The sequence below is a fragment of the Gossypium arboreum genome, chromosome 1 (genome assembly GCF_025698485.1).
Source record: "Gossypium arboreum isolate Shixiya-1 chromosome 1, ASM2569848v2, whole genome shotgun sequence".
Lineage (NCBI taxonomy): Eukaryota > Viridiplantae > Streptophyta > Magnoliopsida > Malvales > Malvaceae > Gossypium > Gossypium arboreum.
Genome location: NC_069070.1, coordinates 59,999,436 through 60,071,524, shown reverse-complemented (window position 1 = coordinate 60,071,524; position 72,089 = coordinate 59,999,436). Strand labels below are relative to the sequence as shown.

Here is a 72,089-nt window from a genome sequence, read left to right as displayed (position 1 = left end):
ATATGTAATGTGTTAGTAGTAAAATGTATGCTGTTTTTTGTGTGGTATTAAGTGTATATTCGCCACATGAGGGGTAATTAGTGTGCATGCATTCGGTTTGAGGCAAGCATATTGATGCCTATTCTTGGCTTAGAAAATTCGCTAAGAGGAATATTAACTAATGTGTTGAGTTCGATTTATGATTTCGTACATATACAACTTTGATGCCTAATGTATATAAGGGCCAAGTACTTTGAACTTCACGTTGATGTTTGAATGTATTGAATTGCTTGTTGTGATGTAAAATGTGCATGACCATTGTGTATTTGAGTTAAAGGATGGCCATATGACCATTTACACTCCTTGTCATATTCGCCATAAGCTATCATGATGAGATTTTAATAAGTTAAATTTGTGTGAATTAGCTCAAGAGCAAAGGGAGCTAAATCCGATAAAGGGAAGGAAAAAGTAGTTGAATAGCCGTCGAAATCGCTCGACAACATCCAAGGTAAGTCTTCGAGTGATGACCCTACTTGAATTATATCAAAATTATGCTCCTTGTTTGTGTGGCCATTGAGCCGAAATAGTAAAGGTTGATAAATATTCGTGTTAGAGCTTTAGTAACGAAAATGAACTATGGACGTGTCTTGAATATTGATATATGTAAGTGAACATTGAAAATATATCCGGCTAAGACCAAGGCATTCGTGCGAGTTGATATATCCGGGCTAAGACCCGAAGGCATTCGTGCGAGTTGATATATCCGGGCTAAGACCCGAAGGCATTCGTGCGAGTTGATATATCCGGGCTAAGACCCGAAGGCCTTTGTGCAAGTCACCAAATCCGGTTATGACCAAGGCAATCGTCTGAGTCGCTATATCGGTTAAATCCGAAAGTATGTGATTCGGAAGTGAGCAATCTTGCTGTGAAAATTTCAGCTTATACGCTTGTGAAAATTCCAGCAATGAGGTATGTTTGTATGTGCTTGTACTAATTGAATTCTTACAAGTAAGTATGCGCTAAGTTGATAAACGAGCTACCGGCCTTGGGCTAAGTTGTTCTTTTGTGTATGAACATAAGGGTCGGTGATGTGAACTAAGTATGAGTATGGGAATGTGAATTAGTAAAGTGGTTTAATTAGCCATGTGAATAAAATACCTTAGTCAAAGCTGATTTCATTGCTTGAGACTTACTAAGCATTAAAATGCTTACCCGTTGCTTTGGCTCTGTTTTATAGGTTTCGCTCGTTAGCTATCGGATTCGGGATCAAAGAAGTCGAAGTCATCCACACTATCGAAGCCCCATTTTGGTACAAATTTTGGTTGAACTTTGAAATGGCATGTATAGGACCATCCTTTGTTGAAGGTCATGTACCTTCCGGTTTGTGTAAACTTGGATAGCCATGCGAAAATGGCTTATATACGTTTTTAGCATAGAACTATAATCGTTTGTATGTTGATCCTTATGAGGTATGGAATTATTTTGAAACGATTAGCCATTGGAATGGTTAATCATGATCACGCTTTGTGCTATGTATGTAAAAAGGGCCAATTGAATCATGGAAAGTATGAAATAGGTAAAGCCTACTAAAGGCAGATGCTGACAGCAGCAGTGACGTGGATGTGAAAAATCACTAAAAATAGTAGGAATGGTATTAAATAGCAAATAAATTATGTAAGTGTACCTTGATGAATCTACTTTCATATGGAAGAAACGAAATGGTCATATGAGTTATAAGTTAACAGATTTTAAAGTTCTTGTGAAATAGGGCCAGAACGGTTTCTGGATCCCCTGTTCCAACTTTGGAAAATCATTGTAAATTAACCAGAGATAATTAGGAGTCATTCCATATATGTGTAGATTCCTCTCTGAGTCTAGTTTCTATAGAAACAAACGGCATTAGTATTGAAGCCCTGTACAGGGAGATATCCAATTCGTAACGCACAAAGGTCAGTGTAGTCGATCCCTACAACAGGCGAGACTTTAACTAATAAACTGTACTAATTGGCTCGACCAAAATTCTAGAAAAAATATGTAGATGGACATATGAGTCTAGTTTCAGGAAAAATTTACGGAACTGATTTTCGAGTTGTAAAACTCAAGTTATGAATTTTGGAGCGACTAGTACTCAGATTGGCAGCTTGTCTGAAAATTGTCAATAAGTGGGTTGAAGTGCGTTAACACCTCGCGTTCGACTCGTGACGGTCTCGGGTTCGGGTGTTACAATTTTATTGGTATCAGAGCTACGGTTTAGTCGATTCTAGGACTACCGTAATGCGTTTGGGGTCTAGCTATACATGCCATTTTATGTGATTATATGATAGTGTGGTGATTTCGACGTTTGAACTTGTGTTTATTTATAGTAATGGATCCCGATCCCAACCGAGCGATAGCTGATGATGTGGAGAGTGTGGCGCTGCTCCGCACAAGGGACAGCGCCGGCGGACTCTCAACCTGTTGCTAGTAATCCGAATGACGAGGCTAGACAAGCCTTTTATAGCGTGATGAATGATTGGTTCAACCAATACATTCGAACTAATACTACTGTTCCACAACCTCCATTCCCAACAAACACATTTCCCGCACCTACAATGCCTCCGGTAATTGACCAAATAAGGTCGAATAAGCCCCAGTTGATAGAATCCGAAAACATGGGGCTACTGAATTTAAAGCTACGGATAGTGATGATGCCGAGCAAGTCAATTTTGGTTGGACAACACGATCCGGATACTCGATGAGCTATCTTGTACACCGATGAATGCCTAAAGTGTACCATCTCCTTGCTACGTGATTACGCCTACTATTGGTGGAGTACTCGACTTTGTTGTGCCCATGAACAAGTAACTTGGGAGTTCTTCCAAACCGAGTTTCGGAAAAAGTATATCATCGAGATTTATGGACCAAAAACGAAAGGAATTTCTCGAACTTAAACAAGGTTCCATGTCGGTTACTATCGACTATGAACGAAAATTCGTGAGGCTTAGCCAGATGCAGCGAGAATGCATTTCTTGAAGGCGTGATGTGTAAACGCTCAAGATGGACTGAATGATGAGATAAAGTCTGTATGTTGGCATTTTGGAAATCGAGAGTTTGTGACTCTCGTCGAGCGAGCGTGCAAAGCCGAGGAGTTTAGTATGGAGAAAAGGAAAGCGGAAGGGAGCAAGGGAGTTTCAGAAGAGGTATTCGGGAAGCCCTTCCAACATCATCAAAGAAACTTAGAGATGGCTTAGGCCGATCTAGAGACACTTCGGGCTTTTCTAGACGAGATCGCGATCGACCCCAGTGACCACACGAATCACTTCGATCGCCATGAGTGGGAATGATCGACGAGAGAGGACGGAGTGCCGATTGTGGCAAATGGCATTTTGAAGCTGTAGATTCCGTGACCGCTCTGTTACAAGTGTGGATCAGTTGACCACTTCATTAAAGATTGCCCGAGGTTGTCGAATGAATGTAGATCGGAGTGGGAACCGGTACTACCACCTTTCGAGGTAGACCATCCGGAAATACGGGCAAGGCTAGTGGTGGTCGAGAGGATCTAGAGATGTTGCGACCAGATCCGAGGCTCGCGCCCAGCTAGGACTTATGCTATCTGCAGCACGCGAGGATGCCTCCTCGCCGGATGTTATTCTGGTACTTTCACTCTCTTTGATACTAATGTGATTGCTTTGATTGACCCTGGTTCTACTCATTCTTATATATGCGAAACCTTAGCATCCAAAGAAGACTTTGCCTATTGAGTCTCTTGAGTTCGTAATTCGGTGTCAAATCCTTTGGGTCGTTATGTGCTGGTCGACAAAGTGTGTAAGAAATGCCCCTAGTAATTCGAGGTACTGTTTTCCACGGACTTGATGCTTTTGCCGTTCGATGAATTTGATGTTATTCTTGGGTTGGATTGGTTGACCGTGCATGATGCGGTTGTGAATTGCAAAAGCAAGACTATTGATTTGAGATGCATAAACAACGAGATGATCCGAGTTGAGTCTACGAACTTGAAGGGGTTGCCGGTTGTAATATCATCAATGTTGGCCCGTAAATATGTAAGAAAAGGGTGTGAAGCATACCTTGCGTATGTACTTGATGATAAGGAGTTAGGAATAGAACCCAAATCTGTGCGGTGGTTTGTGAATACCGGACGTTTTCAGAAGAATTGCGGGTTTGCCACTGCTCGGGAGATAGAGTTTGGCATTGAGCTTGTACAGGACCACACCGATTTCGATAGCTCCATATCGTATGGCACCAACGGAATTAAAGGAGTTGAAAGCTCGGTTGCAAGAGTTGATGGATAGAGGTTTTGCTGCTTGAGTTTTTCACCTTGGGGTGCACCGGTGTTGTTTGTGAAAAGAAGGATGGAACCATGAGGTTGTGCATCGACTATCGTCGACTTAATAAAGTGACAATAAAGAACAAGTATCCGTTACCACGTATCGATGATTTGTTCGATCAATTGAAGGAGCCTCGGTGTTCTCAAAAATAGATTTGAGATCGGGCTATTATCGATTCATGAATCCGAGATTCGGACATACCCAAAACCGCCTTGAGCGAGATATGGTCACTACGAGTTCTTAGTGATGCCGTTTGGGCTCACTAATGCCCTGCGGTATTTATGGATTTGATGAATCGGATCTTCGATCATATTTGGATCGGTTCGTAGTTGTGTTCATCGGCGACATCTTGGTCTATTCAAGAGATGAGACCAACATGCGAGCACCCGAGATTAGTGTTGCAAATTTTACGGGATAGCGGTTATATGCTAAGTTTAGCAAGTGTGAGTTACGGTTAAGAGGTTAGCTTCTTGGGTCACGTGGTATCAGATCGGTATTCGAGTCGACCCAAGCAAAATTTCAGCCATACTTAAGCGAAACCTCCAAGAAATATTACGAGGTTCGAGCTTTTTGGGACTTGCGGTTACTACCGACGGTTTGTAAAAGGATTCTCGATGATAGCCACACCCATGACGAAACCGCTTCGAGAAAGATGTCAAGTTTGAATGGACGGAAAGGTGTCGAAAAGTTTTGACCAATTGAAAATTCATTTGTGGAAGCTCGAAGACTAGTACTGCCCGAATCGGCAAAGAGTTTGTCATCTATAGTGACGCCTCCCTACTTGGGTTAGGTTGCGTATTGATGCAAGAAGGTCGAGTTGTGGCCTATGCGTCGAGACAATTAAAGCCACATGAGAAAAATTATCCGACCCATGATCTCGAATTGGCTGCTATCGTATTCGCCTTAAAGATATGGCGACATTACTTATTTGGTGAGAAGTGCCATGTATTCGGATCACAAAAGTCTCAAATATTTGATGACTCAAAGAGACTTAAATCTGCGACAAAGACGTTGGCTCGAGCTGTTAAAGGATTATGAGCTGGTCATTGACTATCACCCGGGAAAGGCTAATGTGGTTGCGGATGCCTTAAGCCGAAATCCTTTTGTTTTACTGACGATGAATGTACACTTGTCTATCCTACCCGACAATGTGTTAGTAGCGAATTAAAGGCCAAACCATTGTTGACTCATCAAATTCGTGAAGCTCGAAAGTTGATGAGGAGTTGCGTGCAAAACGGGTGAGTGTGTTCGAACAAGGAATCGGAGTTTCAAATTGATGATGACGATTGTTTGAGGTTCGAAGTCGTTTGTGTGTTCCAAAGAATTGAACTTATTTCGATAATTCGAACGATGCTCATTGTAGCCGAATGGCAATCCACCGGGAGTCTGAAGATGTACAATGAGTTGAAACGTCGGTTTTGGTGGCATGGTATGAAACGAGACATCTCCGACTTTGTGGCAAGATGTTTAATATGTCAACAAGTGAAAGCGGAGCATCAAGTGCCTTCGTGGTTACTTGACCGATCACGATACCCGAGTGGAAATGGGATCGAGTCACAATGGACTTTGTGTCCGGACCGCCGTTGTCGACAAGTAAGAAGGATGCAATTTGGGTTATTATTGATAGACTAACTAAGTCGGCTCACTTTATCCCCGTATGTATGGATTTTCATTGGATAAACTAGCTGAATTGTACGTTTCTCAGATTGTGAGATTACACGGGTACCGATTTACATTGTGTGGGATAGAGATCCGAGGTTCACCTCGCGATTTTGGAAGAAATTACAAGAAGCATTGGGCACCAAGTTGCATTTCAGACCGCCTTTCACCCCCAAACCGATGGTCAATCCGAGCGTATAATTCGAGATACTTGAGGATATGTTGAGATGTTGTATCCTCGAGTTCGATTGGTTCGTGGGAACGGTACCTACCTTTGATTGAATTCGCTTACAACAATAGTTTTCAATCAAGTATTAAGATGGCGCCTTACGAGGCTTTGTACGGGCGTAAATGCCGTACACCATTGTTTTGGACCGAGCTCGGTGAGAACAAAATTTTGGAGTGGATTTGATTAAAGATGCTGAATGAAAGTAAAAGTAATCCGTGAAAATCAAGATAGCCTCCGATCGTCGTAAATCGTGATGGATTTGAAACGAAAGGACATTGAGTATCGGTGGGAGATAAAGTGTTTCTTAAAGTTTCGCCGTGGAAAAAGATACTCGATCGGCCGTAAGGGCAAGTTGAGCCGAGATTCATTGGGCGTCTGAAATCTCCGAACGAGTTGGGCTGGGCCATGATCGTTTGATCTTGCCTCGAACTTGAAAAGATTCACAACGTCTTCCATGTTTCAATGCTTCGACGCTATAGATCTGATCCGTCGCACGTAATTAGTCCATCAGAGGTTGAAATTCAAGCCGATATGAGTTATGGAGAAGAACCGATTCGTATCCTAGCTCGTGAAATGAAAGAGTTGCGAAACAAAAGGGTTCCGCTAGTGAAAGTGTTATGGCTCAAACACGGGATAGAAGAAGCTACTTGGGAACCCGAGAACTCTATGAAAGAGCAATATCCAAACCTATTTACGGTAAGATTTTCGGGACGAAAATTTCTAAAGTGGGGAGAGTTGTGACGACCTTTAAACGACCCTAGTCGAAATGTGGTTTCGGGACCACAAAACCAAGGCATAAAAATAATTTGATATTTATTTTATTGCCTATAATGTGTGTTAACTCATGTGTGATATTTTTATGCTTTGATTTAGAATTATAGATGTGAATTTCACTAGAAAGGATCTAGTAATAAACTTTGAAAGTATGAGGGAAATGTGTGATGACTAATTAAAGGATGCATGCAAAACAATGGACTTGCATGTCAAATTTCCCCATAGCTAGTGGCCGCCATGACAAGGATTTATGGGCAAAAATCATGTCATGAAACATGTTTGGTAAATGGGTTATGATGGAAAGAATAAAATAAGGGTATGGAATAAACAATTAATGTTAGTAGATGAGAAACAAAAAAAAAGTGTCCATCTTCCTCCATAGCTTGGCGAATGTCCTAAAGGAAGAAAGAAAAATTTTGTTCATCTCTTTTCACTCTCTTGTTGGCCGAAAATACTAAGGTTAAGGAAGGAGTTTTGCTTCATACTTGGTTTGGAAGAGGATTAGGAAGAGGTTGGCTAAACTTGCATCAAGATTAAGGTATGTTTGAGGTTCATGCATGTTTTAGTTGCTAGCTTAATGTTCTTGTTAGCCCATGGTTCAAATCCTTGTTATGTCATGGGAATGAAATTCGCCAAAGTGAAGGTGGTGTTAATGCCATTGCATGTTAAATGACAAGCTTGAAAGTGATACATGTGATGGAGGATTGAAGATTCTTAGATTTTCTTTTAGCATTTTTTTGAATGAGATACTAAGTTCTTTGTTTCACCATGACCAAATTGAAATGGTGTGGTGTTGTGGTATTCGCCATGATATATCCATAAGTATAATTCATGCATGTTGCATGGTAAGTAAGATTTAAGCTTTGGAAATGTGCATATATTTGGATATAAGCCACTTGAGAATTCGCCCTTGCACCTACATGAATATATGTTTGCACATGATGGATTGGTATGACATATATACTAATTCAAAGTGTATATTTGCTTGTGATGATGTGTTGATTATGAAGTAAATAAGAGATGTGCAATGAATTACGATATGTAATGTGTTAGTAGTAAAATGTATGCTGTTTTTTGTGTGGTATTAAGTGTATATTCGCCACATGAGGGGTAATTAGTGTGCATGCATTCGGTTTGAGGCAAGCATATTGATGCCTATTCTTGGCTTAGAAAATTGGCTAAGAGGAATATTAACTAATGTGTTGAGTTCGATTTATGATTTCGTACATATACAACTTTGATGCCTAATGTATATAAGGGCCAAGTACTTTGAACTTCACGTTGATGTTTGAATGTATTGAATTGCTTGTTGTGATGTAAAAATGTGCATGACCATTGTGTATTTGAGTTAAAGGATGGCCATATGACCATTTACACTCCTTGTCATATTCGGCCATAAGCTATCATGATGAGATTTTAATAAGTTAAATTTGTGTGAATTAGCTCAAGAGCAAAGGGGAGCTAAATCCGATAAAGGGAAGGAAAAAGTAGTTGAATAGCCGTCGAAATCGCTCGACAACATCCAAGGTAAGTCTTCGAGTGATGACCCTACTTGAATTATATCAAAATTATGCTCCTTGTTTGTGTGGCCATTGAGCCGAAATAGTAAAGGTTGATAAATATTCTGTGTTAGAGCTTTAGTAACGAAAATGAACTATGGACGTGTCTTGAATATTGATATATGTGTAAGTGAACATTGAAAATATATCCGGCTAAGACCAAGGCATTCGTATGAGTTGATATATCCGGGCTAAGACCGAAGGCATTCGTATGCGAGTTGATATATCCGGCTAAGACCGAAGGCATTCGTATGAAGTTGATATATCCGGCTAAGACCAAGGCCTTTGTGCAAGTCACCAAATCCGGGTTATGACCAAGGCAATCGTATGAGTCGCTATATCCGGTTAAATCGAAAGTATGTGATTCGAAGTGAGCAATCTTGCTGTGAAAATTTCAGCTTATACGCTTGTGAAAATTCCAGCAATGAGGTATGTTTGTATGTGCTTGTACTAATTGAATTCTTACAAGTAAGTATGCGCTAAGTTGATAAACGAGCTACCGGCCTTGGGCTAAGTTGTTCTTTTGTGTATGAACATAAGGGTCGGTGATGTGAACTAAGTATGAGTATGGGAATGTGAATTAGTAAAGTGGTTTAATTAGCCATGTGAATAAAATACCTTAGTCAAAGCTGATTTCATTGCTTGAGACTTACTAAGCATTAAAATGCTTACCCGTTGCTTTGGCTCTCTGTTTTATAGGTTTCGCTCGTTAGCTATCGGATTCGGGATCAAAGAAGTCGAAGTCATCCACACTATCGAAGCCCCATTTTGGTACAAATTTTGGTTGAACTTTGAAATGGCATGTATAGGACCATCCTTTGTTGAAGGTCATGTACCTTCCGGTTTGTGTAAACTTGGATAGCCATGCGAAAATGGCTTATATACGTTTTAGCATAGAACTATAATCGTTTGTATGTTGATCCTTATGAGGTATGGAATTATTTTGAAACGATTAGCCATTGGAATGGTTAATCATGATCACGCTTTGTGCTATGTATGTAAAAAGGGCCAATTGAATCATGGAAAGTATGAAATAGGTAAAGCCTACTAAAGGCAGATGCTGACAGCAGCAGTGACGTGGATGTGAAAAATCACTAAAAATAGTAGGAATGGTATTAAATAGCAAATAAATTATGTAAGTGTACCTTGATGAATCTACTTTCATATGGAAGAAACGAAATGGTCATATGAGTTATAAGTTAACAGATTTTAAAGTTCTTGTGAAATAGGGCCAGAACGGTTTCTGGATCCCCTGTTCCAACTTTGGAAAATCATTGTAAATTAACCAGAGATAATTAGGAGTCATTCCATATATGTGTAGATTCCTCTCTGAGTCTAGTTTCTATAGAAACAAACGGCATTAGTATTGAAGCCCTGTACAGGGAGATATCCAATTCGTAACGCACAAAGGTCAGTGTAGTCGATCCCTACAACAGGCGAGACTTTAACTAATAAACTGTACTAATTGGCTCGACCAAAATTCTAGAAAAAATATGTAGATGGACATATGAGTCTAGTTTCAGGAAAATTTACGGAACTGATTTTCGAGTTGTAAAACTCAAGTTATGAATTTTGGAGCGACTAGTACTCAGATTGGCAGCTTGTCTGAAAATTGTCAATAAGTGGGTTGAAGTCTGTTAACACCTCGCGTTCGACTCCGGCGACGGTCTCGGGTTCGGGGTGTTACACCCGAGCTACTTCGGTGGCTAGTGTGGGCAATAATCGTCAAGAGAGACCTGAATGCCCCCAATGTGGAAGACGACACCTAGGTGAATGTTGGGGTAAGTCATTAACAAGACTCATATTACGGATGTGGTTCAAGGACCACTTCATTAGAGATTGCACTGAGCTAGATGAGAAGAATAAGATGCAAGGTGCAAGATCGAGTGGGGCGACAGCTAGAGGTAGACCCCCGAGGATTTCAGGAGGTAGGGGTGGTAATCGAGAGGAGCCACCGACACGGCTGTTCGATCCGAGACTCGTGCTCTGCTAGAGCATATGCCATCCAGCAAGACGAGAGGAGGCATCCTCCCCGACGTTATCACTGGTACTTTTACTCTCTTTGATACTAGTGTGATTGCATTGATTGACCCGGCTCTACTCATTCATATGTATGTGAAACTTTAGCATCCAAGAAGACTCTCACCGTTGAGTCTCTGAGTTCGTAATTCGAGTGTCAAACCCTTTGGGTCAATACGTACTTCGTTGATAAAGTGTGCAAGAGATGCCCCTAATAATTCGAGAATCTGTTTTCCGGCCGATCGATGCTTCTACCATTTGATGAATTCGATGTTATTCTTGGTATGGATTGGCTGACCGTACATGATGCGTTGGTGGATCGCAAAAGGAAAACCATTGATTTGAGGAGTGCAAATAATGAGGTAGTCCGAGTCGAGTCTCTCGATTTAAAAGGAGTGCCGCGATAATATCTTCTATGACCGCTCGGAGATATGTGAAAAAGGGTGTGAAACATACCTTGCGTATGTGCTTGAAAGTAAAGAGACGGAAAAGAAACTCGAATCGGTACCGTGGTTTGTGAGTATTCGGATGTTTTTCGGAGGAGTTCTGGGATTGCCACCGGTTCGAGAAGTGGAATTCGGCATCGAAGTTGTACCGGGTACTACGCCGATCTCAATAGCTCCGTATTGTATAGCATTAACGGAGTTAAAGGAATTGAAGGTCCAATTGCAAGAATTGACGGATAGGGGTTTCGCTCGACCGAGTTTTTCTCCATGGGCGCACCAGTATTGTTTGTGAAAAAGAAGGACGGAAGCATGAGGTTGTGCATCGACTATCGTCAACTCAATAAAGTGACGATAAAGAATAAATATCCGTTGCCACGAATTGACGATTTGTTTGATCAATTAAAGGGAGCCTCGGTGTTTTCAAAGATAGATTTGAGGTCGGGTACTATCGGTTGAGGTCCAGAATCGGACATACCAAAACCGCTTTTAGAACGAGGTACGGTCACTACGAATTCTTGGTGATGCCGTTTGGGCTCACTAATGCCCCTGCGGTGTTTATGGATTTAATGAATAGAATTTTCAGGCCATACTTGGATCGGTTCGTAGTTGTATTTATCGATGACATTTTGGTCTATTCGAGAAATGAAATCGAACATGCTGAACACCGAGGCTAGTGTTGCAAATCTTACGAGATAAGCAGTTATACGCAAAGTTCAGTAAATGTGAATTTTGGTTGAAAGAGGTTAGCTTTTTGGGGCACGTGATGTCCGCATCGGGTGTCAGGGTGGACCCGAACAAAATTTCGGCCATAGTCGATTGGAAACCACCAAGGAATGTTACCGAAGTTAGGAGTTTTTGGGGCTTGCGGTTATTACCGACGATTTGTAAAGGTTTCTCGACGATAGCCACGCCAATGACGGCTACTCCAAAAGGATGTTAAGTTCGAATGGACGGAGAAATGTCGAAAAGTTTCGATCAACTGAAAGCTTATTTGATGAAGCCCCAATTCTAGTGCAACCCGAATCGGGCAAAGAGTTTGTCATTTATAGTGACGCATCCCTACTTGGGTTGGGTTGCGTATTGATGCAAGAAGGGCGAGTTGTGGCCTATGCGTCGAGACAATTAAAGCCACATGAGAAAAATTATCCGACCCATGATCTCGAATTGGTCGCCATCGTATTCGCCTTAAAGATATGGCGACATTACTTATTTGGTGAGAAGTGCCATGTGTATTCGGATCACAAAAGTCTCAAATATTTGATGACTCAAAGAGACTTAAATCTGCGACAAAGGCGTTGGCTCGAGCTGTTAAAGGATTATGAGTTGGTCATTGACTATCACCGGGAAAGGCTAATGTGGTTGCGGATGCCTTAAGTCGTAAATCACTATTTGCGCTATGAACGATGAATGTACACTTATCTGTTTCTACCCGACAATGTGTTAGTAGCTGAATTGAAAGCCAAACCATTATTGATCGTCAAATTCGTGAAGCTCGAGAAAGTCGACGATGAGTTGGTTGCAAAGCGGGATGAGTGTGTTCCGAACAAGGAATCGAATTTCAGATTGGCGACCATGATTGCTTGACGTTCAAGGGTCGATTATGTATTCCAAGGAATTCGAACTTGTTTCGATGATTTTGAACGAGGCTCACAGAGTCGAATGTCAATCCACCCGGGGAGTACGAAAATGTACAACGACCTGAAACACCAGTTTTGGTGGCATGGTATGAAACGAGACATTTCCAACCTTGTTTCAAGTGCTTAGTATGTCGCAAGTAAAGGCGGAACATCAAGTGCCCACGGGTTTGCTTCACCAATCATGATACGAATGGAAATGGGAGCGAGTCACGATGGATTTTGTATCGGCTTGCCGATGTCGGCAAGCAAGAAAGATGCAATTTGGGTCGTCGTTGATAGATTGACTAAGTTGGCTCACTTTATCCCGTGACGCACGGATTTTTCATTGGATAAGCTAGCTGAATTGTATGTTTCTCGATTGTGAGATTACACGGGTACCGATTTCTATTGTGTCGGACAGAGATCCAAGATTCACCTCACGATTTTGGAAGAAATTGCAAGAAGCTTTGGGTACCAAGTCGCATTTTAGCACCGCTTTTCATCCCCAAACCGATGGTCAATCCGAGCGGATAATTCAGATACTTGAGGATATGTTGAGATGTTGCATCCTCGAGTTTAATGGTTCATGGGAGCGGTATTTACCCTTGATTGAATTCGCTTACAACAATAGTTTTCAGTCAAGCATTAAGATGGCGCCTTACGAGGCTTTGTATGGTCGTAAATGCCGTACACCATTGTTTTGGACCGAGATCGGTGAAAGCAAAATTTTCGGTGGATTTGATTAGAGATCTTGAGCAAAAGTTCGAGTAATTCGTGAAAGTTTGAAGGTCGCTTGAATCGTCGAAGTCGACGCGGATTTAAAACGAAGAGATATTGAGTATCGGTGGGAGACAAAGTGTTTCTTAAGGTATCACCCGAAAAGATACTCGATTTGGCCGTAAGGGCAAATTGAGTCCGAGATTCATTGGGCCATATGAGATCTCCGAACGAGTCGGCCCGATGGCGTATAGGTTGCTTTTACCCCGAACTCGAAAGGATCCACGACGTTTTCCATGTTTCGATGCTTGACGTTACCGATCCGATCCTTCACATGTAATAAACCCTCCGAGATTGAAATTCAAGCCGATATGAGTTATGAAGAAGAACCGATTCGTATCCTAGCTCGTGAAGTGAAGGAGTTGCGAAACAAAAGGGTTCCGTTAGTAAAAGTGTTATGGCTCAAACACGGGATGGAAGAAGCTACTTGGGAACCCGAGAATTCTATGAAAGAGCGTTACCCAAACACATTTCGGTAAGATTTTCGGGGACGAAAATTCCTTAAGTGGGGGAGAGTTGTGACAGCCCAAAATTGACCCTAGTCGGGAAGTGGTTTCGGGACCACTAAACCGAGTCACCGAAATGTTTGAACATAATATTTATTGTCTAGAATATGTATTTCTGAATGTGTAAAAATTTCAAGCTTCGGTTTAGTCGATTGCATGTGAATTCAGTTAGTAGGACTTGTATGTCACTTTTGAAAAATGATAGGCTAATCTATAAGGACCTAATAGTACATGTAGTCAAAAGGGAGGACTTGCATGTCAAAATCCCCCCCCCAAGTGCTAGTGGCCGGCCATGACAAGGAAGCATGGGCAAGACATGTCATGAAACATGTTGGGTGAGTGGTTTATGTTGAAATAAATAAAATAAGGTGCATGAGTAAAAAAAAAAAAAAGTGTGTGTGTGAAGGCTTTCCCCTCCCCTCCCCATTGCCGTGCAAGTGAGAAAAAAAAAAAAAAAAAAAAAGAAAAGGCTTTGTTCATCTTTTTTTTCCATCCTTTGGCCGAAAATCTCAAGGAGAAGAAAGGGTCCTTGCTCATGGTTGGTTTGGAATAGGTTGGCCATCCTTGTAGCTAGATTAAGGTATGTTTAATATGGTGCCATGAGATTCATGCATGTTCTTAGTTGCTAGTTTTAGTTCTAATTAGTCCATGATTCAAAACCTTGCTATGTCATGGGGATGATAGTATGAAATGAAAATTTGAGATAAGTAAGGTTAAATTTGATTTGGTAAAATCGGCCATATGGGTGTATATGTTTGTAAAAATATATTTTCTTTGTTAACTCCTTACAATCGGTTGTAGGAGTAATATTGGCTTATAAGGTTGAGTTGATTCATGATGTTGTATGTTAGGATTAAAATACTTGAGACTAGATTAGCTTAATGGTGACCATGCATTCGGCCTTGAAGCATTAAACAAAGGTTGGTTGAGATTTTGATATTTTGAACAAAGATAGTTGTGAAATGGGGTGAAAACCATTAAGTTATACACATAAAAATCCAGCAAGAAGATTAAACTACTAAATGTATTCATTTTAGATCAAGACATCAAAGAGGAGAACCAAGCAAAGGCAAAGCGAAGATAATCGAGTAGTAGATTGGGAATCATTTCATCCGATATAAGGTAAGTCATTAAGCACTTATTTGTACTAATTTAAAGGGTCGTAATGTCTAAGTAATGATGCTGAATGGAATGGTAGAATATATATATAAACATGTATGTATGTGGTGATAAAAATATTGAATTGAAAGAAAAGAGGTGAGATGTATTGAATGATCGGTTCGGCACTAAGTGTGCGGGTGTAAACATTTATAATCACAAATTGGCACTAAGTGTGCGGGTTCAAATTATACAGCACTAAGTGTGCAAGTTTGATTATATAGCACTAAGTGTGCGAGTTCGACTATTAAGCACTAAGTGTGCGGGCTTATGGCACATCCTCTAATAAGCGTACATGTTCTACGTGCGGCCTTACCGAGTCAATCATGGACAATGATACGAGTAAACACCTTGAGCTCATGAGGAATGGACATTTTATTTATATTTGGAATTTTGGTTTGGTAAGTCTTGATCTATGTGGTGATATTGCTCGAAAATAAATGCATGCAATGTCATATGGCGTAATGTATGAAATATCAAGTAGGGCTTGGTATGTGACCAAACCGAAATGCCTAAAGAATTATAGTACCGTTTGGGGTGTGGATGGAGGATTTTAATCCCGCCTTAATTATTTTCTTTTATGGTATATTATTACTGAACGGCAATATAATGCTTATGGCTTACTGAGTTATATACTCACCGGTGTTTGCTTGTCGCCATTTTAGGTTTCTCGGACTCGTCCTTTTTGCGTGCTCGTGATCGTCATTGAGTCATCACACGGCTATCAACTTTTGGTATCTTTTTGTGTAGTCGGTTTAGGAGAACATTTTGGCATGTATAGGCTAATATGCTTTGTTGAACTTTGGTATGTAAACTTTTAGCCATGCGAAAATGGCATAAATGCTCGGTTGGATTTAGTTCTCCAATGTTAAGTCACAAGTCTTGGTAATTCGATTTCCATGCCTTATGCCATGGTTGATTATTTTGGTATTAAAATGCATGTTATGGCAATAGTGTAGTAGGGAGATGTTGGATAATGATTAGCCTCTGGTATGGCTAGTCATGATCATGATTTGTGACATGTATGATGAATCACTAGTTAGATCAAAGGGAAATCATGAAATAGGCATAGTTGCTTTAGTGACAGGTGCTGGCAGCAGCAGTAACGTGAGATTGAAAAATCACTAAAAATAGTAGGAATGGTATTAAATAGTAAATAAATTATGTAAATGTACCTTGATGAATCTAATTTTATATAGAAGAAACGAAATGGTCATATGAGTTATAAGTTAACAGATATTAAAGTTCTTGTGAAACAGGGCCAGAACGGTTTCTGGATCCCCTGTCCCGACTTTGGAAAATCATTGTAAATTAACCAGAGATAATTAGGAGTCATGCCATATATTTGTAGATTCCTCTCTGAGTCTAGTTTCTATAGAAACAAACGGAATCAGTATTGAAGCCCTGTACAGGGATATATCCAATTCGTAATGCTCAAAGGTCAGTGTAGTCGATCCCTGCAACAGGGGAGACTTTAACTAATAAACTGTACCAATTGGCTTGACCAAAAATTCTAGAAAAAAATATGTAGATGGAAATATGAGTCTAGTTTCATGGAAAATTTGCGAAACTGATTTTCGAGTTGTAAAACTCAAGTTATGAATTTTGGAGCGACTAGTACACAGATTGGCAGCTTGTCTGGAAACTCTCAATAAGTGGGTTGAAGTCTGTTAACACCTCGTGTTCGACTCCGGCGACGGTCTCGGGTTCGGGGTGTTACACTTAAACACAAGCTAACATACAAATCGAGGCATAAATTTCCATCCAAATTTAAAACTTTTCATGTATAATCATATCGTCCCTAAAACGAGCCTATGAGGCCCAAAACATGCATTAAAAGTGGTTCGGGACTAAGCCAAGAACTTTAGAAATTTATAAAACAATTAGAAATTTTTTCATCAAAACAGGGTCATGCACCCACATGGCTGGGGACACACCCATTTGGGTAGGCCGTGTGGTTCACACATGCCCGTGTTCCTAACCCATGTAACTTTCTGTTTATGACATCATGCACCAAAAGAAGTCACGCGGCCAAGCCACACGCCTGTGTGCCAGGCCGTGTGGTGAATTTAATTCTCAAAATTTTTCATAACATAGGTGCAGACTTCACACGCCCATGTCCATAGGCCGTGTCTGTCACATGGCTGAGACACACGGTTGTGTCTCTGCCCGAGTGGACAAAAATAAGGCTATTTACCAAGCCATTTTTCCACCCTTACTTGCACCAACCTACACAACAACAAGTAACATCAATCAAAGCATATACATACAACCAAAGCAGCCACAAACAAGATATCAATACATCATTTGCACACACTAACATCTATCATGCATAAAAATCACATACTTTCTTTTCCATTCATACTAATTTCATCTTCATGATAAGCATTATCACATAAACATACCAATGACCAATAAGATTAATATTAGCTAACTTCAAATGGCCATATACAAAATGAATAATTAACTATTACATTGCTAACACATTTTGCTAAACTAATGTGACACATAACAAAATGACCAAGTTCCTATACATGCCATACTCAAAATATTGAAACCAAGTATACCCAAAAAAAAATAGTATGATAGTGTGAATCGAGCTCCGACGTCCCTCGATCCCCGAGCTAACTTGGCGACACTATAAAGAAACGAAAGAAAAGGGGAGTAAGCTTTAAAGATTAATAAGTTTGCATCAAACAATAAGCAACATAAATCATTCATTAATCATATAACTACTCAACATAAGTTAACATAAATATCATCATGTATCTTAGGCATAACTTACTCATTACCATTCTTACCAAGAGTTCATCTTACACAAAATTTCATACTCATGGGTTTTACATACATACCTGTACCAACTTGTAACATAGTCACATACTTCGTCATCTTTGACATACTCTTCGGATTACCCGTTGAACACTTGGAATACTATCGAATACACGGAAGATCTTGCACATAAGTGTCACATATGTAGTCAATGCTACCTCATATTTCATAGCACATAGGGCTCACACATGAGCTAATCACGGGCCTACTCACACAAGCTGTCAGTCAAGACATAGCTACACGGGGTGCTCACACAAGTTGTCAGGTATCCGCAACACATGCTGGACAACCTAGCCACTGGTAGGATGTACATGACCAGCATCCAGATTCACATAGATACATAATACATGACTTTCTAGTGACATTTAACTTGTAGCCTAAATTATTCTTATAGTTCAACCGAGATTTTCTCATTGTCAAAACTTCGTTGAATATTTCCATAAAACAATCACACAATTTATGCAATATTAAACATTAAATACATAATACAACATTGCATTATTTAATACAAACTTACCTCGGTACAAAATAGTAGGAAATGGACCTAATCGTCAATAACCTTCTTCTTGCCCCTATCAAGGTCCAAACTTCTTTTTCTTGATCTATAATAGCAAATTTAACTTATTTAATTATCACATTACTCAATGCTGTCCAGCAAACAACTTATGGAAAAATTACATTTTTGCCCCTAAACTTTGACATATTTACATATTAGTCCTTAGGCTCGTAAAATGAAGTGTATCCATTTTCATTGTTAACCAAGCCTAACCAAACTTAAATCTTGCTCATAACAGCCCACATTTTTCATCAAACCACATTTTTGCTATAACACCCCTAACCCGTATCCATCACCAAAATAGGGTTACGAGGCATTACCAGATAACACACCTCATTCATATGCATTTATACATTCATACTTAAAATCCATTCAAAGCATTCACAATGTCTCTTTTACGGCTGTACAAGACCTTAAAACATGTTTAAAAGTGGTTCGGGACTAAACTAAGAAATTTGCAAATTTTGGGAAACTTAGAAAATTTTCAAACATATAAGGGTCACACGCCCGTGTGAACAGGCCCTGTGCCTTACACGGTCACCAGACACTCTCGTGTCACAGGCCATGTGAAAATAGGGAATACATACTGACTTGTACCACATGGTTGAGGACACTCCCATGTGCCATGGCTGTGGGAAAACTAGAGGGGTTACTGACTTGTGCCACACGGCCAGCCACACACCCTTGTGCCATGACAGTGGGAAAACTGGAGGGGTTACTGACTTATTCCTCATGGCCGACCACACGCCTATGTGCCAGTCCGTGTGTCACACACAACCAGTAGACACGTCTGTGTGTCTTGGCCATGCCAAACCTGTAAGGTATACTGACTTTAATTCGAAGGGTACCCCAAGGGACACACGACCATGCAGCATGACCGTGTGTCACACACGGCTAAGACACATGCCCGTGTCTCTTGCCGTATGGACAAAGCTAGACCATTTCTAAAGCAATTTTCCACCCTTTTCTCATGCACACAAAGTAACCAAATTGCTACTAATTCAACACATATATATAGGCAGCCAAAACATGCCAATTCATACACATATCATGTTATCTATATTCAACCATTTGGCTATATCAACAACTATGGCAAACATACCAAAACAAGCCAACTTATATGGCTATATACATTAATATTTACAAGCTAAATCTCATGGCTAAAATCATAACTCATATATACCAAGATGACACTAGCCTATACATGCCATATACCATATATAAAAAGCTTCAAAAGTACCAACAAAATGATCTATTGTGTGATGACGCTTCTTGACAATCCCTGAGTCCAAGTTAGCTTTGATTCTCTATAAAACATAAACAAATAACACACAGTAAGCTTCATAGCTTAGTAAGTTCGTACTAAATATGCTCAACAGTTCATAATATACATATCATCAATTCGTACTAATTAATTTCTAAATCATGGTGACTAACAAACTTTTCTCATACTTACTCAAGTGTTTGTGAACAAGTTCATAAATCCTTCTATTTGGATTTCATGCTTTATATGTACATACCTTTGCAATTGCATATCAAACTCATACCTTTACGTGATACTGTTGAATACTCGATATCTCACATACTAAGTGCCAAAGCATAGCTAAAGCTATTATAATCTCACACACTAAGTTTCATAGTCGAAGTTATCCCAGTCTTGCACACTAGGTGCCATACATAACCGAAGCTATTCCGATTCGCACACTAAGTGCTTTATATAGCCAAAGCTATCTCGATATGCACACTAAGTGCTGAACATAATTGATTCGTTGTCGTACACAACCATCGTCTCATATATATAACTTATGCAGTATTAAAGCATTAAAAACATAATTGTGACAATGTTTATCACGTACGAACTTACCTCAGACATAAAAACGACGAAACTAGTCGATTAGTCGAGTACTTTGTTCTTGCCTCGATCTAAGTCTAAGTTCCTTTCTTTTTGATCTATATAATATCAAATTCAACTTGTTTATTCATTGATTCATTCAATTCGATCCAAAAACACATATTTAAGCCACATTACACTTTGGCCCTAAACTTTCACATTTATTATAATTTAGTTCCTATTTCAAAAATACACAAAATTTCACAATTTCTTTCAAACTAGTCAAATTTTCCTAGTGTTCATATGAACTCATATTTATCAATATTTCACACATTTAACCATACATTTTCATCTTTTCACAAATTAATCCCTTTTATGAAATTTCACTAAAAATCACTTTATCAAACATGATAATCTATCAACAAATACTTATTTTCCATCATCAAACATTCAAGAGCTCAAGCATTCATCAATGGCACTTCACACAATCACCAAAAAACTCAAAAATTAGGACACGGGCTAGCTAGAACACGAAGCAACAATCACAAAAACATAGAAATCATCAAAAATCGAGCAAAAAAATGCCTTAATCAAGCTTAATGTTGGCCGAATAACACAAGCCCTAAATGGCTTTCTTCTTCCTCTAATTTTTGGCTATAACAAAGATGATAACTCAAAATTATGACTTTTATTTTATTTATGTTATGTTAATTAACATTTTACTAATTTACCCTTAATGAAACCATTATGAAATCACCAAATACATGCCCATTTATGACAATTTCCACTTTCAATGGTCTAGTAACAACATAAGGCCCTTTCATTTAATGAGCCATAGCAATTAGACACCTTTATCAATAGAATGCAACTTTTGCATTTTACGCGATTAAGTCATTTTTCTCAAATTGAGCTATTGAACGATAAAATTAGCTCACCAAAATTTTTACATATATATATATTCACATGCTGTAAACTCCATAAATAATATTCAATAAATTTTACGACCTCAGATTTTGGTTCCGAAACCATTGTTTCGATTTAGCTAAAACCATGTTGTTACATCTACTAACCATTTTTACAACTTTTATAAATAAGTCCTTTTTATGCATTTTCACTAAAAATCACTTCGTAAAAGTTGTTTATCACACCTTAAACATACAATATCGTCCATCAAACATCAAAACACATGCATGTCACACATGGGTAAATTTTTAAACATGAACTCTACTTCAAAATAATGGTAGAAATAGGTAAATCCGGTTACGAGGACTTCAAAAATGTAAAGAGCATTAAAAACTGGGCTAGGATGTACTTACAATCAAGCTTGAAAGATGAAAAAACCCTAGATATGAGGAGCTTGAAAATTTCGGCCAAGGTTGAAGAAGATGGAAAAAATTTTGGCTTTATTTTCCCTTTTTATTCTTTTATTTACCAAATGACCAAAATGCCCTTAATGCATAACTTTAAAATTTTTCTTATTCATGTCCATTTTTTACCACTAACTTATCCAATGGACTAATTACCAACTAAGGACCTCTAATTTAAAATCTCATAGCATTTGAACACCTTTAACAAGTAGAACTCAACTTTTGCACTTTTTACGATTTAGTCCTTTTGACTAAATTGAGTGCCCAAACGTCAAAATTTTCGAACGAGATTTTCAAAAAATAGTTCTATAAAATAATAGACCATAAAAATATAATAAAATTAAGCTAACATTGTTGCAAACAAGAACAAAGAACACATAGCAAACATTTTTAGATTAAATTAAAGAAAAGAGAGATTAAACCCAAATCAGAGTGGTTGTCACCCAAGACTTTGACCAACGAGGCTCCTTCACTCCTTCGCTTTGCTCCTTTTCTGATGGCTCTCCAAGGTGGCCAACCAATGGCTCTTTAAGAGGCTTAATTGCTAAAATCTCTATGAAGAGATGATGCTCAGCGTGGAGAATGGAAAATGCTAAAGAGAATTGAGAGAGAAGAGAGAATGATGAGGGATGAGGGATGATTAGGAATGGTGAAATGAAGTCTTATTTATAGGTGAAGAGAGGAGAGTAGTTTACTAAAAATAAAGAGGTTTAGTCTCTTCAAGCTTTTCCAATGAGTGGTCCGCTATGCTTAGTGGATTTTGAGTTGAATTTTACTTGATTTTTAAGCAATTTAAATGCCATAACAACTCAGGACTGAGATTCAGTCAAACGTAAATCTTCGGGCAAATCTCTAATTTCTTCAACATTTTAAGGACCTTTTGTAATTAAACCAAAAATTGGTTTAAGTAGACAGCCATGTGTAACCGAAGTTGGGTTGATTTGGTCTTCAATTTGGAAGGTTTTTGTAATCCAACAAAGCTATCAGACCTGTCCAAAATAAATCAATAAAGTAAAAGTCCAAAGAATAAAATAATTAATTAATTAAAACACAAATTATTAATGATATATTTTAAAATGAATTATTAAACATAATTTTATATTTAATTATTTAATTTAATCATGCATGGCCCACTTTATGTCTTAAAAATATAATATGTTCAAATAAATATAAAATAAGCCACTTTATGCATGAAATCTATATAATAAAGCATAAAATAACATTTTAATAATTTCTATGTCCTAATTTCATATTTTCACATATTTCATTAATTTATTAAACAATTACTTAGTTTTAACAATGAATTTAAATAAAAGGTGATAAATTACATAGGGAAAATCCTATATATTTTTAGTTTACAATAAGTCTACGGATTCAATCTGTCCTCCATGCCTGAGTTCAATATTATTAACTTCAACCATGCTATCACAATCATCTAAGAATTCATCATCAGATGTCATTACAAACTCCTTAAAAAGTATTATGCTTTGGTCATTGAATTTTTCCTCAATTAGATCATCTAGCACATCGTTGGTATGGCATTCTTCTTTATCCTTGCATTGAATAAATTCGAAAACATTGAAGGTAACGTGTTCATCATTAAGTTGCATGGTCAGTTCACCTTTGTAAACATCAATAAGAGTTCATGCAGTGGCTAAAAATGGTCGTCCCAAGATTATGGGAACCTTATTGTCTACCTCGCAGTCAAGTATGATAAAATCAACCGGAAAAATAAATTTATCCACATGAACTAAGATGTCTTTGATTTTCCCTTCAAGTTGAGCCAAGGATCAATCTGCTAGGTGCAATGTCACCGCAGTAGGTTTTATGTGACTAATTCCCAACTTTCTAAAAGTAGATAGTGGCATTAGGTTGATGCTAGCTCCCAAGTCGCATAAAGCCTTGCCCAAATAATGGTTTTCAATTGAACATGGGATAGTAAAACTCTCAGGATCTTTCATTTTGGGGGCTAACTTATTTGTCAAAATAGCACTACAGCCTTCTGTGAGTGCAATAGTTTCAATATCACTAAGCCTCTTCTTCTTGGACAAGAGCTCCTTCATAAATTTCCCATAATTCAGAATTTTCACAAAAGCGTCTACTAAAGGAATATTGACCTAAAGTTGCTTCAATGTGTTCAGGAACTGTTGGTACTGCTTATCCTGCTCATTTTCTCTGAATATTTGTGGACAAGGAAAAGGTGGAGATACATCTGATTGCGCCAACATCTTTGATTGTGTCGACAGTTTCGAGGGTCAGACATTTGGCTTATTAGTGACAATTTGGCGAAATTCTTTATCTGGTACATTGACAAGCTCTTCAGATTCAACTTTCTCACCAGGTATCACTTCACCAGTATCTTGAGGTGCTACAGTAGAGTTTGTAGTCGGCTTACCAGTTCATCTACCACTCTTAAGAGTGATAACCTTGTATTGTTCTTTCCCTCTTGGACTGGGATTTTCATGTCACTAGGTAGTGTGCCCGGTGGTCGAGTATTCAGACTCGAAGCAAGTTGTCCTAATTATACCTCTAATTCCAAAATAGAAGATGAATTCCCTTACACAATAGCTTCTGTGCGAGTAATATGCTCTCGCATTAAAGCCTCAAGAGTTGCTAACAGGTTAGAAGGAGAAACATGCATATACCGTTGTTGTCGATGTCCTTGAACATGCTAATTTGGCATTCAAGAGTGTTATGGCTACATCTGATTTTGGTGTGGATGCATCTGACTTTCTTATGGATGCATCTGAGTGTACTGATTGTAGTTCTGCTGTTGTTGATTGTAATTCCCTTGTCTTGGATTACAATTATCTTGAGCAGACATATTCCCATATCAGAATGTAGCAGCATTTTGTCCAGTAACCTGAGTGTCTCAAGATTGTTGATTGCATGCAGAATTATTATAAGATTTGCCATAAGAATTTTTGCGGATGTTACTGACATAAAAGGAATTTCCTGCATGTTGTGGACAATATTCATAGCTATGGTTGCCACTGTAAATCTCGCAACAAAAGGTAGGAACATCAACTTCTTGAGCGACTTGTATAGGTGCAATGTCACTAGTCCCTTACATATTTTTTTATCATATTTGCAAGAGAAGAAACTTGAGCACTAATTGCAGATATTGTGCTAATTCAATAATTCCCGAAGTAGCTTTTGCTTGTGTAGCTCTAGAGATAGGATATTGATTATCATTCTGAGTAATTCTCTCAAGAATTCCAACAGCATCATTATAAGTACAACCCAGTAAATGAGCATTGGTTGATGCGTTAAAAAGATTCCTCGTGTGTGAATTCAGCCCATTATAGAAATTTTCAATTTGTTATTCCTATTGAATGCGTGCATGGGGTAACGTCAAAGCAAAGATTTATAAAATTCCCATGTAGTGTGAAGATTCTCATAATCCAACTGATGATAAGCTGTAATATCATTTTGGAGACAAGCATTCATTGTCGATGGGTTAAAGCACAAAACAAATAGTGTTGCTAGTGCATTCCAAGAAGTAATTGATCTAGTAGGTAGCCCAAGCAACCAAGTACCCCAACAAGGAATAAGAAAATAATTGCATCTTCAAAGCATCATCAGGAAACCTTGTTGACAAAAAGAAGCACAAATTAATCAAAAACATTTAAGATGTTCTCATGCATCTTCATGTGGTAGTCTAGCATATTGCCCATTAGAATTCAACATTTGAAACATTACTGGATGAGTTCCAAATTCCTAGCTTGGATTGCTGGCCTAACAACTCCTAGTTGTAAGTCAGCCAAGATAGGTACTACAAAGTTTCGTATAGTCCGGTTTTATATCTGAGCATCCTGCAGCAACAGTGGGTCATTAGCATTTTGGTGCTACACCTGGGGTATGGCTTTATTATTTCTTGGTAAATCCATATTTCTTTGTTAACGGTTCTTTCAATTTCTGGATCAAAATTAGCAATAAACTCTAAATTGCTTCGGGTCATCAAACACCTAAAATAAAATATGAAAATAGCGACAAAAAGAAAACACGATAGTGACAACTAATGTAACACCCCGAATTTGGGCTTAGAAGAAATGGGCTTCAGATATCAGAGGAATTGGAATTTAGTTGTGCAAGTAAAAGACACAATTATGTATTTACTTTAGTGGTTAAGTGATTAGGAGTGTTTGGGAGTGTTGGAGAAGTCCTGGGTTCAAACCTGGGCTTTAGCAAAATTTTTGGTTTTAAGTGAATAAAACCCTGGATGCATGGATGAAGGCCTTTTAAATTATTGTGTTAAATAAATGACACAAGGAAGTGTGTGGTCTAGTGGTTGTGCCGTCATTAAGGTTGCAAAGGAGCCTGGGTTCAAGTTTTGGCTCTTGCAATTTATTTTAGTTTTTATCTTAAGTGAATCTGGACGCTAGTACATATGTCTTATAGTTTATTGAGGACAAAATATGATATAAGAGGAGCCTGTGGTGTTGTGGCAAGGTGGCGTGTAAAAGAACCTTAAGGTCTGAGGTTCGAGTGTGGCACAACACAAATAAGGTATTTATTTTGTAATTGGGTTTGGCCAGTGGTTGAATTGTAGTGAAATTCTGATGGAGGAGGTTGTTGAGGAGAGAATTGAGGAGTGATCTTGGAAGTAGATCATGGAGAGATAAGGGGAGGATTATGTGGAGAAAATCGTGGAGTTTGATTTGGGGAGGAGTTGGCCAAATTTGGGGGTCTGTGGTGCTTATTCGGTCATTGACTTAGTGCCAAATTGATCAGGAACTTTGGGGGTTTCGATAGTTGTTTCCTTTGCATTCGTTTTGCTTGTGTTGACTTGGCCGGATATTGCATTTTAGGGATCTTTCTCTGTTACATTTTGGTGTTAGCTGAATGTGTCTTTACCATTAGAGTTCCTTTTGCTTTACTATGTTCTTTTGCCGAAAGTGTTATGTACCAGGCCTCTTCTTGACTCTTCTTATCTTCCATATTCCTCTCTCTACCGGAATTGTTGTGTCTTTTATATTACCACTCTCACCATTCCTCAACAGTGGCTGAACAGTCTCTCTTGGATCATCTTTGTTTCCGATTCTTTTTCCTTTTCTTAAGGAAATAACCGAATATAGTTTCCTTTTCTCCCTAACATTTCTTTCTTTCTTTCAATCTTTTTTGAGCCGACCGTCCCCCCTTTCCCTCTTATTTTTTTTTCAGTTTCTTTTCCTCTATTCAGTGTTTGGTTGATCGTTCGATGCACTATGGCATGGTGGTTTGATTTTGCTGAAGATTTAACAATCAGTATGTGGTTGCAAAGTTTCTTCTTTATTTCTCTGACAATTCTGTATGCAATCTATTTGTCTCATTCTATCTTTTTCGAAAGTCGAATGCTTCTTAATATTATTGATCATGATTTTTTTTATTCCCTCCCCGCAAGGTGGGGTGTGCTGGGGAAAGAAGTCCTAAGGAGTGGAAAAGGGCAAAGATTATGCAAGTTATCAAACTCTGTTGCTCATTAATCGTATAAGGTAAGATCGCTACCTTATTCTTACTTTGGGCTGTATATTCTTGTGGTTGGTAAGCTAATGTCTGTAGACTGAGGCCACATATTTGATCACTATATGGGTTAATAAGATCTGTTTTAATACAGATATTCGACATTCGCATGTGATCAACCTTGACCGGAGGTCTTAAGAGATTAAAGTCATTTGCTAATCAAGGTTGGGACTTGGAGATTTTTACCGCGTGATTCCGCAAACAGGTGTGTAACTGTACACCGTAAACAATTACTATCAAAAGCCCAAAAAGGTGTGTAATCACACCCCTGTTGAACTACGAATCGGCAAAAGCCAAAAAGCTGAAAAGCCAAAATACTGCGTTTAATGCCACACGAGCGTGCGATCGTACGTGTGGTGTTTCGAGCCTACAAATCTTAGGCGTAGGACTGTAGAGGCCATTATCGGCCTCGATAGGCCGAACTGGGCTATATGGGCCCATTGGGCCCGTGGGCCCGTGTGGGTAAATTTCGTTGTTAAGAGGGAAGTAGATGGAATTTTCATGTCACGCACATGACTTTGGTTATTTTGGGCCTCGATGGGCCGAAATAGGCTGTGTGGGCCCAATGGGCTCGTAAGTTCCACATGGATAAAATCAGTGGTAAGTGACTATTAATGAACTAGGCTGTGGTGTACACATAGCCGTATCTAAATTTGGGATAGATGGACCACACGAGCGTACCACTTGGGTTGAATATTGGGCCTTAGGCCCATTTGCACCGTTATGTCTGTTAAAATTACTTAAGTCACTCGAGGCGACGATGGACTTTTGGTTGGGTCATTAAGACCCTGATTTGTAAAATGATCGTAATGCCCCTATAGGGTAAAATGATCGTAATGCCCTTGTAGGTAAAATGATCGTAATGCCCCTATAGGGTAAAATGACCGTAATGCCCCTGTAGGGTAAAATGACTGTGATACCCCTGTAGGGTAAAATGACCTTAATACCCCTGTATGGTAAAATGAGGATTATGCCCTTATGTTTCATATGATTGATGTGCTTATGATTTACATATATGATTGTACTGAGTATGACTTTACATACACGTAATGTTTATGACATGACATACTGCATGGGGTTGGGATTTTGATATGGAGGAAGTACTGTACTGGTGACTATGTCACATTCACTGTTACTGGTGGCTATGCCACAATTGCTGATACTGGTGGCTTGCCACATTTACATATATCAGTGTGCTAGTTGGGTGGGTCGATTTATATCTCCATATGGTGTGTTGGTTGGTACGAGTGGTGTGTTGGCTGGATTTGGGTGGGATGCATAATTGCATTACATTATTCTGATACTATATTAGGCTTAGGCCCACACTGTTACTGTATAAGGCTAAGGCCAGACTGTTACTGCATGTTATTTACTGTCTGATTGATAAGGGATTACACACTGAGTTTTCGTAAACTCACCCTTTCTTTTAACTGCGCAGGTAATCCTCAGCCTTAGATGATTTGGTGCTACGAGGGACTCGGAGGTGGCCATACGATTACTGATGTTCTACTTTTGACTTTATTTATTTAGATTTTGTTTGGGTTTTAATTTATGTAATAAGGCCATTTGTGGTTTCAACTTTTATTTGGGTTTTGATTTCTTACCCTAAACTGCTAGACTAGGAAAAGATGAGTTTTCAAAATAATAACTATTTTCAAGGAAAACACGCATTTTAAACTTCAAAGTTTTTAAAAGCTTCTGTGATTTTATTCAGTTTAAGGAATCAACGGTGATAAATATGGCAATTGTTTTGACAAATAGATTTCAATTAGTAACAACTTAATTTTCCAAATTTTCTCAAGCAATAAAGACTAAAAGGGTTTTAACTTGAGTTCAGTTTCTTAACTACAAGTCTTATTTCCGAAAAGCACTTCGATGTGACATGCCGAATTCAGCCGTAACGTCCAAGCCAGGTTTGGGGTGTTACAACTAAATATTATATAATAAAAAACGTGAAAAAACAAAATTAAATATAAAAAATGCCATCCCCGGCAATAGCGCCAAGACTTGATAGATTGTTTAATGTCACTAAAATAATGTGCAAGTGTACACTATCAATGTAAGTATAGCCAATAGATAAGACTGTGTCAGATATGGATCCCACAAGGTGGTCGTCTTTTGTCTATCAATGTTAGTGTAATAAATAGATAGAAACTGGATAAATTGTGAGAGTAGTTGTCAAAGCAATAACTTGAAAACAATAAGATAAAATATGATAATGATAAACTGAGATCCCCAACGTGAATATTAAACAGAATATTAAGTGCTCACAAGGTATAAAACGATAGCTGATTGTCAAGGCATTAAATTGCAATGAATATCTTACCAAGCTTAACTTCTATATTTAATCTAAGACTTAAACTGGGCATTAACCACACCTTCCAATGATGGCAATGGAACACTATTAAGAACAAGTGGATTAAGTTCCTCTAATCCTTAAGCAACTTCCATTGTCATGCTTATTAGCTTGAACTTCCGCTGCACTTTCCAGTGTCAGTGACTGCAATAGCACTTTCATGCTAAAAACATTCAAACCCAAAGATTAAATAGTAGAAGCAAGATTAAATAAAATAACATTTAACCAAGAAATCATGTGTGATTTCGTAAAAACATGAAGTAGAAAGTAATCACCATCATTTAGAAAAGAAATATAAAAGAAACAAGTGGAGAATACTATTCCTAGACAATCTCAACTTGAATCTCTACATTCCCTCTTGTGTTACACTCAGGGCTCCTTGTCAGGAGCTGATCTGGATCCCTTTCATGTCGGTTCACCCATAAGACACTTAAGCTGTCATAGCCGAAAAGATTCAAAAGATAGGTTAAAGAAGATAGAACCCCCAAAAAGCCTCCCCCTTTTTTCCCTTTTCATGTGAATATTTTATATTCTTCCAAATAGCACAAGTTTCCTTTCATCAGAATCATGCTACCTCTGTATGTACAAGTTGGTTATTCCAGACTGGACAGATCACACATTTTTGTTCTTATCCGAATAGCTGTCAGGTGCGATGACAATTTTGGGTGCATTCTAGAAATTGTAACACCCCAAACCCAGCCTGGACGTTATGGCTGAATTTGGTGATGTCACATTGAAGTGTTTTTCGTAAAGCGTAATATCGTTTGAAAAACCCAATCTTTATTAAGCCTCTTTGTGTAATCTAAAAGATGATTTTAAAACTCGTGTTGCTATCATAGTTTTTACTTTAAAACGTTATTAATTTCAAAATTCCATTTGTAGCGGAAGCTTTTTAAATCAGCTGCATACTAGCGTTTACTTGTAAAACGTTGTTTTCTTGTAGTAGCTTTTAAAACTGTTTACGTATTCGTGGTACTTTTGAAAACATTTTTCTTTTTGAAAACCCGCATGTTTTTCCTACTACTAGCAGTATTAAAGTAGATCAAATATAAATTCCCAAATTAAAAATAAAATCCAGAAAGGCCTTAATACATAAGAATACCCAAATTAAACTACTTATAATTTAAAAATCAAGAATGGAAGCGTGCGCGGTTATGTGGCCACCTTTGAGTCCCTCACAGCACCAATCCGCCTAAAGTTACCTGTGCAGATAAGTACAATGGTGAGTTTATGAAAACTTAGTGTGTAATCCCTTATTAAACAAACAGTTAGAGTTAACACAATTTAGGCCTAAGCCCTTCCAGTTTCGGTTAGGGCCTTAGCCCATTTCAGAATCAAAAACAGTGTGGGCCTGAGCCTATTTCAGAAATAGTATCAGTGGGGCCTAAGCCCATTACAGAATTAGTACAGTATGCAATCAGAAAATCCTACCCAATCCAGCCTCTACACACCATCTCTGTACCAAACCTAGACACTATGTGGGCATAAAATCGACCCACCCATCCCTACACACCAAGTAGCACTGGTTGTGACACTAAAATAGTATATGCAGTAGAGCTGCCAATAATAGGCTTATAGCCTTTCAGTACACTTCCTCCAATATCATATATCCCACCCCATGCAATGCAACATAATATAAATGTATATACAATAAAAATGGCATGCTCAAACAGTCACACATCGCATAGGGGTATATCAGTCATTTACAAAAAAAAATAAAGGTTTAGGTACACTTACCAGCCCACCAGTAGGTCCAAAGTCATTTTGGATGACCCATGCACTTTAACAGTCAATCGGTGATAATGGGCCCACAGCCCATATTGCGGGCCCATATGGGCCCACACACTTGTATGGCCCACATAGCCCAAAAATGGCCTTAGTCGTGTGAATTACACAGCCTGGCCCAATAATCTCCACGCGCCCGTGTTGTTTACCTGTTTGGGGCCTACACGGCCCATTTCAGCCCAACGTGGCCCAAAACAACCTAAACCCATGAACTCGCTCATGGTGGCCACTTCTGTCAAACGCCCACATTTTATGCATTCGAACCACCACACGAGTGGGCGCACGCTCGTGTACCGTCAATAGACATGTTTTCCAGCTTTTGCCGATTAACAATTATCGTAGTGTGATTACACACCTGATTGCGAAGAGTGCTAAAAACTCCACAAGTGCCACAACCTACATTCACACATGACAAACCGTCAATCTTTTAAACACTAGGGGTAAACACCCTCTGAAGAACACTTAATCCCAACATAGTGATTATTACCTGACTTGATTGACAAAAGCGTTTCATCCCACTAATCCCACTGACTAAGATTAACTTCAAGATCCTTGGCCAAGATCTGCATTGAAACCTAATCTGTTAACTAGAACCCTAAACGTAAACAACTTGAACCCAGTACACAACTTATCGAGATGAAGAACTAAAAGTGAAGGGTAGCAAAAATTGGCATACACAAAGTACACCATAAAATGAGGCACAAGATGGCCTCAATCACCCCTAACAGCAACCGGTAGAGAATAGCAAATGTTAGACGGGAAAGCTATTGACAAAGAACAAAGAGAACAAGCAACTGCACTTACACCCACAATGGAATGTTCAGCTAACCCCATAAAATGAAAAGAGAAGAAAGTCGAGAGCAAGAAGTAAAGAAAAGAGAAGTCAATAGCACTTACCCAAAAAATTGAAACTAGAGAGAGATGGAGAGAATGATAAGGTATTTGGCCTAAGAACAAGGTGAAAGGAAAATAAATATTGAGAGGAAGAAGGAAGAGAGAATCGGCCAAAGTATACTAAACAAAATAGGGAAGTAATAATCTCAAGAAAATTGGGAGGAGGGGACAGAAGGCATTCGGCCAAAAGGGGTAGGAGAAAGAACGATGAAAAGAAAGGCAAGGGACCTCCAAACGCTAACCCGAAATGAACCAAAACACGACCAATAACCCTTGTACTGATGGTCTTCAACAATCAGAGAAGAATAAGAATAAAAATAAAAGAAGTGACAAAAACAAATCAAAGAGCAAAACACCTAAACCAATCCCAAAACTCCCTAAAACCGAACTCACAAGTGCCTACATTCCCCATTCGGCTCCAACACTCTCTCTACTTCCCATTCCCTTGATTTTCTTCTAAATTCCCTCCTGTCCACCGATTTGAACAATCCAAATCCCCCATAATCCTCTCCTCAGATTCGGCTAACAATAAATCTGTTCAAACTTTTGGTGTTTCGGTCAAACACAACCTCCTCTCTTGGCCCTGAGTAAAAAAAATGTGATCCCCAATTGCACCAGCAGGGATTCGAACCTCAGACCCCTTGCACACTCCACATGCCACTTACCACTAGACTAGCAGGCTTTTTATGACAAGAAAGAACCATATTTATTTAAGAAGCCTACTGACTAGAGACAAGGTCTTTTTTCCATTTAAAACAAAATTTTGTAAAAGCCAAGGCTTGAACTCAGAATTTCTCAGACTCTTCCCAGGACACTTAACCACTGAAGCAAACATGCATTTACGTCACTTTCTTGCACAACTAAATATTTATGTGCAGTCTCCTAACTGCACCTACTCAAGACTTAAAACTTCCAGGCCCAAAATTCGGGGCGTTACAAAAATACTCATGCAACAACATCAGTACCAAAACATGAAAAAATTAAAGGTAAATAGGCTAAGATCCACTGAGTTATAAAATGCAATTTACTGAACTGAAGCTAAAATATGTGCTAAAGATTTCTAAATGGGGACAAATTAACTAATAAGTAGGGAGAAAACATATGTTCTTTCTAATACTATCAATGGTGTTCTTCTATTATGGCTGACATGTTTCACTGTATTTGGTATTTATGTCTGTTTAAATAATTGTTCAACTCACACTAAGCTTTCATAAGCTCACCCCTATAGTTTTTAACTTTTTAGGTAAACATCGGAAACGAGGACCGAACCCGACATATAGAGAATCACCTTGGACCCCGTACTATTTTTAATAAGTATTATTATTGGTTTGTTTTGTGATTTTTAATTATTTCTGGTTTGTGGCTTGGTAACTTTTCATTTGGGAATTTTTGCATGCATAGATTACTTAAGCATCATAACCGGAAAATGCATGATATCTGGCTTAAGTAAAATTTGACATTGCTCCCTAATTTCTGTTGCAATGCAAAGAAACAAATTTTTAGAAAACAAATCGATAAGGCAACTAGATTTCCAGAATGGCATGAATAATGGTTTTTCCGCTGCATTAGTTAACATCAAGTTTTTACAAAGTAAAGCGATAAACAAATGATTTTTTCTAAAACAATATTGTTAATAATAAAATGAATATTAAGTACAAATGACTTAAAAATTAAAGTTTTTTTTTTCTAAATCAAAAGTACAACTACGATTTTTCTCTAAAATGAGTTTATTTCAGTTGCAAATGTAGCCTTCTCAATCTAGCCATAACATCTAGGCCGGTTTAGGAGATTACACCTTGGGCTCTATACAAATGAGAAAACTTGTATTTTCACTAAACCTAAAAAAGCAACAATCCAAGTTAGAACTAATTTAATAAAAGGGAAACAAGTAAGAAAGATCAAGCAAATTCAAATGAAAAATTAAGGTTTTTGAGAGCCCAAGCCGATTTGGAAGAGAATATATGCTGTTGATGAATTTGGAGCAATTCAAGGCTGCAATGAGGGGATAGTAATCGGTTAGAACAAATTTTAAAGAATAACGATTAAAAATCAAATGAAATCTAAAGAAAAGATTATAATAAAATACTCTTTGAGTTTTCTATTCAAGAATTTCTCTCAGGTTTCTTTTAGAAGAAGTTTTAACAACCTTTTAGACTGTGTTTCATGTTGAGTTAAACTTTGAGTTTCATATCGTTCGTTAAGAGCCCTAAGTCAAAGCACCGACTTGGACAAACTTTTTATCCTATATCGCACCTGTCCCATCACAAACAACCATGTTAGATTTAATATCTATAGATCAACAAATAAAATCACTTGATTATGGTAGAAAAAGAACAAGTAAACCGTAAAAAAAAAAAAAGGATCTTCAAATGGTCCAAGTTGATCCACAAAGATGACTTGTTCTTAATTAATTCCAAATGAATCAAGGCTTCCAAGAAGGGAAACTATTTTATTAAAAACAAATCCAAATAATTGATAAGGACACCTTCAGAACGGAATTGTAACAGCCAGGTACTAAATCGAAACAGTGGTTTTAGAACCACAAACCTGAGGTCAGAAAATTATTTTAATATTATTTTATGTGTTTAAAACATATGAATATATATGTGTGAAAATTTCATGAGCTAATTTTATAGTTTAATAGCTCAATTTGATAAAAGGATTAAATCGCGTAAAATGCAAAAGTGGCATTCTATAAGTTAAAAGTGTTTATTTGTTATGGTTTATTAAATGAATGGTCCTTATGTTGATATTAAACCATTGATAGTGTAGATGGACATAGATGGCCTTGAATTATATGTTTTATTAATGTTTAAACAAAGGTTAATTAAGTAATTTGTGAATTAATGTATAATAAATTAAAACAAAACATAATGGTGGCCATTTATAGTCTTTTTAGATCAAAAATTGAAGAAGGAAGAAACCAACTTCATGTTTTTAGGGTTCGGCCATTGTTAAGCTTGATTAAGATACAGTTTTGATCCTTTTTTGATGATTTCTACATTTTTGTGATCGTTGCTTTGAGTACTTGAAACACTCCTTACCCGAGGCCGTCGAAGGAGTCGAGCACGAGGCGTTGCCGGACTTAGCTTACTAATTCGGGGCATAAAAATTTTCTTTTAAAATTAATTTATTTTCATTCATTCAATATGTCCCTAAAATGGGTCCTCGAGACCCTAAAACATGAAATTGAAATGGTTCAGGAACAAACCGGAATCAACAAAAATTTTCCGATCACTTAAACAAATCAAAACAAATTATTTCATCTTAAATAAATAAATTGTCCATCTGTGTCATAGTCACTAAATAAATCATAACTTGAGATACAAAACTCAAAATTAAAATCCATAAATTTTATCTAAAACTAGAATCATATATCTTCTTAATAAATTTTTTTTAGAATTTTTTTGGTCTAGCCAATTAGTACAGTTTATTAGTTAAAGTTTCCCTTGTTTTAGTGTTCAGCTATTCTGACCTCTATTCACTACGAATTAATTTTCTCCCTATAAAGAATTCAAATAACCATTTTGTTTATTTGTATTAAAAGTATACTCAATAAGGAATCTATAAATATAATGTATAACTCCTAATTATTTTTGTACAATTTTAGTGAATTTCTAAATTCAAAATAGGGATTAAATCACTCTTACCCTATTTCACCAAAATTTAAATATCTCATAAAATACAACTCCTTTATTTACTATATTTCTTTCATAAGAAAATAGACTGAATAAGATTTAATTTTATATCTCATTCACTATCTAAATCCATTTCTACTATTTTTAGTGATTTTGAAATTCACATCATTACTGTTGTCAGATACTATTTTAAAGCTAATTTCACCTTTTTCATGATTTCCATGGAATAACTAGCATTTAGGCATACATAACACCAAACATGTCCTTGATTAGCCATTCCAATAGCTAATCATTATCAAGCATTTACATACCATTCATTAGGCATATCATAAGATCATACACACAAAATGGCTACGATGTTATACATGCCATACTCAAAATGAAACGTCTAGTTATACCAAAATAATCCTTGTGCTAGTGTGCCCGGCCCTCCGACGTACTTTACTATCCCTGAGTTAGCTTGAAAAAACTATAAAAAGAAGAAAAATAATGGGGGTAAGCATTAAGCTTAGTAAGTTTGCATGCAAATAAATAACAACATTCATAAGAATTATCTTACTACTTAGTATGATACTACTTAATGCAACTTTCACTAATTGTCATAGACATATTTTAAACTTCTTCACTTACTCGCTTACTTAAATACTTACTTACTTAATCAAATTTATGAATACATTTTACTTACCTTTTTCCTTATCAAGCATACATGAACATTATATACTTACCTTTGCTCTTCAAGCATGAACTTGTCTTACCTTTTTAGTATAACTCGTCTTACCTTACCTTACCTTAATATTCTCTTTAAATTTTCCCGTTGAACCACTTGGAATACTAAGGATACATGGGTACCTTACCATTGCTATGACCTTTCGGTCTGACGTGGTATCCTTTTGAAACTTACCATTGCCATGTCTTGACATGGTCTTACATGGTATCCTTTCCTTATGAACTCACCAATGCCATGTCTTGACATGGTCTTACATGGGACCTTTTCCTTATAGTAACTTATCAATTCCATGTCTTGACATTGTCTTACAAGGTATCCTTTCCTTAGAAACCTTACCAATTTCCATGCCTTGGCATGGTCTTACATGGTATCCTTAAACCCTAATGTCATGACATTTGTATCCTACACATTCCTAAAGTTCAACCGGGACTTTCTGAAATTACTTCTTCGTTAATTCATGCTTGAGTCTTCTTTGAATAATTTCATAAGATAAATATACACATGCTGGAAATTAACAACATTAACATAAAATAATAGAATATTGCATTTATTTACCGCAAACTTACCTCGAAACAAAATACGATCAACTATATCGATTTAGTCCACTATCTTTTTCTTTCCCCAGTCTAACTCCAGATTTCGTTATTCTTGATCTATAATAAAAAATTTAGCTTATTTAATACTCATATTTATTAAAACAGGCATTGACTCAAACTTTGGAAAAATTATACTTTTGCCCTTAAATTTTACATATTTACACTTTTACCCCAAGGATCGAAAATTAAACTTCATCCTATTTTCTTATGTTTTATGACATGCGAATCATTTTTTCCTTCTATGGAAACATCAAATTCGCACTCTAACATGTACTTATGAACATTAGGTATTTTTTTCGATTGTGTCGTTTTACTCGTTTTCACGTAAAATCGCTTAGCAAAATTTGTTTAACTCAATTTCAAGCTTCATATTCTATCATAAAAAATCAAAATAAACACATTTCACCTATGGGTATTTTTTCAAATATAAACCCTAGGTTAAATTATTGCTAGAATAAGCTTAATCAAGTTACTAGGACTCCAAAAACATAAAGAACATTAAAAACGGGGGCTTAGAATCACTTACTATGGAGCTTGGAAGCTTGAAACAAACCCTAGCTATGGAGAACCCTTGACATTCGGCCTAAGGAAGAAGATGAGCGCATTTTTGCCATCTTTTTCCCTTTTTAATTCTTTTATTTGACACTTTACTAAAATGCCCTTTATTAAAATTTTTAGTTATTTCTACCTATGTATATCCATTTTTGTCCGTGAAAATATAATGGTCTAATTACCATTTAAGGACCTCTACTTCAATTATGCAGTTCAATTTAATCCCTTAGCATTTAGAACTCATATTTATCAACTTTTGCAATTAATCCCTAATATGCAAATCGGACATACAGTCACTGAAATTTCTTATCGGTATTCTAACACATGCATCCAGTCACTCGGTGAATCATACAATTAATCGCAATAAACTTTTGTATCTCAAATTCGTGGTTTTGCAACCACTATTCCGTTTAGGCCCTATTTCGGGATGTTACATTTCTCCCCCCTTAAGGGATTTTCGTCCCCGAAAATCTTACCTGTGAAGAGATTTGGGTACTGTTTTCTCATAGCCTCTTCGGGCTCCCTTGTAGCCTCGTCTACCCCATGTCTATTCCATAATACTTTCACAAGTGCAATACTTTTGTTCCTTAATTGCTTTACCTCTCGAGCTAGAATATTTACCGGTTCTTCTCCATAAGTCATGTCTGGCTGAATCTCAACCTCTGTCTAAGAAATCAGATGTGACGAATCTAAACGATAACGAAATGCATAGACACATGAAATACATCATGAACTTCTCTAACTCAATCGGAAAAGCTAACTGATATGCTAATGGTCCGACTCTCTCAATCACTTCAAACGGTCCAATAAAACATAGACTTAGTTTGCCTTTCTTGCCAAATCTTAGAACTTTCTTCTACGGGGATACTTTTAAAAACACTTTGTCACCAACTTGATACTCAATCTCTTTTCTCTTCAAATCTGCATATGACTTCTTTCTATTTGAAGCTTCTTTCAAGCAATCTCTAATGACTTTTACTTTCTCTTCTGTTTCTTTAACTAGATCAACCCCGTAAATCTGATTTTCCTTAAGCTTTGTCCAATACAAAGGTGTGCGACATTTACGTCCCAACTGCCTTGAAATTCCAGTACAAAGCATCTAAGCATATCTCACAGTACCTGAATAACTCTCTCTGACAAATAGTCGGTCTGAGGATGGAAAGCTGTACTAAAACTCAACTTTGTGCCCAAAGCTTCCTGTAACTTCTTCCAAAACCGTGAAGTAAATCTCAGATCTCTATCTGAAATGATCGATAATGGTACCTCGTGTAGTCTGACTATCTCTGAAATATACAACTCAGCCAACTTGACAAGTGAATAATCCATACAAACTGGGATAAAATGAGCCGACTTATTAACTTATCAATCACAACCCATACTGCATCTTTCTTTCTCGTTGTCAACGGCAATCCTGTCACAAAATCCATTGTCACTCGGTCCCATTTCAACTCAGGGACTAGCACAGGCTGCAATAAACTTGAAGGTACATGATGTTCAGCCTTTACCTGCTGACAGATCAAGCATCTAGAAACAAACTCTAAAATGTCCCTTTTCATTCCTACCCACTAGTACATTTTCTTCAAATCATTATACATCTTTATACTACCTGGATGAATAGACAAAGAACTACTATGTGCTTTCTGTAAGATCTTTCAAATAAGCTCATCATTCTTCGATACACATACCCTATCTCTGAACATCAAACAACCGTCAAAATTGATCTAAAAATCTAACTCACACTGAGCTTTTTTGGCTAGCAACTCACTGTCATTTTTCTGAGCTTCACAAATTTCTTTAAGAAACATTGGTTTAGTTCTCAACTCAGCTAAGATAAAACCATCATCTGATAAGGCTAGACTAGTGTTCAAAGCTCTTAATGCAAACAAAGATTTCCTACTCAAAGCATCAGCAACAACGCTTGCCTTACCTGGGTGATAATCGATCACTAGCTCATAATCTTTAATCAACTCTAGTCATTTTCTTTGCCTCAAGTTCAAATCTTTTTGAGTCATCAAATATTTCAAACTTTAGTGATAAGTGAATATTCGACACTTCTCACCGTACAAATGATGTCTCCAGATCTTCAGCGCAAAAACAATGGCAGCTAGCTCTAAATCATGTGTCGGATACTTCTTTTCATGTGGCTTTAGCTGTCTAGAGGCATAAACAATTACCTTTCCTTCCTGCATAAGTACACAACCAAGTCCATTCAAGGACGAATCACTGTAAATGACAAACTCCTTACCTAGTTCTGGTTGTATTAAAACAGGAGCTTCAGTCAACAATGCCTTTAACTTGTCAAAACTCTATTAACACTTCTCAGTCGATTCAAAATTGACATCCTTTCATAGCAATCTTGTTAATAGGGTAGCTATCATGGAAAATCCCTCTACAAATTGTCTATAATATCTGACAAGACCAAGAAAACTTCTAACTTCTGATACATTTCTAAGAGGCTTCCAATCAACAATGGCTGAAATCTTGCTCGGATCAACCCTGATACCTTCACTTGAGACAATATGTCCAAGAAAACCAACTTTTCATAACCAAAACTAACTTTTGTTGAACTTGGCATACAACTGATTATCTCTCAGAATCTATAAAACTGTTCTCAAATGCTCTGCATGCTCAGTCTCATCATGAGAATAAATCAAGATATCATCAATGGACACAACTACAAACTTATCCAAGTACGGCCTAAAAATTTGGTTCATTAAGTCCATGAAAATGGCAAGAGCATTAGTTAAGCCAAATGGCATCACAAGGAACTCATAATGACCATACCTAGTCCAGAAAGTAGTCTTCGGGACATCTGACTCTTTAACTTGCAACTGATAATATCCGGATCTCAAATCTATCTTGGAGAACACAGTGGCTCCCTTCAATTGATCAAACAAATCATCAATTCTAGGCAGTGGTTACTTGTTCTTTATTCTTACCTTGTTAAGCTGCTAATAATCTATGCACAATATCATCGATCCGTCTTTCTTTTTCACAAATAGCATTGGTGCACTCCATGGTGAACTACTAGGTCTTGCAAAGCCTTTATCTGTTAATTCTTACAACTAAGATTTCAATTCTTTCAATTCCAACGGGGCCATTCTATAAGGAGCAATAGAAATGGGTGTGGTACCTGGAATCAACTCAATACCAAACTTAATTTCTCTAACAGGAGGAAAACTTGGTAGTTCTTCCATAAACACATTGAGAAACTCACATACCACAGGCATTGATTCAATTTTCAATTCTAGATCTTTAGTGTTCAACACAAAAGCAAGATAAGCTTCATACCCTTTTCTCAAACATTTCTGAGTAGACATAACAGAAATCATGGCAAATGAACTATCTGACTCTTCTGTATTAACCCAAAGAATTTCACCATTTTCACATTTCAACTCAATGAATTTCTTTCCACAATTCACTATCACATCATGTGTAGTCAACCAATCCATACCGAGAATCACATCAACTTCATCAAACGGCAATAGCATGAGATTGGTCGGGAAACAGTGACCTCTAATCATCAAAGGGCAATGTCTACATACTTTATCTACTAATACATGCTTGCCTAATGGATTCGATACTTTAATCACAAATTCTGTAGATTCTATAGGCATACTCATACTAGGCATCAATTTCATGCAAACATATGAATGGATCGAACCCGGATCAATCAAAGAAATAACTCTAATATCATGGAGAGAAAATGTACCCGTAATCACATCGGGGTAGGATGCCTCTTCGCGACCACAGTTAGCATAGGTCCTCGCAGGTGCTCTAACATCTGGCCTTATTACTAAATCTCTAGATGCACCTCTATTACTTGCCCCAGCTCCCAGATTTCTCAGTGGTCTACCTTTAACAGGAGCGTTGCCTGATCTTACACTCGGTATTGCTTCTCTTTTAATCATCTCGGGACACTCCTGAATAAAATGGTCTAGTACACCACGTCGAAAACAACCTGTCTCAGTTGGTCGACACTGACCTGGGGGACATCGACCACATCGGGGACACTCTAGTCTATCAAGTTGAACCTACCAACACTTGCAATCGGAGTGGTCTGAGCTTTCAGACTCATAAATCTTTTGCTTCTCTTTCGGCTAGAATATCCAGTTGAAAAATTAGATCTAGTGGAGAACTCTCTAGTCCTCTTGGATGTAGACTGAAATGACTTGCTCATTTGTCTTTTCTTCATGTCTTGCGTCTCAATTTCAACTTTGCCCTTTCTTTTTTACAGCTCCTCTACCTTAAAGGCTCTCTCAACTAGGACAACAAATTCTTTTGACACCAACCGACAATCGAATATCGTCATTAAGCCCATCTTCAAATCTTTTACACATAATAGCCTCCGTAGACACACACTCTCGAGCATAATTGCTGAGTCTAACAAACTCGTGCTCATATTCAGTTACTGTCATATTGCCCTGTTTCAACTGTAGAAACTCTTTTCCTTTCTGGTCAACAAACCTCTGATTGATGTACTTTTTACGAAATTCCTCTTGAAAAAATCCCAAGTGACTCTCTCTTTCGGTACAACTGATACAAGTGACTTCCACCAATGGTAGTTTGAATCTCTAAGAAGTGATTCAACACATTTTATACATTTCTCCGGTGTGCAGGATAACTCATCAAAGACTATGATAGTATTGTCGAGCCAAAATTCTAACTTTTTTGTATCATTATCTTTTATAGCTCGAAACTCTTCATATCCTTGTTTTCTGATTTTATCAATTGGTGGCTTTTCTCTTATAATTGTACCTGTGACTGAGGGAGCTACATGGGTGGTCTGAGGATCATGAGGGGGTGGAGATCTAACAGCCGGATTCATACGAACGAACTCGGCAAACCATTCATTCATAGCTTGGAAGAAGGCTTCTCGAGCCCCTCCTCTCTGACTAACTGTAACGAGCCTTTCACTACTATCTGGTGGCACCGTCCCTTCTACGGGAGCAGACACATTATTCTCTACATCATCTGCACCCGCTTGTTTGGGATCCATAACTATAAAAGAAAACATTCTAAAATCGTCAGGAGTCGTCACACTATCAACATATAAGTATAGCATGTATAGCTAGACTCTTACTCATACTAAATATTCTGAGAACCGACTAAACCTTTGCTCTGATACCAATAAATGTAATTTTCTCTGATACCAATAAATATAACACCCCTTACCCAAGACCATCGCCGGAGTCGAGCACGAGGCGTTACCAGACTTAGCTTACTAATTTGGGGCATAAAAATTTGCTTTTAAAATTAATTTAGTTGCATTCATTCAATATGTCCCTAAAAAGGTCCTCGAGACCCTAAAACATGAAATTAAAACAGTTCGGGAACAAACCGGAATCAATAAAAAATTTTTGATCACTTAAACAAATCAAAACAATTTATTTCATCTTTCATAAATAAACTGTCCATCTGCGTCATAGTCACTAAATAAATCATAACTCGAGTTACGAAACTCAAAATTCAAATCCGTAAATTTTCTCTGAAACTAGACTCATATATCTTCTTACTAAATTTGTTTCAGAATTTTTTTAGTCTAGCCAATTAGTACAGTTTATTAGTTAAATTTTCACCTATTTTAGTGTTCGGCTGCTCTGACCTCTGTTCATTATGAATTAATTTTCTCATTGTACAGAATTCAAATAACCATTCTGTTTATTTATCTTAAAAGTAGACTCAATAAAAAATCTATACATATAAATTATAACTCCTCATTATTTTTTTACAATTTTTAGTTAATTTCTAAATTCAGAACATGGGATTCAGGAATCACTCTGACCCTCTCTCACCAAAATTTAAATATCTCATAAAATACAACTCCTTTATTTACTCTGTTTCTTTCATATGAGAATAGGCTCAATAAGCTTTAATTCTATATCTCATTCACTATCTAAATCTATTTGTACTATTTTTATAGATTTTTCAAATTCACATCATTACTCCTGTCTGATACTGTTTTAAAGCTAATTTCACCTTTTTCATGATTTCCATGGAATAACTAGCATTTAGGCATACATAACACCAAGCATGTCCTTGATTAGCCATTCCAATAGCTAATCATTATCAAGCATTTACATACCATTCATTAGCTATATCATAAGATCATACACACAAAATGGCTACGATGCTATACATGTCATACTCAAAATGAAACGTCTAGCTATACCAAAATAATCCTTATGATAATGTGCCCAGACCTTCGACGTACTTTACGATCCCCGAGTTAGCTTGACAAAACTATAAAAAGAAGGAAAATAAAGCGGGAAAGCATTAAGCTTAGTAAGTTTGCATGCAAATAAATAACAACATTCATAAGAATTATCTTACTACTTGTCATGATACTACTTAATGCAACTTCATTAATAGTCATAGACATATTTTAAACTTCTTCACTTACTCACTTACTTAAATACTTACTTACTTAATCAAATTTATTAATACATTTTACTTACCTTTTTCCTTATCAAGCATACATGAACATTATATACTTACCTTTTCTATTTGATAAAACTTAATTTATACATATTTTTATCCTATGCTTAACACATTTATGGATGATTTCTTTTTAGATTTGGTGAATTCGATGCTCCTAATTCTTTAATTTCATGTTTTATACTTACGCGAGCACCAAAGAGTAAAAATAGTGAGAAACGGGCTGAAAACGGAGAAAATGGACCCACATGGGATATCAACACGGCCTAGACTGTAACACCCCATTACCCGTTACCGTCGCCGGAACAGGATACAAGGTATTACCAGAACATAACACATACCATTAAACATAACCGAGATATAAATATGTCATCCAATTTGATAGTGCATCGTATAATATATGTCTTGAACAATATTAGCCAACTTTAATGGCTTGTACAAAGTAGCTGGTCGAGTACTTTAACTAATATTTTAAACCTAGACAAATATGACACGTAACAAAATAATTAAGCCTACTATACATGCCATAATTCAAAACGTTTAGTTCAAATACCCTAAAGTATGATAGTGCGGGTAGATCTTCACGATCCTTAACTCCTGAGCAAGCCGAAGGACACTATAAGACAAAAGAGAGAAACAAAGTAAGCTTATAGCTTAGTAAGTAAGTATGTAAATACTAGTTAAAGAATCTAAAATGTTTCCACAACAATTCAAGTATATCTACTTTAACTTCACTATTCATTCCACTTTGATTAAGCTGTCTCTGCTGCGTCATATTCACTAAATAAATCATAACTCGAGTTACAAAACTCGAAATTAAAATCCGTAAAATTTCCCTGAATCTAGACTCATAAAGTTTTTTCTAATTTTTTCTATAATTTTGGTTCAGCCGATTAGTACAGTTTATTAGTTAAAGTTTCCCTGTTACACAGCTCGACTGATCTGACCTCTGTTCACTACGAATTGAATTTCTCTCAGTACACAATTCAAACAACCCTGAAGTCTGTTTCATTTAAAACTAGTCTCAATAAGGAATTTAGGCATGTAAACTATATTTCTTAATTTGCTTTGTACAATTTTTAATGATTTTTTCAAAGTTGGAACAGGGATCACGTATTCATCCTGAGCAAGTCACATACAATTGTAAATATCTCAAAATATAGAAATCCTTTGCTTGCTCTGTTTCTTTTATATGAAAGTAGACTCATTAAACTTTAATTTCACATCTCATTCAACCTCTAATTATATTCCTCCTATTTTTGGTGATTTTTCAAAATCACGTCACTGCTACCATCTAAAAACAGTTTTAATGCTAATTTCACTCTTTCACACATTCTTTATGCTAACCTCATTTTATCTTATATATGTATATACCACAAATCATTTTCACCACATTTCATTCACCATAAGTGTAGGTCCAAACCACAATATCACCACAAAACCATCCCGTTGAACAATTCGGATCAATCCTCGATATTTAATGGTTTCAAAGACACACCCCACCATCATACTTCGTTTAGTTCGGCTCTCTTGTACACATGGTGAACACTTAGTACCACTCATGCGACCTAACCAATTTGTCTCGTAGCTCTCTTGTCTACATGGTGTCCTTCACTTGGAATCACGCATGCGACCTAGCTACATTTATCTTTCACGTAGCTCTCTTGTCTACATGGGATACATCTCGTATCACACATGTGACCTAGCTACTACTGAGGTGTCTCGTAGCTTTCTTGTACACATGATGTGCACTCGGCATCATACATGTGACCTAGCTACGCTCCTCTATTTCATTCGATCCTCCGAATGTTCAACCGGGATCTCTCTCTCTGTATTTATTTCCATTATTCCAATAGTCGATTTATATTTTAACATCAGCTAGTATATTTATATAATAGGCTGAAATATAAGAATGTACATGAAATTATTGTAATATTTACATACAAACTTACCTTGGTGCAAAATGTGGAAATTTTGCAATTTAGTCCAAAACTTTTTCCTTCCCCCGTTCGAGATCAATTCCGCGTCTTTCTTGATCTATAATAACACATTTAGCTCATTTAATACTCATGCTATTGATTTCAATCCAAAAATCACATCATGGAAAAATTACATTTTTGCCCCCTAACTTTTACAAAATTACAATTTTGCCCCTAGGCTCGGAAATTTAATTTCAGCCCTTATTCTTATATTTTATGATATGCTGAACATTTTTCTCTTCTACAACAACATCAAATTCTCACTCTATCATATAGTTATGAACAATAGGTATTTTTACCGATTATCTTTGTTTTACTCGTTTTCACTTAAAACCGAGTAGCACAAGTTATTTAACATAATTTAAAACCTCATATTCTATCATAAAACATCAAAATACACAAATTTCACCTATGGGTATTTTTCCAAATATGAACCCTAGGTTAAATTATTACTAGCATAAGCTTAATCGAGCTTACGGATTCCAAAACGTAAAGAACATTAAAAACGGGGCTTAGAATCACTTACTATGGAGCTTGAAAATTGAAGAAACCCTAGCTATGGAGAGAGGGAGAATTCGGCAGCAACTAAGGAGGATGATGATCAATTTTGTGTTATTTTTCCCATTTTATTTCATTTAATATCCAAATGACCAAAATGCCCTACTTACTAAACTTTCAAAAATTCCTTCCATGTCCTAATTTTGTCCATGAACTTAAAATTGGTCAAATTGCTATTTAAGACCTCCTAATTAATATTCCAAAACAATTTCATACTAAAAACTTCCGGATGCAAATTTTGCAACTTATTCGATTTAGTCCCTACTTTCAATTTAAGCACTTTAGGCATAGAATTTCATTACGAAATTTTCACACAATCATGCAATCATATCATAAACCCCAAAATAATTATAAAACAATTATTTCTATCTCGGATTTGTGGTCACGAAACCACTATTCGATTAGGCCCTAATTCGGGTTGTCACAATTCTCCCCCTTTTGAGATTTTCGTCCCGAAAATCTTACCGATAAAGAGGTTTGGGTCTTGTTTCCTCATAGCTTCCTCGGGTTCCCACGTAGCCTCTTCTATCCCATGTCGTGCCACAATACTTTCACTAAAGCTATACTTTTATTTCTTAACTGTTTAACCTCTCGAGCCAAAATCTTTATTGGTTCCTCCTCATAGGTCATATCCGATCGAATCTCAATTTCTGTTTAGGAAATCACATGTGAAGGATCAGAACGATAACGTCGCAACATTGATACATGAAACACGTTATGAATTCTTTCTAACTCTGCCGGTAAGGCCAACCGATATGCCACTGGTCCAATTCTCTCAGTAATCTCGTACGGCCCAATAAAACTCGGACTCAACTTGCCTTTTCGACTAAATCTCAGAATCTTTTTCCATGGTGACACCTTCAAGAACACTTTATCACCCACGAAATTCAATCTCTTTTCTTTTAAATCGCATATGACTTTTGTCGATCCAAGCGACTTTCAAGCAATCTGAATTACTTTTATTTTCTCTTCGGTTTCTTTAACTAGATCAACTCCATGAATCTGTTTCTCACTAAGCTCGGTCCAATATAAAGGAGTCCGACACTTACGACCATACAAGGCTTCATACGGTGCCATTTGTATACTTGATTGATAACTGTTATTGTAGGCAAACTCAATAAAAGATAGATATTTCTCCCAACTACCTCCAAATTCTAAAACACAACATCTAAGCATATCTTGAGTACGGATTACTCTTTCCGTTTGACCATCTGCTTGTGGATGAAATGCGGTACTAAAGTTCAATTTTGTACCCAAAGCTTCTTGTAACTTTTTCCAAAATCTCGAGGTAAATCTTGGATCTCTATCTGATATTATAGACATAGGTACTCCGTGCAACTTCACAATTTCAGCAATATATAATTCGCTAATTTATCAAGTGAGTAATCGGTATGTCTTGGTATAAAGTGGGCTGACTTTGTTAATCTATCAACCACTACCCAAACAAACATCCTTCTTTTTAGGAGTTAAAGGCAAACCGGTTACAAAATCCATGGTAATCTTGTCCCATTTCCACTCGGGCACCATTACCGGTTGAAGTAATCCACGAAGGCACTTGATGTTCAACTTTTACTTGTTGATGATCAAACACTTGGTTACAAATTCGAAATGTCCCTTTTCATACCGCCACCAATCTGACTTCTTTAAATCATTATACATTTTTGTGCTACCGGGATGAACCGATAAACACCATTGTGCGCCTCATGTAATATTTTTCGAATCAATTTATCGTTTTTCGGCACACATATCCTGTCTCGAAACATCAAGCAGTCATCCGGTCCAACTCGAAAATCGAGTCGTAACTTTGATTCGCATTGAGTTCTCTTGATCCGCAACTCACTATCATTCTTTTGAGCATCACAAATCAACTAGAGAAATAACGGTTTAGCTCTCATCTCGCTAAGATTGACCCATCATCGAGACAATACTAACCCGTGTTCATGGCTCTCAAAGTAAAAAGAAATTTTACGCTCAAGGCGTCAAGAACTACATTTGCCTTTCCGGATGATAATCAATCACTAGATCATAATCCTTTAATAATTCAAGCCATCTTACGTCGCAGTTCAGATCCTTTTGATTCATCAAGTACTTCAAACTTTTGTGATCGGTAAAAATTCGGCATTTTCACCGTACAAATAATGTCGCCAAATCTTCAAGGCAAAAACAACAATGCCGGTTCCAAATCATGTGTAGGATAGTTCTTCTCATGCGGTTTTAAGCTGTCTCAAGCATAAGCTACCACTTTACCCTCTTGCATCAACACACATCCAAGGCCTATCAATGATGCATCACTATAAATTACGAACTCCTTTCCGACTCGGTTTGTACTAAAATTGGTGCTTCATCAATCGTGCTTTCAACTTTTCAAAACTTTGTTGACATTTATCAGTCCATTCAAACTTAACATTCTTTTGCAACAACTTAGTCATAGGAGAGGCAATCATCGAAAATCCTTCAACAAAGCGTCTATAATACCGGCTAAGCCTAAAAGGCTTCTAACCTCGGATACATTCTTGGGCGGTTTCCAATCAACGATCGCAGAAATCTTACTTGGATCCACCGAATACCATCACCGAGACTATATGCCCCAAAATCCGACTTCACGAAGCCGAACTCACTTTTACTAAACTTGGCAAGCAGTTTCTTTTCTCTCAAGATCGCAATATAGTTCTCAAGTGTTCGGCATGTTCGGACTCATCTCGAGAATAAATTAAAATGTCATCTATAAACACTACTACAAACTTATCCAAATATGGTAGGAAGATCCGATTCATTAAGTCCATAAATATAGCTGGAGCATTTGTTAAGCCAAAAGGCATCACAAGAAACTCATAATGTCCATACCTTGTCCTAAAGGCGGTTTTCGCACATCGACTCCTTAACTCTCAATTGGTAGTAACCGGACCTCAAATCAATCTTTGAAAACACTGTGGCCCCCTTTAAGCGATCGAATAAATTATCAATCCTCGGCAATGGGTACTTGTTCTTTATAGTCACCTTATTGTCGACGGTAATCAATGCAAAGTCTCATTGAACCATCCTTCTTCTTCTGAATAATACAGAGCACCCGGGAGAGAAACTCGGTCTCACAAATCCCTTGTCTGTTAACTCCCTGGCGAGCCTTCAATTCTTTTAATTCAGTTGGAGCCATTCTATATGGAGCAATCGAGATCGGTGCGATGCCGGCAACAAATCAATGGCAAAATCTATCTCTCGTTCGGAGGCAACCCGGGCAATTCCTCCGAAATACATCCGAAACTCACAGACTATCGATCTGATTCAAATTTCAGTTGAGGCAACTCAATATTCATTACATAAGCGGATAAGCTTCACACCCTTTTCTCATGTATTTACGTGCGAGACATGTGCGAAATCACCATAGGCAATTTATTTGATTCATCTGTTTCAACCCACGAATTTCTCCATTTTCACATTTCAACTCTAGTGTCTTTTGTTTACAATCTACCTTAGCATCATACAATGTTAACCGGTCCATTCCCAAGATAATGTCAAACTCACCAAATGGTAATGACATCAAGTTGGCGGAAAAGCAGTGACCTTGAATCATTAATGGGCAATTCTTGCAAACCTTGTCAACTAGCACATATTGGCCTAAGGGGTTCGACACTTTAATCGTAAACTCATAAATTCAGCGAGCAACTTTTTATTGGATACTAAATTCATGCAAATATAGGAATGAGTGGACCGGGATCAATCAATGCAATAACAATAGTATCATAGAGAAAATGTACCAAGAATGACATCGGAGATGATGCATCTTCTCGACACGTATAGCATAAGCTCTAGCGGTGCTCTAGCTTCGATCTTGCCGTTAAATCTTTCATCACAGTTTTACTACTAGTCCCACCTCCAGTATTTCTCGGTGGTCTACCTCTACTAGCGGTGGTATTCATCTAGCACTCTGAAATCTTTCTTCTTTAACTTTCTCCGGACAATCTCTAATAAAATGCTCATGAGAACACTTTTGAAACAAGCTCGCTCGGTCCCCAACACTCACCATAATGTTGCTCGCCACATTCTCGACACTCGGGCTTTCTAGGTCGCACATTACCCACACTTGCCACCAAGTAGCTTGAGCTTTAGACCCGAATATGCTCTATCACGATCTCGTGTGAATCCCCAATTGAAACTGTCATTCGAGGGTTTGTCTCTTTGGACCTCTTTGGTTGAGATTGAAATGGCTTGCTTATCTGTCTTTTTCGACATCTCGGGCCTCAATAGCGACTTTTCTTCTTTCTTTGTTCAATTCTTGACTTTAAGAGCTCGATCAACCAATACTACAAATTCTTTCAACTCCAAAATTCCTACAAGCACTTTAATGTCCTCATTCAGCCCATCTTCAAATCTTCTACACATAATGGCCTCGGTGGACACACATTCTGGGCATACTTGCTGAGTCTTACAAATTCGCGTTCATACTCGCTGAGACATTTTCCCTGCTTCAATTCAAGGAACTCTTTCCGTTTTGATCAATAAATCGCTGACTTATGTATTTCTTTCTAAATTCTTCTGGAAGAAATCCCAAGTAACTTTTCTTTTGGCACCACTGCAACCAAAGTCTTCCACCGGTGGTAAGTCGAATCTCTCAAAAGTGATCTGACACTTTAAGCATTCCTCGGTGTACATGAGAGCTCATCAAATACACGGGTAGAATTTTCAAGCCGAATTCCGCTTTCTCGGGATCATCATCGACCTTTGCTCTAAACTCTTCGTCCCCTTGTTTTCGAATCTTGTCAACCGGAGGCTTATTCATTCTTACCAAATCTATACCTTGAGCAGCTAAAGGAATCGTCTGAGGTATAGGAGGGGGTGGAGGAGGTTGAGCATTTGGATTTGCTCGAATAAATTCAGTATACCAATTGTTCATCATTTGGAGAAAGGCATCCCAAGCCTCATCTCCTTGTCTCAATGTCTCAGGTCCACTTTCCACAGGCGCGGTCCCTTGTGTGGGAGCCAGCGCATTACTAGCAGCATCATCAGCCGCAGTTCCTTCAGGATCCATTACTATATTAAAACAAAACACAGTTTAGAATAATCAGGAGTCACCACACTATCACAATATTTTTATGGCATGTATAGCTAGACTTTTACACACACTTTATTAGTCCGAGAACCGACTAAACCATAGCTCTGATACCACTAAATGTAACACCCCATTACCCGTTACTGTCGCCGAAACAGGATACAAGGTATTACCAGAACATAACACATACCATTAAACATAACCGAGATATAAATATGTCATCCAATTTGATAGTGCATCGTATAATATATGTCTTGAACAATATTAGCCAACTTTAATGGCTTGTACAAAGTAGCTGGTCGAGTACTATAACTAATATTTTAAACCTAGACAAATATGACACGTAACAAAATAATTAAGCCTACTATACATGCCATAATTCAAAACGTTTAGTTCAAATACCCTAAAGTATGATAGTGCGGGTAGATCTTCACGATCCTTAACTCCTGAGCAAGCCGAAGGACACTATAAGACAAAAGAGAGAAACAAAGTAAGCTTATAGCTTAGTAAGTAAGTATGTAAATACTAATTAAAGAATCTAAAATGTTTACACAACAATTCAAGTATATCTACTTTAACTTCACTATTCATTCCACTTTGATTAAGCTGTCTCTGCTGTGTCATATTCACTAAATAAATCATAACTCGAGTTACAAAACTCGAAATTCAAATCCGTAAAATTTCCCTGAATCTAGACTCATAAATATTTTTGCTAATTTGTTTCTATAATTTTTGATTCTGCCGATTAGTACAGTTTATTAGTTAAATTTTCCCCTGTTACACAGCTCGACTGATCTGACCTCTGTTCACTACGAATTGAATTTCTCTCAGTACACAATTCAAACAACCCTGAAGTCTGTTTCATTTAAAACTAGTCTCAGTAAGGAATTTAGGCATGTAAACTATATTTCTTAATTTGCTTTGTACAATTTTTAATGATTTTTAAAAGTTGGAACAGGGGATCACGTATTCATCCTGAGCAAGTCAAATACAATTGTAAATATCTCAAAATATAGAAATCCTTTGCTTGCTCTGTTTCTTTTATATGAAAGTAGACTCATTAAACTTTAATTTCACATCTCATTCAACCTCTAATTATATTCTTCCTATTTTTGGTGATTTTTCAAAATCACGTCACTGCTACTATCTAAAAACAGTTTTAATGCTAATTTCACTCTTTCACACATTCTTTATGCTAACCTCATTTTATCTTATATATGTATATACCACAAATCGTTTTCACCACATATTCACCATAAGTGTAGGTCCAAACCACAATATCACCACAAAACCATCCCGTTGAACAATTCGGATCAATCCTCGATATTTAATGGTTTCAGCACACAGCCCCACCATCATACTTCGTTTAGTTCGGCTCTCTTGTACACATGGTGAACACTTAGTACCACTCATGCGACCTAACCAATTTGTCTCGTAGCTCTCTTGTCTACATGGTGTCCTTCACTTGGAATCACGCATGCGACCTAGCTACATTTATCTTTCACGTAGCTCTCTTGTCTACATGGGATACATCTCGTATCACACATGTGACCTAGCTACTACAGGTGTCTCGTAGCTTTCTTGTACACATGATGTGCACTCGGCATCATACATGGGACCTAGCTACGCTCCTCTATTTCATTCGATCCTCAGAATGTTCAACCGGGATCTCTCTCTCTGTATTTATTTCCATTCTTCCAATAGTCGATTTATATTTTAACATCAGCTAGTATATTTATATAATAGGCTGAAATATAAGAATGTACATGAAATTATTGTAATATTTACATACAAACTTACCTTGGTGCAAAATGTGGAAATTTTGCAATTTAGTCCAAAACTTTTTCCTTCCCCCGTTCGAGATCAATTCCGCGTCTTTCTTGATCTATAATAACACATTTAGCTCATTTAATACTCATACTATTTATTTCAATCCAAAAATCACATCATGGAAAAATTACATTTTTGCCCCCTAACTTTTACAAAATTACAATTTTGCCCCTAGGCTCGGAAATTTAATTTCAGCCCTTATTCTTATATTTTATGATATGCTGAACATTTTTCTCTTCTACAACAACATCAAATTCTCACTCTATCATATAGTTATGAACAATAGGTATTTTTACCGATTATCTTGCTTTTACTCGTTTTCACTTAAAACCGAGTAGCACAAGTTATTTAAATAATTTAAAACCTCATATTCTATCATAAAACATCAAAATACACAAATTTCACCTATGGGTATTTTTCCAAATATGAACCCTAGGTTAAATTATTACTAGCATAAGCTTAATCGAGCTTCCGGGATTCCAAAAACGTAAAGAACATTAAAAACGGGGCTTAGAATCACTTACTATGGAGCTTGAAAATTGAAGAAACCCTAGCTATGGAGAGAGGGAGAATTCGGCAGCAACTAAGGAGGATGATGATCAATTTTGTGTTATTTTTCCCATTTTATTTCATTTAATATCCAAATGACCAAAATGCCCCTACTTACTAAACTTTCAAAAATTCCTTCCATGTCCTAATTTTGTCCATGAACTTAAAATTGGTCAAACTGCTATTTAAGACCTCCTAATTAATATTCCAAAACAATTTCATACTAAAAACTTCCAGGATGCAAATTTTGCAACTTATTCGATTTAGTCCCTACTTTCAATTTAAGCACTTTAGGCATAGAATTTCATTACGAAATTTTCACACAATCATGCAATCATATCATAAACCCCAAAATAATTATAAAACAATTATTTCTATCTCAGATTTGTGGTCACGAAACCACTATTCCGATTAGGCCCTAATTCGGGTTGTCACATGGACTTCCTCACACGGGCGTGTCTCTTTAGCAGGATAGAAGCATGACTTACACGGGTAGACTACATGCCGTGCCTATTCAACAGCCTTGACCACGGGCTAGAGTAATCGCATACGGGCGTGTCCCTACCGAGCCCAAGTATAACCCTATTCGAAAAAGGCCAATTTTGAGGGCTCTTAAGCATTCTAAAGCCTATTTAAACACCTGATGAGGCACTTAGGAGGGGAGACACAGAGTTGGAGGCAAGGAATTACTCAAAGGAAGCCGATTGGTCTATCTCAGAAGCCAGATTCATCATCAAGACTGAAAATCTCCCTTCAATTTCCATTCAGGGGTTTTGGGTTTTCTTTATGTTTTGTATTCATTATTCTTCTGAGATGTTTTCTTCTATAATTATGAACTAAACCCCCTAAATACCTAAGGGGAATGAAACCAAGGACGAATCTTGTTATTATTATCTGAATTGTATGATAAATATTTGACTTGTTCTTAATTATGTGTTCTTAATTCTTGTTTTAATATTTCAGGATATTGATTCGAGTTAATGCTCTTATTCAGAGGAAAAATAAACCCTGTCTAAGAGTAAATTTTTCATAATTAAGCGGAGTTGATTGCACGCCTAGAGATAGGGTGATAAGATTTTGCCGGATTAGGGTGAAACCTAATAAGGGGATCCATAGATCGAGTTAATACAACACTAGGTGTTAATTAGAAAGAGATTTCAATTAATCAACCTAGGGTTAGACGTTATTAGTCTCGAGAGAGATAATAATATAACTTAGGAATTTCTACGAATCAAGTCAAATGAATAAATCGTTTGCTTCGGAGTCAAATAACAACTGAAGCCTAGGTGGATTTTTCCTTGGGTATTGTCTTAATCAATTGAGTTTTCCCAAAAGCTTTTTTCCAATTTTCTCTCTGTGCACTCTTAGTTTAGTTAATTAGTTTAGATAAATAAATCTCTTAATTTTTAGGCTAGATAATAAAAAGAAAGTAATTACTAGTACTCTTAGTTCCTTTGGGTTCACAATCCCGTATTGCTAAAGCTGTACTACTATTCGATAGGTACACTTGCCTTCATCGTGATAATAGTTAGTTTCAAGAATGCTTAATTATAAATTTTTAAAACCTGTCGTAAATATTACGTACAAAGTTTTTGGCGCCGTTTCCGGGGAACTAGGATATTAGGAACACTCAATTTTTGTTACTTTAGCCATTCTACTTTATTTGTAATTTAATTTTTATTTTCTTTTCTAATTCTTCATTTATTCTCTAGTTTATGACCAGAAGAAACCCGTCAGGACCATTATTGTTTGATAGTGAGATCAATCGCACAGTTTGTAGAAACTGAAAAGAAATAAGGCAAAGCTTAAGATACATAGAGAAAGAGCAAAAGGACGATATTTCAACCACAACCAAGAAGATGGCTGAAAAAAGGAAAATCTGCTACCTCCTGCAATTGCTGCTAATCAGAATCCTGCTCCGCACACTATGTATGATTATGCTAAACCTTTTTAACAGGAACCGAATCGAGCATAGTTAGACCTGATGTAGCTGCAAATACTTTTGAACTGAAACCTAACACAATTCAAATGATACAGCAATTTGTTCTTTTTGATGGTTTGCAGGACGAAAATCCCAACGCTCACTTGGCAAACTTTTTGGAACTATGTGATACATTTAAAATTAATGGCGTTTCTAATGATGCCATTCACCTTCGGTTATTCCCTTTTTCATTGAGAAACAAAGCTAAACAGTGGCTGAATTCGTTATCACGAGGGTCAATCACTACTTGGGAACAAATGACCAAAAAGTTTTTATTAAAATATTTTCTGCCGACTAAAATAGCCAAATTACATAATGATATCTCTTCTTTTGTGCAGATGGATTTAGAAACACTTTGGCTACAGGTTCAAACGTTTCATAATGGCCTGAATCCTTCGACTCGATAGATGATCGACGCAGCCGGTGGCAGAACCATCAATAATAAGACACCTGAAGATGCTTATGAATTTATAGGAGAGATGTAACTGAATAATTATCAGTGGCAAGTCATGAGGACAAAGCCAACGAAAACAGCAGCCATTTTTAACGTTGATTCGGTCACCATACTCTCTAATCAGGTAGAACTCTTGAATAAAAAAATTGATGGTTTTCTTAGTTCTTCACAGGTTCACCCAGTAATGCAGTGCGAAGCAAGTGGAGGTGGATCAAGCAATTCAGATTACCCACCCTATGGCCACAACATGGAGAACGAGCAATTAAATTACTTGGGTAATAATCCTCGATCTCAAAATAATCCTTATAGTAATACTTACAATACAGGTTGGAGGAACCACCCAAATTTCTCATGGGGAGGCCAAGAGAACCAGCAACCACCACCACCTCCAGGCTTCCACCAACAAGAGAAAAAGCCAAACCTTGAGGAGTTGCTAACAAAATTCATCTCGGTGACAAAAACTTGTTTTCAAAATACCAAACAGCACTTAAAAATCAACAAGCATCGATCCAAGGGCTCGCAACTCAGAGAGGTCAACTCGCTAAATTGATATCTGAACAACCACAAGGTAGCTTGGCGATTAACATTGAATCTAACCCAAGGGAGCAACTCAATGTAATTACCATTCAAGATAAGAAAGGGTTAGTTGCACCTGAACCAGAACCGAGGCAAGAAATAGGGGTAAGTAAAGGTAAGGGTGAGGTGGACCACAAACCAAAAACCGATAAGTAAAGAATACAAACCTCGTGTGCCATGCCCAAACGCGACAAGGAAAGATCGCACAAAAGAAAAATTTGGTAAATTCCTTAAATTAATAAAGAAGTTACATATTAACTTACCGTTTATTGAAGCTCTTTCGCAGATGCCAAACGCAATCAAATTCTTAAAGGAGCTTTTAACAAATAAACGGAAGTTGGATGAGGCATTGCATGTGGAACTAAATGCGGTTTGCTCAGCCATACTACAGAATAAGGTAGCCAACAAATTAAAAGATCCAGGGAGTTTTACAATTCCCTGTTTAATTGGTAGCCTAGATGTTAATAATGCTTTGGCTGATTTAGGGGCTAGTATCAATGTCATGCTTACAAAATGTTTAACAACTAAGTCTTGGGATACCTAAACAAACTAGGATGAGTATTCAATTAGCCGATAAAACAATCAGATTTTCTAGAGGGATTATTGAAGATGTACTCATTAAAATTGACAAATTTATATTCCCGATTAATTTCGTTGTTCTAGACATAGAGGAGGATAGTAACGTTCCTTCAATTCTAGGGAGGCCCTTTTTAGCAACCGCAAGAACGATAATTGATGTTGGCACAAGTGAACTCACACTTCGTGTGGGAGACGAAACAATCACCCTTCAAGCTCGTAATTCGAGTAACACATCAAAAATTGAAGGTGGTTGTATAAATCATTCTACTAAAATTGACCATGTGGTGCAACCTACTTTGCAGGAAATATGTTCGAAGAACCTACACGAGCCATGTTTAAGGAACAACAAAGGACCTATCTATGAAGAATGAAGGCCACAAATCGAGGAACTAGATGAATGGCAGATACAGAAACCGAGAACACCCGATAAACCAATACCGAGTCAGGACGAGCTTAATACATCACCAAATCAACTTAAGGTTGGAGGCAGAGTACTATTAGATGCAGCAGATCCTCACATTACCACTTCTGAACCTAATGAAGAAATTCCTCTCACGGTACTCAGTATTTTCCCATATGGTACAATCGAGGTAATTCACCCCAAATTTGGAACTTTTAAAGTAAACAATACTCGTCTTAAACCATATATTGATAAAGTTGATAGCAGGGATGAGGAGTGTAAACTCCTCGACCCACTATGATTACACACCAGAGAGGTAAGTCAAGCTTAGACTATAAATAAATGCTTCTCGAGAGGCAACCCGAGCACTAACAGTAATGATTTATTTAAATTCTAGTTTTTCACATCTTACCTATTAACTGAGTCTTGGAACACAGGGTTTTCCCATCCACACGGCCAGGCACACGGGTGTGCCTTAGGCCGTGCACACACCATAAGAGGAGACATGACCGTGCGATATGGCCATGTGAAAACAAGGCAAAAAAATTTCCCTAACACAGGATGCGATAAGTCACCACGACCGTGTGATAAGGCCGTGGGCGAAACTGCCAAACCAACATGAGCGAGCGACATGCCCGTGTTTTGAAATCGTGGGCAAACCTGTCAATCTGGCACGGGCATGTAACTTTCGTGCCCAACCCCCATGGTCGACACTGTCAAACTAACACGTGCATGGGAGAAGCGAACGAAGCAAGACACAGCCGTGTGTACCCACACGCCCAAGGAACACAGGCGTGGGCCGAATGTCAGACGCGCCTACATTTAAAAATCACGAAACACAAGGCAAAAATTAGGGCACACGGGCGTGCCCCACGACCATGTGCTCCAGAATCTATATAAATCCCTCACTATTCATCATATCCCTCCCCAATAATCCCTAACCCTAGCCACTGCAACTTCGCACGTCCTACCTGCCACACCCGTACGGAGCCTACAACACTGTTTCCGACGACCCAAGCTTCTCCCTTTTACGTTTGTTTACTTTTTTCACTCTATTTTCTTTAAATATTTTGCCTATTTCATGATTTCTCTGATCCATTTGACTATCTTAAGTGAATATTCATAGTAGAATAATAATACTCATGCTTGTCATCAAAGAATATTGCCATTTTTCATACTACATTCATCCATTTTTCTCGTTTCCATGGATTTTATGCTTACCCACATGCACTCATGCATTAGATATTCCCGTAGCATTATTCTCATAGTCCTATTTTAATAACTTAATATATTTGCTTTAGTTGTTTTAGTTTTGTTTTCTTCATCTAGTACATAAGTCCCATGAAATATTCCTATTTAGTTTTGTTTTTCCATGCTATTTTTGGGACATATTGGTTGAATTTCGACTTTTCAATGCAGATATACAATGTCATCCTCATGTGGTAAGAAGACCGATATCCCCACCTCGAAGAAGAGGAAAGGAGTAGCGTTATCCTGAGGTCCTACCACTAAAATCCGTCACCCTTTTCTTGAGTTCCCCTTGGGACCTCAGAAGGAGCTATTTTTGTGACAGCCTTAAAACGACCCTAGTCGGAATGTGGTTTCGGGACCACAAAACCGAGGCATAAAAATAATTTAATATTCATTTTGATGTCTATAATATGTGTTAATTCGTGTGTGACATTTTTGATGTTTTGATTTAGAGTTGTAAATGTGAATTTCACTAAAAAGGACCTAGTAGTAAACTTTGAAAGTAGGATGGGGAAAATGTGTGATGACTAATTGAATCATGCATGCAAAACAATAGTTTTGCATGTCAAATACCCCACTTTTTATAAGTGGTGGCCGGCCATGACAAGGGAGGATGGGCAAAACATGTAATAGACATGTTTTGTTGGTGCATTATGGAAAAACAATAAACTAAGGTTAGGAATAAAGAAATGGAAAAAAAAAAAGAGAGAAGGTGTGATTTCCCCCCCCCCCATTTCCGTGAGTTGAGGGAGAGAAAGAAAAAAAAAGTGTTCATCATTTTTGCTTCTCTTGGCCAAAAATTCTAAGGAAGAAGGAGGGAGTTTTTGCTTCATGTTTGGTTTGGAAGAGGATTAGGAAGAGGTTTGGCCATACTTGTATCAAGATTAAGGTATGTTTGATGTTGTGCCATGAGATTCATGCATGTTTTTGGTTGCTAACTTGATGTTCATATTAGCCATGGTTCAAATCCTTGCTATGTCATGGGGATGGTATTCGACCAAGGTGGATTTTGTGTTAATGCCATTGCATGTTAAATATGAAGCTTGCTAATGATACATGTGATGGTGGATTGATGGCTTTTGGACTTTCTTTTTAGCATTTTTGAGTGAGACATTAAGTTCTTTGTTTAACCATGACCAAAATCGAAACGGTATGGTGTTGTGGTGTATTCGGCCATGGTGTATCCATAAGTATGATTTATGCATATTGCATGGTAGGTAAGATTTGAGCTTTGGATATATGTTTATATTTGGTTATAAGCAACTTGAGATTCGGCCCTTGCACCTACATGTATATATGTTTGCACATGATGTATTGGTATGACATATATACTATCTCAAGGTATATATTTTCATATGATGATGTTTCGGTTATGGAGTAAATGATAGATGCGTATTGAGCTACAATATGTAATGCATTAGTTAGTAAAATGTATGCCGTTTATGTGTGGTATTAAGTGTATAATTGGCCTCAACATGGATATGCATATTCGGCCACATGAGGGGGATTGGTGTGCATGCATTCGGTTAGAGGCAAGCATATTGATGCCTATTCTTGGCTTAGAAAATTCGGCTAAGGAGAGTACTAACTAATGTGTTGAGTTTGATTCATGATTTCGTACATATGTGACTTTAATGTCTAATGAAAATATGTGGGCTAAGTACCTTGAATTCCTCTTCGATGCTCAAATGATTAAATCAATTTATTTGTTAAATTAAGCTCAAGAGCAAAGGGAGCTAAATCCGATAAAGGGAAGGAAAAAGTGGTCGAATAGCCATCGGAATCATTCGACAACATCCGAGGTAAGTTCTTGAGTAATAGAGCTTAAATTATGATTTGATTAGATCATGTTTTAAGCAAATCGAAATCATGCTCTTTGTGTGTGGCTATTGAGCGAAATTGTAAATATGATAAGTGTCTTGTGTTTGAGCTTTGGTAATGAGAATGTAATAAGAATGTGTATTGATTTGTTGATATATGTGCTTGGTTATTCGAATGGTATCCGGGCTAAGTCCCAAAGGCTTTTGTGCTAAGTGACTAAATTCGGGTCAATTCCCGAAGGCATTTGTACGAGTTACCAAAACCGGGTTAAGTCCCGAAGGCATTCGTGTGAGTTACTAAATCCGGGCTAATTCCCGAAGGCAATTGTGCAAATCACTATAACCGGGCAATGTCCCAAAGACAATCGAGCTAGTCGCTACATCCGGTTAAATTCCGAAGGTACGTGATTTGGGAATGAGCAATCTTGCTGTAAAAATTTCAGTTAATACACTTGCAAAAATTCCAGCAATGAGGTATGTTCGTATGTGCATTGGAATAGTTGAGTTCCTTCGAATAATATTCGCTCAGTTGAGTAATGAGCTTCCGGTATTTGGCTAAGATGATCCCTTATGTATGAACATAGGGGTTGGAATGTAAAGTAGAAATGATTTGAAAGTATGTATGTACGGAATTATCCGTTTAGTTATATGAATGCTATACCTCTGTTGTGCTTAAATTCTTCGCTCAAAACTTACTAAGCATAAATTGCTTACTCCGTTTCTTTGTTCTCTGTTTTATAGATTTTGGCTCGTCAGCTATCGGACTCGGGATTTTTGGAAGTCGAAGTCTCCCATACTATCAAAGCCCCCTTTTTTGTACAATTTTGGTTGAGCTTTGAAATGGCATGTATAGGACTACCCTTTGTTGTTTTTCAAGTACGTTTTGTGATGTATGTGTGTACAGCCATGCGAAAATGGCTCGTAGAGGTGGAGTATGGCATTAGACCATTTGTGTTTATGTATGTATATATGGTTTCATGATGTGACTATGGACTGGAATGGAAGTGTTGGGCAGTGATCAGCCCTTGGAATGGCTAAATATGATCATATGTGGACCTATGTATGACAAAACTCTAGTTGGTCCATGGAAACCACGAAATAGGTAAAGTTTACCTTGAAAACAGAGGTTGACAGCTGCAGTGATGTGAATGTGAAAAATCACTAAAAATAGTAGGGAGGGAATTAAATAGTGAATAAATTATGTAAATGAAACCTGATGAATCTACTTTCATATGGAAGAAACGAAATGGTAATATGAGTTATATGTTAAGAGATATTTAGGTTTTCATGGGACAGGGCCAGAACAGTTTTTGGATTTCCTATTCCGATTTTTGGAAATTAATTGTAAATTAACCAGAGATAATTAGGAGTCATGCCATATATTTATAGATTCCTCCTTGAGTCTAGTTTCTATAGAAACAAACGGAATCAGTATTGAAGCCCTGTACAGGGAGATATCCAAGTCGTAATGTGCGAAGGTCAGTGCAGTCGATCCCTATAACAGGGGAGACTTTAACTAATAAACTGTACTAATTGGTCAGACCAAAAATTCTAGAAAAAAATATGTAGATGGAAATATGAGTCCAGTTTCAGGGAAAAATTACGAAACTGATTTTCGAGCTTTGAAACTCAAGATATGATTTTTAAGGCGACAGTGATGCAGTAACCAGCTTGTCTGGAAATTTCTAAATGGACTGTGAAAGTAATTAAGTTAAGTCTGTGTGCACCTTGTGTTCGACTCCGGTAACGGACTCGGGTATGAGGTGTTACAATTTTAGACATTATGGGCCCGACCCCTAGGTGTGGGCCGCTGCATTGACTAGACTGCACTTGAACAGATTCAATTGGCTGACGCGGTCTGAGCCCTCCTGACTACTAACCCGTGGAGGCTCTTCTTTGAGATTGTCGAGTCGACGTATCTTGAATTCACATTGGAACTCTGCTCAGCGTTCCATCTTCAAACCATCATGACCAACTTCGACGATCCTGGAACGATCTAGTTCTGCCTTGGTGGTCTAGTGCGCCAGTTGAGCGTACCCGAGTTCAGGATTGCACTAGGGCTGTACACGAAGGAGCTCATGGACGACAATGAACTCAACACCCTCCACCGCCACATCCACTACTCTCCTTCAAAGTGCTGGAAGGTCCTTGTACCTGCCTCAGCCACCTACGATCCTAGCCGGTCCAAGGCATCGGCTCTCCCTCCATCTTTGAGGTACCTACCACCATCTTGGCTCACATTCTAATGGGACAACGAGAGAGCACCAGCGTCGTCACCACCCACGATGCCTATTTCTTATGGAGCATGGCAAATGGGCACGTCCTCGACCTAGCCTACTTCATCGCCCTCGCCATTCACCATCAGATGGAGCGACATCGGAGGGGGGTCATCTCTATCGGGTCCTATGTGACTCGATTGGCTTGGCATTTTGGGCTCCTCAACATAGCAGCACAATCATCCTTCCTCACCCTCATCGGCCAGATGTCCCCACAGGCCATCTCAAGTATGCTAAACATGAGGATGATCAAGAAACGACGTGGCACCTACCCTCCTCAATACTGCCTCGTCCAGTCCACCGAGGAGGAGGACCCAGAAGACATTACTGATGATGTCCCTCCATGTCATGAGGACCCGCAGTCTCAACCACCACTCATCCATCGTCCAGTTCATGCGGTGGCTTCATACTCTGACATTTCTGAGCGCCTTACACAATTTGAGCAGCAATGTTTTCAGCGCTTTGATCACATTGATGCTACTCTACAATAGATTTGTCAGTACTTCCACATCTCATCGTCACCACCACCTCACGAACCATCCGACGATGACGATGTTTAAAAACTTTTTATTTATTATTTTTATTTTCACTTTTATCTTTATGGCAAAGGTTCTCCGCGACTGTCATGTCCTGCTCAACCACGACCATAGCTACCACCAGATATAATATTCTTTTGGCGCAGGACTTATGGACTAATAAACCTCTACCACCACCGGAGTATCCTCCTCCACTATCATCATTGCCTTGGCCGATTATTCTCCATAACTCTAAATCAAGGAGTTCATTCATCATTTAGGAAGTTTCACTTCTCTCCCTATCTTATGATTATTTATCTATATTTTTCAATACATCTATCTTTGTACATTGAGGGCAATGTACATCTTAAGTGTAGGGGGGTCTTTCATATCATCATTAGAAATCCCTGAATTTTGTCTTATTCTCAGGTGAATCACTCATATCACTATTAGAATGAATTTTAATTAATTTATGATTTTTATTGATATGTCTTGAATTAAAACATAGGCATTTATGCATCGATTGTTTAAACTTTAAGACATTAGGTAATCAAGCATGATAAGTTGATTTTTGAAGAATTATAAACTTTTAGGTTATTTCCCTAAGTTTAGGTATTATCGTAAGTTGAAATTCACAAGTTTAAACATCAAAAAGCCATAATTTTTGTGAGATCTTGAGCCTTTAGAGCATATTTTATTTCTTTCATGCTCACTTTTATTATGAGTGCGTCAGTATTGATTTGTTATTCTAGAACTTGCTTGATTATGCATGTCAAGACCACATCATTTGATTTGACATGTCAAGATGATAAAGGCACTTAGGTTTAACCCACTCACTCCACAAAAGCCTACCTTCATAATTAACCCTTAGTGAACCCCTTTGAGCCTAACAAACCATTAATTGATTTACCCTCAATATTAACCCATAACTCATTATTATTGAAATCCCCTAATTTTATCCCTATTTTTGTCGAGATTTGATTTGAACCAATTGCTTAGCTATGTTTTGCTCTTCTATGTATTTGATTTGTTCTTAAAAAAAATACTTCAACACATATTAGTAGTAATTCATCATTTTTTAGCTTGAGTGTTAATTCCATATTCTGAGAAGCAGCTCACTTGTATTCAATTGATGACTGGTTATTTTTCTAGCTGGGTAACTTTTCAATTCAATCTCAATTCTAACCTTTTATTTCAGCTTGTGACCACATCCCCCAACCAAAGCCATGTTACAACTCTCTAAAGACCTTTTTGATTGATGTATCATCTCAATATCTAGTGGTAGAGATTTGATTTTCATGCAAGCCTATGGTAATAACTTTTCATGCTGACTAATGACTGCTTTATTTGATGTCCTTAAACACCCGAGTGATTTGAGTGAATCTTTAGTGAGGATGTTAAACTATGTGATATTTTGATCAAAGGTGATTACTTAGATAAGGGGAGACACCTATGTTTTCGTGATAAAATATTCAACTTGGAATGTTTGGAACTTTGATACTTTTAGTTGAATTTTCAATGTATGAATACTTATGGATTATTTTGAGATATTATTGATAGGGATTATAAATTGAAAAGAATTTATTTTGATTGTGAGTTGAGGATTTTGCTTGAGGACAAGCAAACGCTTAAGTGTGGGGGTATTTGATAAACCATAATTTATACATATTTTTATCCCATGCCTAACACATTTATCGATGATTTCTCCTTATATTTGGTGAATTTGATGCTCCTAATTTTTTAATTTCATGTTTTATACTTAGGTGTGTACAGGAGAGTAAAAAGAGCGAGAAACGGGCCGAAAACGGAGAAAAATAGACCCATATGGGAAATCAAAACGGCCTAGACTTCCTCACACGGGCGTGTCACACGGCTGTGTCTCTTTGGCAGGATCGAAGCACGACTTACACGAGTAGACTACACGCCCATGCCTATTCAACAGCCTTGACCATGGGCTGAAGTAATCGCACACGGGCGTGTCCCTGTCGAGCCCAAGTATAGTCCTATTTAAAAAAGGCCACTTTTGAGGGATCTTAGGCATTCTAAAGCCTATTTAAACACCTGAGGAGGCACTTAGAACACACACACGGAGTAGGAGGAAAGGAAGTACTAAAGGGAAGTCGATTGATCCATCTCAAAAGCCAGATTTATCATCAAAACTGAAGATCTCCCTTCAATTTCCATTCAGGGGTTTTGGGTTTTCTTTATGTTTTGTATTCATTATTCTTCTGAGATGTTTTCTTCTATAATTATGAACTAAACCCCTTAAATACCTAAGGGGAATGAAACCTAAGACGGATCTTGTTATTATTATCTGAATTGTATGATAAATATTTGACTTGTTCTTAATTATGTGTTCTTAATTCTTATTTTAATATTCCAATATATTGATTCAAGTTAATGCTCTTATTTAGAGGAGAAATAGACCCTGTCTAAAAGTAAATTTTTCATAATTAAGCAAATTTGATTTCACACCTAGAGATAGGGTGATAAGATTTTGCCGGATTAGGGTGAAACCGAATAAGAGGATCCATAGATCGAGTTAATGTAACACTATGTGTTAATTAGAAAGAATTTCAATTAATCGACCTAGGGTTAGATTTTATTAGTCTCGAGAAAGATAATAATATAACTTAGGGATTTCTACGAATCAAGTCAAATGAATAAATGTCTGATTCAGAGTCAAATAACAAGTGAAGTCTAGGTGGATTTTTCCTTGGGTATTGTCTTAATCAATCGAGTTTTCCCAAAAGCTTTTTTCCAATTTTCTCTCTGTGCACTCTTAGTTTAGTTAATTAGTTTAGATAAACAAATACCTTAATTTTTAGGCTAGATAATAAAAATAAAGTAATTACTAGTACTCTTGGTTCCTTTGGGTTCGACAATTCGGTCTTGCTAAAGCTATACTACTGTTCGATAGGTACACTTGCCTTCATCGTGATAATAGTTAGTTTCAAGAATGCTTAATTATAAATTTTTAAAACCTGTCGCAAATATCACGTACCACTATTGTAGCATGAACTTGTCTTACCATTTTTATTATAACTTGTCTTACCTTACCTTTCTTTTATATTCTCTTTAAATTTTCTCGTTGAACCACTTGGAATTCTAAGGATACACAGGTGCCTTACCATTTCCATGACTTGTCATGGTCTTACATGGTATCCTCTTGAAACTTACCATTGCCATGTCTCGACATGGTCTTACATTGTATCCTCGCCTTATGAACTCACCAATGCCACATCTTGACATGGTCTTACATAGGACCTTTGCTTTATAGTAACTTATCAATGCCATGTCTTGACATGGTCTTACATGGTATCCTTGCCTTAGAAACCATACCAATTACCATGCCTTGGCATGGTCTTACATGGTATCCTTAAACCCTAATGTCATGACATTTGTATCCTACACATTCCTAAGGTTCAACTGGGACTTTCTGAAATTACTTCTCCGTCAATTCATGCTTGAGTCTTCTTTGAATAATTTCATAAAATAAATATACACATGCTGGAAATTAACAACATTAACATAAAATAATAGAATATTGCATTTATTTACCGCAAACTTACCCCGAAACAAAATACGATCAACTATATCGATTTAGTCCACTATCTTTTTCTTTCCCCGGTCTAACTTCGGATTTCATTTTTCTTGATCTATAATAAAAAATTTAGCTTATTTAATACTCAAATTTATTAAAACAGTCATTGACTCAAACTTTGGAAAACTTACAGTTTTGCCCCTAAACTTTTATATATTTACACTTTTTCCCCAAGGCTCGAAAATTAAACTTCATCCTATTTTCTTATGTTTTATGGCATGCTAATTATTTTTCCCTTCTATGGCAACATCAAATTCTCACTCTAACATGTACTTATGAACATTAGGTATTTTTACCGATTATGTTGTTTTACTCGTTTTCACGTAAAAATCGCTTAGCAAAATTTGTTTAAGATAATTTCGAGCTTCATATTTTACAATAAAACATCAAAATAAACACATTTCACCTATGGTTATTTTTCCAAATATAAACCCTAGGTTAAATTATTGCTAGAATAAGCTTAATCAAGTTACCGGGACTCAAAAAACGTAAAGAACATTAAAAACGGGGCCTAGAATCCCTTACTATGGAGCTTGGAAGCTTGAAACAAACCCTAGCTATGGAGAACCCTTGACATTCGGCCTAAGGAAGAAGATGATCACATTTTTGCCAGCTTTTTCCCTTTTAATTCTTTTATTTGACACTTTACTAAAATGCCCTTCATTAAATTTTTTAGTTATTTCTACCTATGTATATCCATTTTTTTCCATGAAAATATAATGGTCTAATATCCATTTAAGAACCTCTACTTCAATTATCCACTTCAATTTAATCCCTTAGCATTTAGAACTCATATTTATCAACTTTTGCAATTAAACCCTAATATGCAAACCGGACATGCAATCACTGAAATTTCTTATCGGTATTCTAACACATGCATCTAATCACTCAGTAAATCATAAAATTAATCGTAATAAACTTTTCTATCTCGAATTCATAGTTTTACAACCACTATTTCGTTTAGGCCCTATTTCGGGATGTTACAATACTATCTAGCCCGTGCCTTAATTTTTTAATTTGTTGATGATTTTATGAAGTTCCATTGTTGAATCTTTGTGTTTTGTGGTGGTTGATGATGAAAAATAAAAGATAAATGATAGATTAATATGTTTTGTTAAGTAATTTATAGAGAAAATACAAATTAGGGATTAATTTGTGAAAATATGAAAATGTGGGGTTAAAAGTAGGAATAAATGAATGATATGGGTGACTAAGGGCATAAGGGTAATTTGGCCAAGCATGGGAGTTGAAGATTTAGTGCCATAATATGTTCGATGAGAAATGTCATTTTTATTCAGATCACAAGAGTTTGAAATATCTGATGACTCAAAAAGATCTGAATTTGCGACAATGAATGTGGCTTGAATTACTAAAAGATTACGAGTTAGTGATTGACTATCATCCTGGAAAAGAAAATGCTGTTGCTAATGCATTAAGTCGAAAATCTTTGTTTGCTCTATCTGTAATGAATACTTAGTTGGCTCTATTTGATGACAGCTCAGTTATAGCTGACTTGAAAGCGAGACCGTTGTTTTTACAGTAGATTTACAAAGCTCAGAAAGTTGATAATGAGATGTTAGCAAAACGAGCTCAATGTGATTAAAACCCTGATTCAGAGTTTCAAGTTGATTCTGATAACTATTTGAGATTCAGAGGCCGAATATGTGTTTTGAGAAATTCAGAGTTAATTCAGATGATTTTGAATGAAGCACATAGTAGTCATTTATCTTTTCATTCTGGAAGCACGAAAATGTATAATGATTTAAAACAGCTTTATTAGTGGCCTGGTATGAAATGGGACATCTCGAAGTTCATTTCTAAATGTTTGATTTGTCAGCAAGTTAAAGCTGAGCATTAGTTACAGTTTGGTTTATTGCAGCTGATTATGATTCCCGAGTGGAAATGGGATAGAGTGACTATGGATTTTGTGTCGGGATTGCCCCTTTCTCCAATAAAGAAAGATACGATTTGGGTTATAGTTCACAGATTGACAAAATTAGCTCATTTCATTCAGGTATGAATAGACTATTCACTTGAAAAGTTAGCTGAGTTGTATATCTCTGAGGTTGTGAGATTACACGGAGTACCTATTTATATTATTTCGGATAGAGCTCAAAAGTTCACATCGAGGTTTTGGAAGAAACTGCAAGATGCACTGGGTTCAAAACTACATTTTAGTATCGCATTTCACCAGTAGATGGATGGTCAATCCAAGCGAGTTATACAGATACTTGAGGATATGTTAAGATGTTGCATTCTTGAATTCGAAGGTACGTGGGAAAAGTATTTGCCATTGATTGAATTTGTGTATAACAATAGTTTTCAATCAAGTATTAAGATGGCACCGTACAAAGCTTTATACGGTCGAAAATGTTGAACACTGTTGTACTGGACTGAGCTTTATGAGAATAAGATTTTTTGGGTCAATTTGATCAAAAATACTGAGTAGAAAGTGAAAATAATTTGAGATAGTTTGAAAGCAGCCTCAGATTGACAAAAAACTTACACAGACTTGAAACAGAAAGATATTGAGTTTCAGATCAGGTATAAAGTGTTTTTGAAAGTATCTCCATAGAAGAAAATACTTTGATTCGGTCGTAAAGGCATATTGAGTCTGAGATTCATTGGGCTGTATGAGATCATTGAAAGAATAGGTCCAGTGGCATATCGATTAGCTTTATTGAGCAAGTTAGAGAAGATTCACAATGTTTTTCATGTATCAATGCTTCGACGATACCAATTCGATCTTTCACAAGTTATTTCTCCTTTTAAGGTTAAAATTCAGTCAGATTTGTCGTACAGTGAAGAACCGATCCGAATTCTAGCTCGTAAGATCAAAGAGCTGAGAAATAAAAGAATAGCATTAGTGAAAGTCTTATGGCATCGACATGGGGTTGAAGAAGCTACGTGGGAACCCGAGGATGCTATGAGAAAGCAATATCCAAACCTATTCACTAGTAAGATTTTTGGGGGATGAAAATCCCTAAGGCGAGAGTTGTAACAACCCAATTTTAGATAAATTGGAACAGTGGTTTCAGAACTACAAATCTGAGGTTGGAAAATTATTTTAATATTATTTTATGTGTTTACAACATGTGAATATATATGTGTGAAAATTTCGTAAGATAATTTTATAGTTTAATAGCTCAATTTGATAAAAGGATTAAATTATGTAAAATGAAAAAATGGCATTCTATAAGTTAAAAGTGTCTATTTGTTATGGTTTATTAAATGAAAGGTCCTTATGTTGATATTAACCATTGATAGTGTAGATAGACATAAATGGCCTTGAATTATATGTTTTATTAATGTTTAAAAAAAAGGTTAATTAAGTAATTTGTGAACTAATTTATAATAAATTAAAACAAAACATAATGGTGGCCATTTATCATCTTTTTACACTGAAAATTGAAGAAGGAAAAAGTCATCTTCTTGTTTATAGGGTTCAACCGTTGTTAAGCTTGATGAAGGTACGATTTGGATCAATTTTTGATGATTTCTACGTTTTTTTGATCGTTGCTTTGAATACTAGCTAGCCCGTGCCTTAATTTTCAAATTTGTTGATTATTTTATGAACTGCCATTTTTGAATCTTTGTGCTTTGTGATGGTTGATGATGAAAAATGGAAGATAAATGATAGATTAATATGTTTTTTTAACTGATTTTTAGAGAAAATACAAATTAGGGATTAATTTAAGAAAAGATGAAAATGTGGGGTTAAAAGTGTAAATAAATGAAAGATATGGGCTACTAAGGGCATAAGGGTAATTTGGCCAAGCATGGGTCTTATTGAATTTTGTGAATTTTGTGTATTTATGAAATAGGGACTAAATTGAATAAATATGGAATTTTAGGGGCTAAAGTGTAAAAATGCCTAAATATGTGTTTGCGGATTAAATTGAATGAATCAATGGATAAATGAGTTAATTTGAATGTATATAGATCAAGAACGAAAGAAATCAGATTTAGATCGGGGGAAATCGAAAGTTGTCGAGTAGTCGATCCGATCCGTTCAGTGTATATACGAGGTAAGTTCATATACAAATAAATGTCTTTGAATTGAATTATATATGTTTTATTATCCTTGAATTGCTATGAATGCTGAATGAGCAAATAGGAGCAAGAATTGACGAAGTTACGATATCCGAAAGTCCTATACAAACCTTAGGAATAGTATAGGACACGAATGTCATGACATTAAGTTATCGAGATGTGATTACATGTAAAACCATGTCTGGGACATTGGCATTGTATTGTAATTACATGTAAGATCATGTCTGGGACATTGGCATTGTGTTGTGATTTCGTGTAAGACCCTGTCTGGGACAGTGGCATCGATTTGTGGTAACATGTAAGACCATATCTGGGATATGGCATTGTATGAGCTTTATGAGATTCTGAGTATCCTTAACAATTTTGAATGGTTCAACAGGCAAAGTCAAGTCAAGAAAGAATGTGTGAATGAGTTAAATGGCTCAAGTACGTACGAGATTCATACGAGTATTGAAAAGGGAAGTATTTGATGAATTCAATTATGATATTGAATATGTGTGCA

At 37.1% G+C, this 72,089-nt stretch overlaps 2 long non-coding RNA genes across 2 annotated transcripts; both read right to left on the bottom strand.

Annotated features, from left to right (window-relative positions):
- Positions 1 to 44,461: 44,461 nt before the first annotated feature.
- On the bottom strand, positions 44,462 to 46,160 carry LOC128280371 (uncharacterized). The gene is made up of 2 exons (XR_008270550.1): positions 46,071 to 46,160; positions 44,462 to 44,734 (listed from the first exon to the last, which is right to left on the bottom strand). It is a non-coding gene; the product is annotated as an uncharacterized LOC128280371 (long non-coding RNA).
- Positions 46,161 to 51,907: 5,747 nt separating this feature from the next.
- Positions 51,908 to 53,589, bottom strand: LOC128282522 (uncharacterized). The gene is made up of 2 exons (XR_008272835.1): positions 53,500 to 53,589; positions 51,908 to 52,164 (listed from the first exon to the last, which is right to left on the bottom strand). It is a non-coding gene; the product is annotated as an uncharacterized LOC128282522 (long non-coding RNA).
- Positions 53,590 to 72,089: the final 18,500 nt, after the last annotated feature.